General features: G+C 45.0%; 1 protein-coding gene across 1 annotated transcript; it reads left to right on the top strand.

Moving 5' to 3' along the window:
* The first annotated feature begins 18,639 nt into the window (after positions 1-18,639).
* Positions 18,640-65,856, top strand: LOC112604472 (putative uncharacterized protein encoded by LINC00299). The gene is made up of 7 exons (XM_025353510.1): positions 18,640-18,728; positions 30,415-30,540; positions 43,375-43,492; positions 45,938-46,027; positions 48,837-48,881; positions 65,625-65,674; positions 65,760-65,856. Exons 1-7 carry the CDS (start codon positions 18,640-18,642, stop codon positions 65,854-65,856), a joined length of 615 nt encoding a protein of 204 aa, XP_025209295.1.
* Positions 65,857-72,089: the final 6,233 nt, after the last annotated feature.

The raw sequence follows: 72,089 nt of genomic DNA, 5'->3' as shown, positions 1-72,089 counted from the left end.
ACCTCCGAACCCCCATGTTCTGTGCATTCAGCTGTCAGAGGGAAGTAGAGGGTGGCAGGGTGAATTGCGGGGGCCTGGGTCAGCAGGGGTAGAGATCAGTCTTCTATCTGGTCTATGGACCAAAGAGTCACATGGTTCTAGTTAACTTCAAGGGAGACTGGAAGCGGAGCCTGTCTATGGCACCAGGAAGAAAACAGATGAGGTTTGTGACAGGTTCTGGTCTCCGTCCCAGGCCTTGAGGCAGGAAGAACTGGACTGTTTGACGAACAGAAGGAAGGCCACTTGGCTTAGAGTTTAGCAAGCAAGGGGGTGGATGAAAACAAACGAGGGCAGAGGTTAGGCTGGAATAGCTCCTGCAGGCCACGTTAAGGAATTCTGACTTTATTCCAATATAAATTGGAAGTCTTTATAAAAAGTTTTATGCCAGGGGGTGATATGAACATATGTATGTCTTAAAGAGACCTGCTGGTGTGAAGAACTAATCAGGGAGTGGATTAGTTTCCCATTGCTGCTGTAATAAATTACCACCAGCTTGGTGGCTTAAAACAGCCCATATTTCTTCTGTTACTGTCTGGAGGTCAGAAGTAGAAATCGAAGTGTTGGCAGAGCTGTGTTTCTCCTAGAGGCTTCAGGAGACAGTCTGTCTCCTCGATTTTTCTGTTTCCTCGAGGCCTCCTGTGTTCATTGGCTCATGGTCCCTTCCTCGGTCTTCAGAGCACATCACTCCAGCCTCTCATTCTGTTGTCCCATCACCCTCACTCCCTCTGACTGTAACCGGCTGTCTCGCTCTTATATGAATCCTGTGATTACACGAGGCACACCCAGATTATTCAGAAAAATCCCCCTACCTCAACAGCCTTTATTTAATCACAGCTGTGAAGTCCCTTTTGCCAGTAAGGTAAAAAATTCAAAGAGGTTCCCGGGATCTGAAGGTGATAACATTCAGCTGGCCCAGGAACAATGATGGTGGCAAGACGACTGGTTAAAATATCATCATCATTGTCCTAAACCATGAGGGGATAAAGAGAAGGGCATGGCCTTGAAAGCGATTTAGGAGGCAGGATCCACAGGTATTGGTCCTTGACTGGTCCTGGGAGATAATAAAGAAGGAAAAACAAAGAAAAAGCCCAGGCCTCTTGCTTGCATGTAATTCATGAAATAATGAATGGAATCATTCGAAGAGTCTATTCGGCAGCTAATGATGAGTGAAAATTCTGAAATTGTCTGTAATTTATAAGGTTTATGACAAGGAAGGAACTCATAATTATAAACTGGTTATCACTGGATATTATACACTGATTTTGCCTGAATCATTAATTAGCAAATGAATCAACAGCTGCTGATATCTCATAAACAAGCTATTCTAAATTATTCTTTAAAAAGTACCATGCAGTAAAAGGAAGACCTATTGAGGTGAAGATTGAGAAATATTCCTTAGAGTTATTTTTATGTTTCAGGACATATTTTAAAAACTATATTTGTAGATTATCAACTTTCACTCAAAAAGCCAAAGTAAAGGTTGAGTTACAACAAATTCAACACTTTAATTTAAAAATTGATGTGGAATAAAAGTTGTCTGTTTTCCAATGTCTCAAGGCCATTTTGTGATTCTTGTTACCCTCAATGGTTATGGGCCTTAGCTTTGATTTCACTTTTCCTCCTCTTCTTTTTTCAGTTCTGTTCCAGTGATGTATTGCTGCATAGTAAACTACCCCGCATGGATTAGTCTGTTCTCATTCTACTATGAAGACATACTCTAGACTGGGTAATTTACAAGGGAAAGAGGTTTAATGGGCTCACAGTTCCACATGGCTGGGGAGGCCTCACAATCATGGCAGAAGGTGAAGGAGGAGCAAAGGCACATCTTACATGGTGGCAGGCAAGACAGTGTGTGCAGGAGAACTGCCCTTTATAACACCATCAGATCTCAGAGACTTATTCACTATCACAAGAGCAGCATGGGAAAATCCTGCCCCCATGATTCAATTAACTCCCATGGGTTCTTCCCACGACTCACAAGGATTATGGGAACTGCAATTCCAGATGAGATTTGGGTGGGGACATAGCCAAACCATATCACCACAATGTAGTGACTAAATACAATAACCATTCTTTAAATTTTTTGAGACAGAGTCTCACTCTGTTGCCAGGCTGGAGTGCAGTGGCGTGATCTCAGCTCATCAAACCTCCACCTCCAGGTTTCAAACCATTCTTCTGCCTCAGTCTCCTCAGTAGCTGGGACCACAGGCACATCCCACCACACCCAGCTACACTTTATATTTTTAGTAGAGACGGGGTTTCACCATGTTGGCCAGGATGGTCTCGATCTCTTGACCTCATGATCCACCTGTTTCAGCCTCCCAAAGTGCTGGGATTAGTCCTGAGCCACCGTGCCTGACCAATAACCATTTTATCATGCTTTATGATGTTGTGGATAAGGGTTTCAGGAAGGGACTAACTGATGATCCTTCTGTTTCACTTGGTGTGGACCAGGACTGCTCAGTGGAGTTCACTGGGGGCTGGTCTGAATCATCCCAGACAGCTTCATTCCCATACTTAGAGTCTTGGCAGGGTGGGCTGCAGGGTTGGGCTCAATGGGACCCTCCCTACCTCCATGTGCCTTCAAGTTTTCTTCACACAGTCTCTCCAGCAAGGCAATAGAGACTCCTTACATGAGAGCTCAGGGCTCCAAGGGGCCAAGGTGAAAGCTTCACGTTCTCCTAAAGGCAAGTCTTGGAACTGGCCTACAGTAGGGTTGCCAGCTTTAGCAAATATGAGACAATGCCCAGTTCAGTTTGAATTCCAGATAAATAACACTAATTATTAGTATAAGAGTGTCTCAAATATTGCATGGAACATACTCATGCAGAAATTGTAATTTATCTGAAATTCAAATGGGGCTGGGTGTTCTGTATTTTTTTCTGACAGCCGTAGCCTGGAGTCACTTTCATGATCCTCTGTTTGTCAAAGCGGCCCCTGGTCAGCCCAGATCCAAGTGGAGGGAAAATAGAACTCATCTCTCTGTGAGAGAAGTGTCAAAGACTGTGTGGCTTTCTTTAATTTGCCACCCCCACTGAAGTTCTCCTGAGATTTACTCACTGTTCGGGACTTAGAAACTCTAAATGCTGATGCTTTCTGTGCCTTCATATGTGGTCTTGGGTGCTTCGTGACTCAAGGTCACTATTTGCCTCAAGTCACAATAACTTTAACAGAGCAGGCAGCATGGCACCCATGGAAAGTTCCAGATAGATCTGCATGGGAATCCTGCGTTACCTGAGGCAAGTACCTTAATCTCTTGGAGACTCAGTTTTCCCCACTTGTTTCATGGTTATCAAAATGACCACACAGGTTATAGCAAGGATTTGTACCTTTAAAAAGGATCTTTACTTTTAAAAAGAGGTTAAAAAAAGGAATAAAAAACAAAGCACCCAATAACAACACATTTTTTCCATCAAAGGGGCTCCTATTCCTATTACTTTTTAGCAAGTAGAAGAGATATGAAATCGAGAGAGGTGGATACTAATAAATAGTATCATTGGAATACTAGTGATAATAAAATTTATGAGTTGAGAAAACTGTTTGAACCCCACAGACTTCTGGCTCCCTTGCAGTGTTGAAAATGCCAAGTTGTTGAGTGGATTTAGCATAAAAGTGAATGCAACTCTTCCAGCCTCTCACCACAGAGTCTCTTCAGGAACAATATTTTAAATGTTTGAATATTTTTAAACCAGTGTCGATGACTGTGGAAAGGAAGGATTCAATGGGGCAGTCACCTTTCAGAGGACATCGATTTTCTGTAACCCCAACAATAGCCTTTCAATGTATCCTAACTTGCTATAAATATTAAATTATTTATCTTTTTAACATTTTGGATGATTTTATCTTGTCCATCATACTGCTGTTTATAGCCTGCAAATTAAAAATGGTAAAAGGCCATTTATGTGCACAAAAGTGCATTTCCACATGGTTGCTTTGGTTGTGATTGCAAAGCTCATGGATGTACCATGGACCTGACTGACACCTGCCTATTCTGTTCTTACATGGTCAAGCTCTGTATACAGTGAGTGCTCTTCAGATCCTTGGGAGGAGAACTGGGGAAGGACAGCCGGATTTCTTTGGAGTCTAAACATTCATTCATTAGAGGCCAAATATTTGACAAAATGCATTTTGAAAAATAAAAATGAGTTTTAGGACCTGTCATAGCCAATAAAATTCACTTAGATGAAAGACCCGATGTGTAATAAAAATGTCTCGTTTAAGAAATTAAATGATCCTGTCATTTGTAACAAGGATTAATAGAATTTTAAAATGGAATGAGCTCAAATGAAGCTCGGTGAGTCACAGTGGCCTTTCACATTTGCAATATTCCTAAGATAATTATTAATTAACACACCAGAAATGATTTTAATATAACATTATGGTGCAGATTTAAACACCCAAATGGAAAATGCTTCTTATTAAGGTTTCTCATCCTTTCTTAGAATTAAAATGCTAAACTAATTAAAACCAAAGGTACTTTAAAAACAGTTTGCTTCCAAACAGATTTTTAATATATGCCAAGCCGAGTATCAGCCTAGAGCTATTTTTTTTGATAGAATCAGAAATCTATTAAAAATGAAATTTCTAATAGATGTCCTAATAACCTCTACTCTATCTCCATGTAATCTGTGTGGCATTCACGCCATTAAAGAAGAACTTGGGGCTAGAATTTGGAATGGTGTATTTAAGAGTATTTGTCAAAACTTTCTGAAAGATAAATCACACTTTCTGACTACTTTGCTTGAAATATCTCCATGAACTTCTATTGCCCCTAGCATCAATTTCAATATCTTCAATATGACCTAGAAATCTCTATGGGATCTGACCTCTACCTGTTTTTTCTCCTTCATCTCATTTTGGATGTTTTTGTCATTGTATTTCAGACATTTTAGACTTACAGTTTTGTTTTGTTTTTCCATGTACCTAGCTTATTCCTGTCCGAAAGCATTCTTGTATTTTCAATTCCTCCTGGAATATTCTTCCAAAACTTGTCATGCAGCCTGTTACTTTCTCCCCATTCTGGTTCTAGGCTGTACTATGTAGTATAATTCCAGTCTAACTCATTACCTCTGTTATTTTCTGCCCCTTAACACTAGAATGCAAGTTCCATGCGGGCAAGGCGCTTTACCACCTGCTCAAACTCAGGTCCTAGGTACCTACAAAAAAGTTGGATAAACATTTGTGGAATGAACAAAGGCACCTATGCCCTCTGGAAATTGTAACAAGAAATGATTACACAAGAGCTGGCTAAGAAAAAGACATCAGTTCTTATAGAAGTTGCTGGTGTCTCATTGTGAGACCTTGAAGAAATTTAGATAAAAGTGTGTGGTCAGGAAGTGGGAAACATACATATAATATGCTGGGCTAATCTCTGAATCAGAGAAAGAACAAGCAAAAAGCATGACATTGAAATGCACAGCTCAGAGCAACGCCAGGCTTGAGTGATTGGCGATAGGAACTGCTTGGTTGACTCGTCTTTCTTCTGCTTCTTTTTTTAAAGGCCCAATTAATTTTGTTTCTAGGTTTGAAAGTGTTGAAAAAATGCTTGTTGAATGGTTATTTGGGAGTCCGAATTTTCTGGTTTTTTTTTTTTAATTGCTCATGGTTAATGTTGGTTCACATTAGCTCACGGTTGTGAATAAAGGACTTATTTATAAGTTGACAAGATTGCTCTATTTTGCCCTGTCCCCCTCTCTTTCATGAGAGAGTCACTCTAGCCTCACCCCATCACCTCTACTCAATCCAGCTTTCTGATCGGCAGCGTCTGGTACCCAGTGTGTGGATGAACCTCATGCTTTTGTGGAAGCTGGCTGGAGTTCTGGAGGAACATTCTACAGAAAAACGTGTCTTAGAAATTTTGGTGAAATTGTAATTTTTTATATTCTAGGATAATGATTGCCCTTTTTCATCCTCTGTCTGAATTGCTCATCCATATATATCCTTAAATTATGCTTCTTTACTAATTTATAAGAAAGGTCTAAAGAAGTAACATATAGTACATGTCATCAAAAATAAGTTAAAATGGGACTGACATGTTTAAAAAAGGGCTCAATATATGATACCTGTTAATAATAATAAATGCAAATAAAATACCTAAAGGAAAAAGAAAATTTCATTATGGCTTTATAATTTTTCCATTGGCCTTACCAGATTAACAGCAATTATTATAGTTTTCCTTGAGTGTTATTCTAATATAATTTGAAAAAAAATAAATTTTAATCAAAGAGAATCTATTTATCTATATATGAATATATTCTACATATAATACATATACTTAATAGGCAATTCAACAAATGTATATTGAGCATCTCTGTGAGCCAGGACCACACCAGACCCCAGGAACACGTGAATGAGTAACAATTCCAGCCCCTGGGAAGGTCAGCCCTGTTCAAGAATATACATTAATAGAAATTAGCTCTACCACTTCTGAAATCTTAGAAATGTAATTTCTGATTCTCAAAACATTGAGTGACCACTCTCTGTTCACCCTTAATCAAATTTTTTGTCAAGAAGGCAAACCACCAAAGAAAGAATTTATAAGAGTAGCCTGCTGTGAACATTCTCATATTGTTCATTTCTGAACAACAGGGGCAGGGATCCGGGGACCTGAAATAAAGAAATGATCTATTTTAGGAAAACAGCTTGATCTGTGGAGACAGCAAGGATTTTGGAAATATGAATGACCCCACTGGAGTCCCTCTCCAGCCTCTAGGAGCTGTTTGATGCTAGTTAAGTGAATCTCATCGACTCTCCTTTACAGTTTCTGATAAGCAGAAGTAGTATGGATCCTTGCGGTGTTAGGAGAATCGTTCAAGGTGATGTACGTAAAATGCCAAGCACAGTGCCACTCCCTATGCTGAACTGCTCAGCTCTCAGAAGTGATCACCATTAGACAGGGTACTGATTTGTTCGCAGGCATGTGTCTAGACCCTTCACCTGGCATCTGTGGCTGGTCTGTACTCTACGGCTTGTTCCGGGTTTCCTCTGCACCTCCTGGTGACTGCCATACAGCTTCGTTCTGTACACATTTTACCTGCGGGAAGCTTGGTTGAACATTGAGCATTTAGCTCTCAATTTCTAGTGACTTAATGGGTAGGCCGTTTTAATTATTTATGCAGTGAACATTGATAGCCTTCATAAACAAAAGCTCTTTGGAATTCTCAATTGTTAGGAGTGCAAAGGAATCCTGAGACCAAAAAGTTTGAGAACTGCTCATCTGTTGGATCAGGTTTAAGCTGAACCGGATCTGGAGAATGAAGATTCTTTCCTCTCATTCATTTATTAAGTTATTTCACCAACCCTAACTGAGCGTCTACTTTATGCAAATTATTTGACTATGTTTCGGGGAGGGATAACATCGAGCAATGGATAACCCATTCTTCCTGCCTTTGAGAAACTGACTACGAGTCGATCTGGATGGTTGGACACGTATGTTGTGCTCTGTATGTTAGGAGAATGGTTGCTGGACCACTTTGCAGGACAGCGTGCTGTGCACAGCGCTGGTGGACAAGCTCTTGGTGTTGTTTCTGGGCAGGTGTGTCTGCACAGCAGTTGAGGTGGTGATGCTGGTGACACGCAGGACAGCAGCTACTGTTTCTGCTTTTCTCGTCATGGGCAGGCCAGGTGTTCCTGGGGCTCCTTCCTGGCAGTGGCCTTAGGGTTAGCAGTCCCGTGTGCAGAGCCGTGAGCGTGCAGCCCTGGACGCTGACCGCTGACCACACTCCCAGCAGATAACTGCCTCAAGCCTGGCTGCCGGCAGCTCTGCTTGTGGCCAGGGCTCTGGACAGAGTTTGGGTTTGGCAGCCTTAGACGGTTAACTGCTTTTCTAAATTCTGCTCCTCTTTGAAACAGTGTTCCCATTCTTGACTCTAAAATATAATTGCCCCTTAGACTGAGTTCTGTGCACTTCTCACCACTCAGTGTCGGAGGCCACATACGCTACCAGGAAACTTCCCTTTTCACCCTCCGCTTGTTTTGCGGCCTGGTTCATTCTTCTGTTGAATGCATGACCCACTTTTCTTTCCTTTAAATTGGTAGCAAAGGAGAATAGGAACAAAAGAGCATTTTAAATAATTTTATGAGGAAATTCAGGACCAAGTGAAACTTCCCATTGGATTAGCCCATGGGAAATCTCATCTTTTGTTAGTTTACACTGGATTTTCCAAATAATTTTCAGGGCTTTAACTTTTGTTTGACCATTCGATGAATGAAAACATTTTCTCCGAAGTCGTTATGTAAAAGAAATGAGCGCAGAGACAGATATGTTCTTTGGGCTAGTTTTTACTTTTCTTAATATCCTTTCTCAGGTAGGAGTCTTGTCTGATAAACGTATCATTTATATTGTTATAATTTACCCTCCTCTCCAATCCCCATGAAAATAATGATAATAATACTAATAGTTGCATTTAGGGTTTCTGCAGTTTGCACTTATGGTCTTAGAAACATTTTATTTTATTTTAATTTAAAACTAGTATTGAAAAGATAGCAAACCACAGAGCACTCTGCTGTGGCAGTCCTGCTAAGGCACTTTTAAAAAAATACATTTAAATTTTTAAGTGTATTTTTATAGTGTATCCTAAATTTAAGTGTATCTTAAATTTTTAAGTGTATCCTACACATGTGCAGGATGTGTAGGTTTGTTATATAGGTAAATGTGTGCCATGGTGGTTTGCTGCACCTATCAACCCATCACCTAGGTATTAAGCCCAGCATGCATTAGCTATTTTTTCTAATGCTCTCCCTCCCACAACCCCACCTGCTGACAGGCCCCCAGCGTGTGACGTTCCCCTCCCCATGTCCATGTGTTCTCATTGTTCAGCTTCCACTTATGAATGAGAACATGCAGTGTTTGGTTTTCTGCTCCTGTGTTAGTCTGCTGAGGGTAATGGCTTGCAGCTCCATCCATGTCCCTGCGAAAGACATGATCTCATTCCTTTTTATGGCTGCATAGTATTCCATGGTGTAGATGTACCACATTTTGTTTATCCAGCCTATCGTTGATGGGCACTTTACCAACAATAATTCGTTTAATGCTCACGGCAACCCTGTGAGATAGAGATCAGTCTCCCCCATTTTACAAAGGAGAAGACCCAGGCCACAGGGGTTAAAGGACTTGGGTAAGGTCGGGCGGCTGCTACAGTGGCAGAGCAAGATTCCATTCTACTGTGTTCCTCTGAAGCTGACAGTTGTAACTAGAAAGTGCCCTGGAGGACCACCTGGCGGATCAGAGCACCTGGAGGACCACCTGGCGGATCAGAGCACCTGGAGGACCACAGATCATCCAGTGAACCAAGATCACAAGCAGATCCCAGTCACCTGCTGGGTCACCAAGTGCCAGTGCAGCCGTCCTGCAGGGTTAAACATTCACTGGGTGTCCACGGCCAGGATATTTACTTGTTTTCAGGATCCTTCTCTCTCACATATATTGGAATCCTTCCCTGCTCATTTCTGAGATTAAAATTGCTGAAAAAATTAGTTCCATCAAGACAGATTGGGTGGAGACAAGAAGATGGAAGGTTCCCAGGGAACAAGAATGTTGGACAGGGTGATTCCCAACTTCTCCCACCGGTCCCTCTGCACGGTCACAGGCTCCATGGTCACTGGCTCTGTAAGAACACTTGCTCCAGAGCCTCGCCTGGGGCCCTGTGTGCCAGGCCTGAGTTGGGCACCGGGGACTTGCTAGGGTCACTAGATGGGGGCCGTTCCTACAGGGCTCTGTGTTGGGAGTCAGAGGTAAGATTTTCCTTTCCATCCTCCCACCTAATAGTAGAGAAAAGAGCATGTACTGCCATTGGGAACCCTTGTGCCTATTTTCTTTAAAACATTTTATATATCTAAAGGTTGCAATAAATGTCATTTGCTGTGTAAACCAGAGCTGTGGACCATGGGGTGGACTTGCTCGAGGGTGCACCATAGGACAGTTAGGGTGAGTGGTCACCTGCAAGGGGTGGGGTGGGGTGTGTGGGGGTGTAGGAGTGAGGGTGTGTAGGGGCAAGGAGTCTGGGGGTGCAGGGGCAGGCCTGCACAGCTGGGGCTGCCTTTGCTCGGAGCCTCTCTGTATGCACAGATGTTCCCGTGGCCTACATTGCCATGGTTTGTGGCCAGCTCTGCTCTTGATGCATCATTTATGGGCTACCCAGATTCCAGGGCCACATGGCAGCCTGCCTGTCTCCCAGCCAGAGCCCCAGCTGTCTGGGGGCATTTCTGACAACCGTATTGCCACAAGCAAGCCAGCTTTGCACTGTCGCTTAGAGTGCTTGTGACGGCTCCTCTAGTGCCCACCCCACTCTTTTTGTTTATTTCAGCACTCACTCACTTATTTCTTTTGAATCTGTGAACCTTGGTCAAGTGGCATCTAGCAATGTCTGAATGTTTTCTACCCCGATGCTGGGGCCAGGATGCCATCCAACTCATAGTATTTATCGAATACCTGTTACCTGCCAGGTGTGGTGTTATGTGCTTTACATAATTATTTCATTCCATCCTCACAGCAACCCTCTGAGGAATGCAGAACTCTCCTCACTTTTAGAGATGAGGAAATCAAGGTCAGCAGAGGCTGTAACTTAGGTCTGGCCCTACAGCCGGTAGTACAGCGGCAGAGTGAGGCTTCTCAGAAACCCAGAGCAGCCGGCTCTATAGGAATCAGATAAACAGGTGAACAAATAAACATGTTCACAGTCTCATGGCTGCTGGTGGTGGCACTGGTCACTGCCTGGAGATGGTCCCTGCCTGGGTGCTGTGGTGGGTGCTCCCAAGGCCACCCCATGGTTGGGGAGAAAGCAAGGTGCATTACAGAACTGAAGTCAAACTCTAACATGTGCATTTGTCCAACTAGTAGCTCTTTTTTTTTTTTTTTTTTTCCTCAGCCGTATAAGCATCACCTAGTTTGATTCAAGCCACTGGGAACCAGGTACTCAAAGGCCTCCTGGGAGAGCTTGAAAAATCCTGGGCCTGGCCTTGCTCAGTGGAGTGGAGGCTGCAGAGCCTCCCAGTTGTTGAATCTCCCATGTCGGGCCCCCACGGGCTGCAGGAAGTGACCAGGAGAACTCAGTGGTCACATTCATGAAAAGCAAAGCTGGCCTCTCGCCTGGTCCCAGTGAAAGTGCTCTTACAGCGCAGACGTGGCTGGGGGGCGGCCCTTGGAGAGCAGGGCTTGGAGGTGGGGGCAGTGGGGAAGGTGCTGCCCCACTGCTCCCTGACCCGCGGGCTCACTGTGCTGCTTCCTGGCACCACACTCCCCTGCCTCCTTGCACTATGCTATGTCCAAGTGTTTATTTTCAGAAAAAGGATCCCTGTAAGATGCACCTGAGTCTGTGAAGTATGCAGACAGGGGAAGCGAAGGGAGAACTGGAAACTGGGGTACAGGAACATGCCTGGAGCTCACTGGTGGTTCCCAAAAGGGAGAACTGATGATGTCTGGTTGATCTTCAACAAACAGGTGTCTAATTCCCCTTTGGTGCCAGAGAGGGTGACCCCCATGGGTAGCTTCGAGCCTTTTTGAGATGCCAATGAGAGCTATGGACACTCTTGTAGAGAAAGGAGTACACATACCCAACTTCAGGGGTGCTAAAGGCCCCCTGGCTCCATCTGGCTTTAGAAACTTTGCATTTGAAAGAAGAAAAGGGGTTGTCACCTGTCATGCAAAATGAACCACATCAAGGGCATCCAACACTCTCAACTTGTTGTCTTTTAAATATTTGTCTCGTTTAATGAAATTATGACATTTACCATTAAAAATAACCCCAAGAATGCCACTACTTTCTATGTGTCTATCAATTCTTTATCCGTTTGACAGAACAAAAGGTGCTTGGAAAAATAATTCTATACCCCTCAAACATAAAGAACGTGAAAAGCCAGGAAAAGGTCTCTTTTGTGTTAGGTGGGATTTCTGCGGAGTGAGACAAACTTCTTTTAACATCATGAAAGAGGTTTTCACCTTCATTAAATTTTTTAAAGTTGTTCCAGAAAGCTCCCCGGTATTGCTGCTAAAATTATCATAAAGAACCACGGCTACTTACCGCCGCGCCGAGATACGTGCACGGTTGAGATTCTTCTAAGCTCCCATAAGTAACTTGAGGCTCCCATAAGTAACTCACCCAAGCCAGGATTTGAACATGGAACTTCCTGAAATCCCCCATGAAGCCTGTCCTGTCCTAGTCCTGCCTTTGGTATTTTCTTTAATCAACATGTAATAATTGTATGTATTTAAGGGGTACAGAGTGATATTTTTTTTTTTTTTTTTTTTTTTGAGACGGAGTCTCGCTCTGTCGCCCAGGCTGGAGTACAGTGGCCGGATCTCAGCTCACTGCAAGCTCCGCCTCCCGGGTTTATGCCATTCTCCTGCCTCAGCCTCCCGAGTAGCTGGGACTACAGGCACCCGCCACCTCGCCCGGCTAGTTTTTTGTATTTTTTAGTAGAGACGGGGTTTCACCGTGTTAGCCAGGATGGTCTCGATCTCCTGACCTCGTGATCCGCCCGTCTCGGCCTCCCAAAGTGCTGGGATTACAGGCTTGAGCCACCGCGCCCGGCCCAGAGTGATATTTTGATACATGGATCCAATGGGTAATGATCAATTCGGGGTCATTAACATATCCATCACCTCAAACATCTGTCATTTCCGTGTGTTGGGAACATTCAAAATCCTCTCTTCTAGCTGTTTCAAAATATACACTCAATTATTGTTAAGTAGCCTTTGGTATTTTTTAATCGAATGAAGTTGCTTGTGAGGCTTTCAGGCAGCAGGAGGCAGCCAGGAAGCAGAGCCTGTGGCCTGGCCTCAGGTCTGGGAGCTAGGTCTTGGATTGAAGGGGAGCCAGGGCTGCTGGGGGCGGGGGACCTTGCAGAGAGAGCAGGGACTGACCCTTGCAGGGGCGTTGGCTTGGCAGCAGCCTCCCTCCCACAACTGCCTCCTCTTTCGGGAGGCTCCTGCGGTCAGCCGTGGCCCGAGATCAGGGCAGTGGGCGGGCCTGTGGGAATGCCGGCTGTGTGAGCGCACCTGTGCCGTCCTCCCAGCTGTGTGCTTCACAACAGGGCTGCTGTCAGCAATGGCCAAGTGTTGCACACCACCCACCCGCTCTCCATGGCTCTGTCACATCTGCTGGCACCCCCATCTGGGTTGAACTGCTTTATTTATTTTTATTTAAAAAGGGACACCAGAATTCTTTATGTCTGGGAATGAGCCAAACTGGCCCAGTGTGGAGTGCAGAAATATTCCATCTTCCTTCTGTGCCCAGAATTATTTTTGTTTTCTTCGATACCCAACCTAGATACGGCTACAGCAAGGAAATCGTTTGATTTTCAAAACCAAAACTCCTTTCCTGTTTATCTGTGTTGAAAAAAAAAATCCACCATCGTTGATCATGAGGCCAGTTTATCTCTGTGGGTGGTGTTCAATCCGTTTGCTTTTTCATCTGGTGCCTGCTCCTACTATTGTACCAGAGGAAGCAGCCATTATAGTTTGGAGCCAAGAGGGGCTAATTGATATTGTTTTTGTAATTAATGCTAGTCCTGACTCAGGAGGGACCTGGTGGTAGAAAGCCTTTGAGACCTTTGGCCTCAGCACCATCTGAGTGGGAATCCCAGCCTAGTCACTTAGGAGTTAGGGGCCACAGGGAGCCTCACAGGGCTTCATTGTCCACCATGTGAAGTGCTGTGGGCCAGGCCCCCAGCTGTGGGCAGTCACAGCGGGTGCACAGGCATGGGGTGCTGGTGGCCCTTCCTGATGCTCTGTTCATCTCATGTGCTCACCGGCTGCTGTGAGTCTTTGTCCACCACGATAGAAGCTCATGAGGGCAGGGGCTCCTGCCGGTGTTGTTCATTGCACTATCTCCAGTGTGGCCTGGCACAGAAGGAGATACTCAAGCGCTTGTTGAATAAAGGAATGAATAAGTGAATGAATGGATAGCAGGGAATATTTTGGATGGCAGCCTTTTCAAAGGACGTTCCTTTCATGATCAAGGCGAGGTGATTGCCTTAGAACAGATGCCTGCAGACCAGAAGGGAGTATCCAGGTTTTAGGAGAATACTGCACCCTGGGGCTATGAGGTTTGGGGCAGCAGCAGGTGGAAGGTGCTGGAAGGAGGCTGAGTAAAAGGACATAGCTCCTGAACATGTGCAGGTCCCCAGAGCAAGCGTTCAAATGGGGCCCACGTGGTAAAGATCTTCATATTTAAAAAATGACACATTTTGCTTATACATTGTTGAGTAAAATGGTTTCTCTCCTACTACCTTGACCTCGATGGCTAGGTTCGAATTTGGAATTCAGACTCCTTGAGACTTCGGGCCAGCAGAAGGCCTTGGAGAAAGCTGCTTCCAGCCCCTGCTGCCCTCAGCTTCCCCTCCCCCTCTCACATCTCCTCTCCTCCCTCCCTGGGCTGCCCTCGGCCTCTCCTCCCCCTCTCACATCTCCTCTCTTCCCTCCCTGAACTTCATTCTTCCCTGCCAGGATGCTCCACCCACAGGGGTGGACCTTGGGCCTCCCCAGGTTCTGGGATGTCCAGGGGATCAGACTTGGGCGCTGAAAGTAGGTTTGGTGACATCTGGGCTAGGAATTCTGGGGGCTTGGGTACAAGGCGTGGGTGGGGTCAGGTCTCTGTAGGAGGGCTCGTGCCCTGCCCCATCAACTCTCCTGTCCCTCTCTTCGTGATAGGAGTGCTGGACCCAGGACAGGGGCCCCCTGGTCCCATCAAAGGGCTGTGCTTGTTCAGGGAATACCCTTCCCCTTATGGGCTGTGACAAACAAAATCATCTTAAGGGGAAGCCCCTCGTCGTGGGGCAGGAAGCAGGCTGCACAGGGCAGTCTCTGCTTCCCTCCGATAGGAAGGGTTGGGCTGACACTGAGCTAGGGCGGCCATGCCTCGCTCTGACCTCAGGCCGATGGGCCCGGTGGATCAGCAGGGGCACGCAGGACAGTCCTGCAGGGCAGGGCAGTAGGGTTTCCATTGGCGAAACCCTGTGATCGTCACAGTAGCCCTAGGAGTTGGACCAGCCTGGATCCTTACCCCATTTTACAGGTGAGGAGACAGAGACTCCAGAGGCTGGCAGGGCCCGGCTAGGACTGCTTTTGCAGAGAAAAGGTTCAAGGCCTCATCCAAGGGTGTGCAGCTAGCAGGAGGCCAGGTGTGTTATGAACTGGCAACTTCTCATTCCGAGTCCAGGAGCCTCTTCCTGACGCCAGCCCTCGGGAAGAGTGGCCTTCACAGGCCGGTGGTCAAAATGGTTCCTGCTCAGCCTTGGGGACGGCCTGAGCTCTGGTCCATCAGTCTTAAGAGTGGGGACAGCCATGTGAGCTGCCCTAGCTGGCCTGACTCTATGGCTCTGGGTGCCCAGAAGCTCGTATTCTTGGATGAAACCCCTCCAAGCCCCTAGACTTATGAGTTAGCCCAGGACTGTAGCTTGGCATGGCCTCCTGTGCCTGGCCCATAACTTCTCAGAGGGACTCCAGGTCCTGTTTAGGCACAATTTTAAGGCCCCCTTGGGTTCATGAGTTCTCTGGGCCTCACTTGTCTCCAGGAGACTTGAGCTCTTACTTGTGAAGCACCCAGGTGGCTGCTACCCTCCTATACCCCCGATCCCTGGGAGGCGAGGACGGACTCCGAATGGCCACTCTCACACTCTGGTGGTTGAGGCTGCACTAGGCCTGGGGGGTTCTCTGACCCCTGCCCCTCCCAGGCCAGGGTGAAATGCCTCAGAGGGGAATCTGTGTCCCCTCTAGCTACCTGGAGAAGCTAGGTGTCCCCCTGGGAAGTATGGGTGTCACTGCCTGTGGGGTGATTGTGATTAATAGGAGGCAGGAGATGAGGGAGCTGGCAGACCACTTCCTCCCCTGGCCCCCTGGGCAGGCTGCTCTAGGGCGGGTCTCTGTGCAGCCTGTTTCTAGGAGCCCCACGTGGCCCAGGGACCCTTAAATCTCTTGGTGGCTTGGGAAGCAACGACCACGTGTTTACACCCCGACCTTGTGCTTGCTTTCAGTCCTTCCCTTTCCTCTCATTGTTTCTGCCCGGGGATTGGATCTTTCAATAAAACATTAGCATGTAAGTCAGCCTCAGTTTCTGTTTGGTGGGGAATCTGGGCTAAGTCAAGTCTGCACGTGGCTGCTGCCACCTGGGTTTTCTCATTCTGCAGACAATTCTCCACTCCGCTCTTCCTCTGGCACTTTTTAATTTTTCCCAGCATTCATAAACAGTTGTCAGCTTTTCTTCTTCTCTGACCTCCCTGGTGACAAACAACAGCAGTGAGCCATGGAATGGTAGATCCTCAAATGGAAACCCTGAGCCTCACCAGCTTCTGTGGAGGGGTTGGAGATGTCCTGGTGCTTAAGAGAATGGCTTCTGTTGGAGGACTGTCTGTGTTTGCATCACAGTATTGACTGTGTGACTTTGGGGAAGCTACTTAATCCTTCTGGGTTTTACAGTCGTCTTCTGGAAAATGCAGATGTTGACAATATTTGCATCATAGGATTATTGAGCGGAGTAAATGAAATAAGAGTAAATGAGATAAGATCAAAGCCAAATACACAGTAAGTGTGTGATAAATGTCAGCTGTCACTTGGAGCTACTCAGTGGAAGTCTACCCTCCTTGACTTAATTTCTCTTGAAATATTTAATAATTGTTAACATTTGTTATCTTCCATGTGCCCATAACTTTGCCCGAGCTCTTTCACTTGACTCTTTGGCATTTAACAGTGAGGAAACTGAGGGTTAAGGTCCCCTGGATGGTGAATGACTTGAGTTGGAAGCTGTACCCAGGTTTGCCCGATGCAGAAGCCTATATTCTTTCCACTTCGTGACACTGAAACAGGTCTTCACTCTTCCCTTTCTCCCAGGAACACCAGCCCCATCTTTTCACCATGGAGTTTCCAGAACCGACCTTTGAAGTATAAAGAAAAAGATCAGATGTTGGGCCACAGTAGAGGGCTTCCACCAAAGGAGGGGTTTGGGGGTGAAGCAGGCCAATAGGCAAGCTCCAGGCAGGGGCTGCCAGCAAGCAGGCTTGTCTCGATGGGGACAACAGTGCCGTAAAGCTGACAGAGTTTGGCTTCATTTGAAGGTGTGAAAAGAACAGCCTGACTCTGAGAGGCAAGTCCACCGAGCCCAGGACCCCAGGGGAACTGGTTCTCACCATGCATGCAATGCCGCAGCCACTTCCCAAGTCAGGAGGGCAGCTGAAGTCCTGCACTGGGGACAGTTGGATCAGCTGTGTCTGTCAGACATCCCCTGATGACACAGAATGCCTCTCTCCTCTGAGAGCAGGACACTGTGTTTAGACAGTCCCTGGTAAATGTGAGCAGCCACGAGAAAGGCAGCCTTAAGTGGGTCAAATTAATCTCTTCTATGGATGCAGAGTTGAGCTCCATCATTCGCTGCCCACGAGAGAAAGATTGCCATGGCCTTAAGAAGTGGAAGCAGAACTGTTAATATTATTTTTAAGTTGATGCAAAAAAGGACTTCTATCTCCACTTTGAATATGTTGTCATCTTGGGTGAGGCATGAGGACCATGTAAGGTGGTGACCACCACTGTTGGCTTTTTTTGGGAGAGCATTGGCTGGTTCCATCCACTACTCTGGGGTGACAGGATGGGAAAAACCAGGGTTTACCAGGCAGGTGTTGGGATTGAGATAGACTTTCATTTTTGAAGCACTTTGCAGTCACAAGTGCTCACCCCTAATTCTCTTCTAGATTGAGCTTGGCCATGGTCTCCCCATGCCTCCCCTGCCTCTTCTCTGAGTCTGAAGGAACATGCTCTCACTGGCAGATGTAAGAACATCTTGTGCTTTATATATATATTTAAACCTTACTGGGTTGCTTGTCTAACTCACCCCTCCAGTAGCTTAGTGAGACTAATGCCTCTTTCTAAACTGTGATAACCAAGAGATACTTTCCAGGCAGATGCGAATGGGGCTTTAAGGGCTGTGAGGCAGGATGACAAGATCTTGGGTGAGTTTCAGGTTTTACAAAGAACCTTTTGATTTCCTTTTTAGAGGAAACGTAGAAGGGCTTTATCGGCGTAGGTAACACTATAGAGCTGAGTGAAATGTAAATGAAATTCCCAGTTTTCATTTTCCGTCTTCATTTGATATTTGTGGGTTTTAGAAGTAGGACCAGCTGGATTCATCTGCAGAAAACACCACGTGGCTGTGGAGCTCCTTCCGTTGTTAAGAAGTGTGCCTTTGTGCGAAGGGGAAATGTTCTGAAGGCAGATCTGGATGTGAATTTTGGTTCAGACATTTATTAACAGTGGGACCCTAGGCAAGCTAGTTTCTGAGCTTTGATTTCCTCATCTGTAAAAGGAGGATAATAAAGGATGCCTCAAAGAGTTGTAAAGATCAGAAGTAAAATACATGCAAAGAAGTAGAGAGGGCTGTTTCAAGTCACTTACTTTTACTTTAACATACTGCTGGTGGGCCAGGAAAGAGTGAAGACAAAGCCATTGGCTAGTGAGAGGATAGAGGGTGCTCCACGGATGTGAGCTGCATCTGTATGTTTACGTAGAAGGGAGAGCGAAGGAGCAAATGTGGGCAACAGCTGTCAGTGACACATCATTTCCCCAACAGCCACAAACAAGATAAGAGCCTTGCAGGGGCCCTTAACTGCTGGGTTCTGATGGTTCAAAGAGAAAAAGCACATGATGACTTTGAAGGAGGCTGCCTGGCTGAGCTGATCGGATCACCTAGAGACTGGAAATGCTTTCTGGATAAGTACATACATCTCTACTACCCATCTCCCAATCCAGAACTGAGCATTGCAGATGAAAGATACCTGCCTGTTGGTTTTTTTTTTCTTAGCTGATTGTTTCGCCCTCTGTAGAGTTTACGTAAGGTGAGGACATGGGATTGTGATAGAGAGCTGCCAGTGTCATTCTTGGCACTTCCAAAGTGTGGTACTGCAGCCACTGGGTTTGAGTTTCGCACCTGCAGGCGAGAGTTTGATTGGGTGATGCTCTGGGTGTCTTTCTGCTCTAGGGGTCGACTTGTCTATGATCCCTGGGCTGTCTCTCACTTCACTGACACTCACTTACCTAAGTCCTGCCATTCAAATGCATCCATTTTAAACCTTGTTACTAAACAATTGCCAAAGTGAAGGAATTAGCATCAATTCACACACAAATTCAAAAAATATAGATAAATCAGAAAACATTGGAAGGGAAAAATTCATTCATCTTTTTTCTCTAATAGCCTTAGAGATGAAGTAAGGGATTCCTAGTTATCTTATGCTGGCTTCAGAGCTTGGCTAATATCAAACACATACAATATTTGATGAAACAAATGAAGATTTCCATTTTTCTGCAAGCTGAAGATAAGAATAGCTGTTTCAGAGTTGGACATAGATTTATCATAAGCAGGATCATGGATCTTTGAAAATTTGGGCTAGATTTCAAACAATAAAAATCCTAAAAATTCAAAGTAAAATTCCCTAAAATTTGCTCATGGCTTTCAACTGTTTTAGTACTGTCACAAAGATGATCTCACTGCATTCTCTCTTTTATAATCTCTTCCACTTACCTCATAAGGTTAACAGACCAGGAGTTATATGCATTTGATAGAATGTGGGTCCCTGTAGTTAAAAAACAAAACAAAACAAAAAACACATGTCTATTTTATTCCCTATTTTATCTGCAGTGGTTAGCATAATAAACATGAACATGAATATGAAAAGAACTTAAAAAAATGTATGTGAGTGACTGATTTATCAAATGAATGAATAAGAAAACTGAAGTACACACAGCAAGTTAAGCGATACACCCGATATCATTTTGTATAAGTGCCAAGATTTTAATGAAAGAGACAAAAATGCTGTCTTCTGAAGTCAAAGCTCAGAAGATTCCATGATCCTATTGCAACAGCTGTCGGTTTAACAGAACAGTTAAAGAGTTCTGCCATTGTATGAGTCTACAATTTCCCTGAGAATGCTGTGTAACAAACAAGTTTGAATTCTCAGTGTCTTGTAATGAATGTTTATGTTTCTTAGCTAGCCATGCATCTGTGGTTTGGCTGAAGTTCTGCTAATCTTATTGGGCTTGGTCAGGCTTGGTTCCAAGTTCAGTTCAGGTTCAGAGCTGCTCCAGGGGGCTTATTCTGCGGCCCACACTAAAAGGGAAGGGGCTCTCTGGGCCATATTCTTCTCACACTGGATTACAGGAGTGCAAGAGGACACACCAGCCATGAGAGCACATTTAAAACCTTTGCTCCTATCAGGTTTGCTTACATTTCCTAGACTAGAACAAGACACTGGCCAATCCCCTCAATAGTCAGTGGGGCAGCAAAGTGTATTCTATTCCAAAGAGAGAGGGAGGGACTGTTTGCTGGATAATAATTCCATTTATCACCACCAGCCTGAAGGGAAGAAATTTAATTGACAAATTCTCAAGCTTTCTGTCAGCTTTGTGATTCTTTAGTTCTTGTATAACACGTTAAAGGGAGCTTAGTCCTTTGTCAGTGGAAACTGTCTAGTCATACCCTGATCAGAATTCAAGGCCAAGCAGGGACCATTATTTGAGCTGTGGATTCTGCTGTTTGGTATTCACACATCCCTAATCATCTTGGAAAGTATAATGTTTTCTAACAGCTGTAAAGACAAGAGATTCTAACATTACAAACTATACATAATATCCATGAAATTACATTGAATAATGTAATGATGTGTTATGCTGTCATTAACACATTATGAATACCTAATTTGAGAGGTTAATGAAATTGACAAACATATGAACACTGTGGGTATCATCAATACCACTTAATGACAAACCTCTTGTTTTCATTTACAGAATCATCTGAAATGAGAAGATTCCATCTTTCTAGCTACATTTTCTTGGTCATAAATTAAGAAGAGTCTGCACGATATGTTTTGTTTTAACATGGAGTGCGAGGTTAGAAAGTATTTTACATTGCAGGTTTATGTAGTAATAATATTTAGAATAAATAAATTCGTGATTATTTGACATGACCATTTGTAGTTTTTTTCTGAAAAGGATTGAACGTGCTAAGGGTAAATATATTTTAGTTGGACAGATTGAAGGGGAAAGTGTCAGGACCAAGGAAAACTGCCCACGGGAAAATAATTCTCAACAGTATGTTGTATTCTAGTGAAGGAGCCCCCATCCAGTCTGGACTCAACAGTCTATAGTTTTTCATCTTAAAACTGGGAAGACTGATACGAGGAGGCTGTTTTCTTACTCTCTACATCACTGGTTAAGCTTTTTGTTTAACCAATTGTATTTTAAAGCAGTTCAACCTGTATCCATAGATAAATGAATATCAGTAAAACTCAACCATATTAGAAGGGGCCCGTGTTATTTTCATCTCCAATGTAATATTCCTAAAATAATGGATATAATGGATGTCAACATTTTCATATAAAGTAAAAAATGTGAATATGTTTTTTCTTGAGTGTTAATGTTTTCTGTCCATAAATGATAATAATAATACAGAAATAATAACAGGGAGGCCTTTTATATTGCAGAAAGCACGTTATATACATGACCAGATTTGACCTTTTTAGAAATACAATGGAGTTATAGAGAAGACATCATGATTCCATTTTGCCAATGATGAAATGAGGTCTGGAGAGGCAAAGGGACTTGGCCAAGGTATAATGGCCCTGAAGTGGCAAGGTCATGATGTGGTAATTCTGTGCTTTTCTCATTACACTCCACAGCTTCTCCACCATCAGCCTTCCAGAAGTCATGGCTTTCCACTAGCCATTTGTAGTGACACATCATTCTGATTATCTTTTCTGATTGTTAAAATCACAAGTATTCATTGCAGAAAATTTGAAAATATAGAAGAGTGTAAGGAAGAAAATAATAACCGCTCTACTTCTGGAATTTAACCGTGCAAAAATAACACACTTTTAACTCATTTTTTTTCTCTCTCTCTCTCTCACTTTTGCTCTCGCTCTTGCTCTGCCTCTGTCTCTCTTGTTCTCTGTGTGTGTGTGTGTGTGCCCGTGTGCCATATACATACTTATCATGTGTTCTTGGCACTTTGCACATATCCAATCAATGCTGTGAAGTCGATACTATTACTATTTCTATTTTATGGATGAAAAAAATTGAGGCTCAGAAAGTCTATGTAACTTGCCCAGGGTCATGTGAGTAGGTCTTTCTTCATGTAAAATATGATTAAGCCTCTTCATGGACTCCAAATCTAAGTGCACATGTGCTGCATTTGAGACTTTTAAGGTAAGAATCAAGCAAGACATAATTCCCTCTGGGTTTTATTATAAAAGAAGTTTCTCGTCTTTGACAGCTCCAGCCCTGCAAAGATGACTGCACTTCCCCACTCAAGGATTAAAAGAAAGTCATATGCTTCTGTGTGAGGCTACCATAATTGGCCTCTGCTCCACTCCCAGAGGCAAGCGCTGTACCAGGATAAGTCTGTGGTGAACTATGCGATGTTATTGAGGACGAATAGACCAATGCTTAGGGCATAGCCTTCATCAAATGGATAATGAAGAAGAGAGATCCCAAGTCAGTGCTGGAAATCACTTGGAAGTTTTTGAATCTTGTCCCTTTTTCAAATCGACTTACTTGGTGGTCTTTTAGAGCCATATGTTGCGAATTTTCATCTCCATGCAAATCTCATGGAGATCTCATTAAATACAGGTTCTGACTCATCGGTTTGAGTGGAACCTACTGGGTTGTGAGTTTCTAACTAACTGGCAGGTGGGGCTGACACTGCCGGTCCATGGGCTATCTCTTTGAGAAGCAAGTGTCTGAAGCACCCCCTCTTGGAATAGTAGAAATACCATTGCTTGGCTGCCACTGCAGCCATTTGGAAACTTTAATTAAGTAAATTATTTATGCTTGCCACAGAACTCTTTCATTAAATGAAATCTCAAGTGGTACTTGGGTGTGAAGACGAGTCCTTTGGTTGGGGACTTGCCTTGCACCTGTGTTTGCATAGCAAGCATCCTGTTTCTCATTAGTGGATGTGTTCATTTGTGGTGATTGGGTAAGAAATTGTGTAAGTCCTGAGAAGGCAGAGCTAAAGGCCACCTCGAAGCCCTTCTGTGACCCTCTGCTCTGTCACTGCCTTCACGGAATCCCAAGACAGAAAGAAGAGCTGCTCTGTTTGAAGAATAATTGGGAGCCCCGGGACCTGCCGCTGTGCCCACCTCTTGTTTTCCCACCCACAGAAATGGTCCCTGAAGTATCCCATGGAAGGAGAGGTGCTGGTGGGTCAACCTGATGCCTCCTGGGTTTCAGCTCAGCTTCACCCCATGTTATCTGTGTGACCTTGGTCAAGTGATGGAATCATTCATGGAATTCCAGAGAAAGTTAAAAAGATAAAGTGTCTAAAATGCTCAACAGAGTGGCTGGTCCATATTAAGTACTCAACACATGTGAGCTATTACCATGGCTGTTAGGATCATTATTATTACTGTTGTTGTTAGTTCGGGGTCTCTGTGGGCCACTGTTTGAAAGCCTTCAGTGTAGGAGCAAGAATGCAAGATGCTTAATCAGAGGACCTGGGCTCAAGTACCTGTAGCTTGGGCAAGTAGCTCATGTGAGGTTGCAGAGCCCTAGTTCTTGCATCTATAAAATGGGGATAATAGCAGCTACCCTGAGAGCTGTTGAAGGATTAACTGAGATAATATAGGTAAAAAGCACATCAAAAGAAATAATGTATCCTCCTAGTCAGTTGTTGGTTTCTAAATAGATGAATTCCTAAAGAACCATTTACTCTGAAATATTAAACTTTGTATTGGTGCCCATTTATGCATCATGTTGATGAGCTCATTTTGAATGATACATAGATCTGTTTCCCAGAATGATTGCAACATCTTTCAGGAACCTTTAAAGGCAGGTCTTAGCAACTTGGAATGATTTAGTCTCCACTGTGTAAGCCTGGAGACAGGTGTATGCTTGGGTGGGTTCATGGAGGCGTTCGGCTTTTTGTGTGATGAACATGGCTATCTCCACCACTGTATGTCCCCCTGGCTGGCTACATAACGGATAATTTCTCAGTCACTAAAGCAGGAGGCTTTCTTCTATTCTCTGGTCTTGAATTTTTTCTACCCACAGGCTTTATGCTTTTAATATTGTCTCCTTCTTTCTAATGTTTTCAAAAACTCTTCCAGCTCATTAGGGAGAGAAAGTTTCTACCACAGAAAACCTGGGACGAAGAGTCAGGTGTGGACTGTCACTCTTTGATTGGCAGTAGGAAATCAGAATGTCAGAAAATGCAGAATTTTAGAATCTAAGAATTCTGGGAAAATCAGGATACTCTTATGTCAAAATCTTCATTGTCACCTCCAAAAATATTTCAGCACAGTGCATAGAATTAGGTGTTTTACAGAGCAGGTTAAAAACAAACAGTCTTTAATGTTTTTAGAGAGCGTTTTTAGTCTACAAAAGCAGCCAAACCCTTTTATTCAACACAGTCTCAAAGATAAACCAAATATGATAAATTAATCAGAGACTCTTGCTCTGGCTGAGGTTGGGGGGAAGGGGAATGCTTGAAAAGGATGCTTGATGCCCCAAGTCTGCCCCTGAGAGGAGCCCCCAGAGCCCCGGATGCTTCATTGAGTAGTGGAACTGAAGACTCTGCAGATTTCCAAGCAAACAGCAGTGAGTGATAAGATATGAGGCCGCTGTAGACTAGTGGTTTCTAGAGTCCACCTCAAATTGATACTATTCTTGTCCTAAATCAGCACCCACTCTGCAGGTCTGAGCAGGTCCAGCAGGCAGCCCTGAGTCTTTTTTTTTTTTTTGAGACAGGGTCTTGCTCTGTTGCCTAGGTTGGAGTGCAGTGTCAGATGATGGCTCACAATAACCTCTACCTCCTGGGCTTAAGCAATCCTCCCTCCTTAGCCTCCCAAGTAGCTGGGACTAAAGGTATGCACCACCATGCCTGGCTAATTACTGTATTTTTGCCATGTTGCCCAGGCTGGTCTCGAACTCCTGGGCTGTAGTGATCCACCCAACTCAGCCTCCCAAAGTGCTGGGATTACAGGCGTGAGCTACCATGCCCAGCCTGCCCTGAATCTTTGGAGACAGTCTTATCTGCATTCATTCCTTCTGGTCAAGGTCTCTCTTCCTGACTTGCATTTCTGTAGCTTCTTTTCATTCCTGACCTTGTCCCAACTGCATATCATCATGGATTGAACAGTCTCATCTCTGATCTAGGAAGATATTCCTTTTAATTTATTCCCATTTTTGGTATCAATAAACTCCACCCTTCTTTGCCCTAGGTTCTGTTAGGTGACTGGGTGTGCACAATGAGGACTCTGAAGAACACCAGGTCAGAAGACTGATCCCACTTCTGAGCCTTACAGAATCTGGAAGTAGAAGAGATAAGGTGTCAGAATTGCTTTACAACATCCCAGGAAAATGTTTTTCTAACTCCTGCCTGAAAGCTTCAGTGATGGGAGGCTCACGGCTTGTGCAGCCACCTGCCCTTCTGATGATTGTCTCTCGTTGTTCAAGGCCACACATTTCCTCTTGTCCTTCAGGCTTTCAAAGTCCACTTCATAACCAATGTCCAGTGACGTCACTCCTCTTGGCCTCACGGTCTTCATTGATCACGTGGTGAGAGGAGCACTGGGTTAATTAGCATGTGTGAAAAACCCTGAACGCCATCAGACCCCCAGCTCATTCTCGTTAGTGTCAATCAGGTTGCTGCTATGGTTGTTGCTATTAGGATAATTGTCACGGCCACTCTTTCACCTTCTGCCTGGCTCCTTTGGCACCGCTTGGCTTCATTAGACCACTTGCTGGTTCTCAGACACACCATGCACCCACACAGCACCCCGGTCCTACAGTGGCTCCTCTACAGAATGCCCAGGGCACCCTCCTTCCCAGCATTCCTGACCTCACCATGCTCCCTCTCTCCTGAAAACCTTGACTCACCCTCTGGAGCTCAGCTACAACCCAAGTTGCCCAGGACACCCCTAACCTCATGTGGGAATCTGATGCCTGGGGCTCAGGGGCAGCCTCTGCTACTAGCAACTCTCTGATATTGAAAAATGTACTCACCTTCCCTAAGCCTCCATGTCCTTATTCTTAAAACAGAGATAATGCGTTTATTGCAGGTTGTTGTAAATATGAAATGAAATGAGATATTTAAGTTGTGTGTTGGGTAACACATCAGCCATTCCCTCTTTCAAACACATTTTTCTACCTGATCCTCACAGCAGCCTGGAAGGCAGGGATCTTTGCAGGTGAAAACACTCAGCTTTGGGAGTGGCTGATGCAGGGCTACCCAGTTCCTAAGTGCTTCATTCAAACTTGAACCTAGGACTTTGGAATTTACATCTTTTGTGTTAGCCACTGAAAATTTGCAAAATTATTGCTGATGGATCGAGTAGGGTCTCAAAAAATTCTCAAATCAATTAGATTAAACAGAACTCTGTGATATTCTGATTTTTAATTTTTATTTATTTACTTGCATTTATGTTGGGTTTTGATTGCAAGATTCTCTGGAGAAATCAACTAAAATTTTATTATGAAGTGATATGGTTTGGCTCTGTGTCCCCACCCATATCTCATCCGGAATTGTAATCCCCACATGTCAAGGGAGGGGCCTGGTGGGAGGTGATTGAATCGTGTGGGCAGTTGGCTCCATGCTGTTCTCGTAGTGAGGAAGTTCCCACGTGATCTGATGGTTTTCATGAGTTCTCATGAGATCTGATGGTTTTAAAGTGGCAGTTTCCCCTGCTCACTCCCTCTCTCTCCTGCTGCCACGTAAGACATACCTTGCTCCCTCTTCTGCCATGATGGTAAGTTTTCCGAGGTCTCCCCAGCCAAGTGGAACTGTGAATCAATGAAACCTCTTTAGTTTAGAAATTACCCAGTCTCAGGCATTTCTTTATAGCAGTGTGAAAATGGACTAATGCATGGAGGAATAGATGGATATAGAATAGAAGTTGCTTTCTTGTTGCTGGGCACCAAAATGGGTTTTCTAGGTTGTTTGGCTTTTGGGGGGCCTGAGAGCCCCCCTAAACACAGGAATTTAAAAGCCTAAAAGCCAAGTAGCCTCTTCTGACATAGTTATGATGGTTTCTCTCACCCAGGATCTGCGTATGGGAGTAACAATACATAGCTCACGTTGAAAAAGTGCTTGAGGGTACACAGGATGTTTTTTTCAGCCCCACACTTTGGTTGATGCAAGCCAGCCAGCAGCCCTGTGAGGCTGTGTGAGTGTGAGACTTACTACCTCCAGCCCAGCCTGCCCATGCTGGCTGTCCTGCTAAGCCCAGCGGGGGTGGCCTGTGCCTGGGTCTGCTGCTGTTTCTCACCCCTCACTTCCAAAGCCACATCAGGCATGCTTCTATCTTGAAGACTGCAGATCCGCCTTGAACAGGAGCCAGCTCTCATCGCGTCATTCCTGACAGATTTCTTAATTAATCTGCTCAGATTGTCAATAATGTAATTCACTGTTGATTTAGAAACTAGTTATATGAGGACTGCTAGGGCCATTGTGGGAAAACATCTGAATAATTCAGCTAATAGATGGGAAACTCACCCAGATTGCCAGGGCACAGGGAGGGAGCAGCTAATTCGAACGGGATGAGCTCAAGTAGGGTGATTCCGGCAAATTCCAGGGAGCAGGGAGAGGTTGTCATATTGCTGGGGGCAGCAGCTGCCTGGTTTAATTATTGTCATTTCGGTTTTTGGAAAAAAGCACATGGGCCCACACTTGCAGGCAGAGGCCATTAACACACTCTTGAAAAAGAGTGGAGTTTCAGTGTAAAGTACACGATGTGGCCGATTCTACCTCCGAGCTGTGCTCACATGTTAGTAGGGCTTCTTCTAGGCATGTTGTATTTATAATTTCAAATAATGTGACTATAATTTGAAATTTGTGAATTTAGTAATAGGTAACATAAGAGAACTATCAAAATGACCTTTCCCCCACTGGGAGATTCATAGTTGTTTGGGTTTGTCCCAGGATTGTGTAGATGTCTTGAGATGATGGTAATCATCCTTTTTATACTTGGGGCCATGGTAGAAAATGCAGTTTTTAGATGGGTGAGTCTAATGATGTGAAGAGTCTTACATAAACATAAAAACCCAATTCTATTTAGTTATATACTTAACATTTTGTTTTTATTGGAAATAATAAAATTATATGGAGTTGAGCTATACTAAATTTTTTGCTATGGTGGCTAGAGTTTTCACAACCCTTAAGTGCAGATAAGTTAGTGTTTAGATGTAAATGTTAAGAATTATGGGACTTTGGGAGGAAATATTAATTTGGTTGCATTTATCTGCAGCGTCATATGCTTTTCTTCTGTTTCTCTATCTTGCCTTCTCTATCTTCCAACATCCTCACATGCACAAGAGCACATGTATGCACACACACACACACGCACACACGCATTGCCCTGTTGGCCACCTCTCTCCCAAATTTCTATCCTGAAGACCTTCAAAGAGAAAGAAAGACTAGCCATATCCAATTCCAATATTTTGACACTAGTACAATTCTCACACAGGAGAGTCGTCCTGCTTGAGATATCTTGCCTTATATCTTAACAACATAATGGTTGATTTTATGTCTGAACTAGATTGGGAACCTTAGGGGAGAGAATTGGCTTTTGAAAGCTTAGCAAACAGAGCTTCAGCAAATAATTTGTCTGTGAATCAATGAAAGAATCACAAATACGCTGTCTGTAAATGAGCTCTGGGTTTCCGATGAATGCGCCTGCTACCGACCCTAGCGTGACATGTGCATGGCAGCCCTGAGGATCAGGTGCGGGTGCACATCACAGAACACCCCACGGACAGACGCTCCAGTGACACAAAGGCTAGTTCACTCTCTCTGTGAACTCAAGCTGTGGATGGCTGGGTGACCGTGGCATGGTCACCCCCACTCAGGCCCCTCCTGTCTTATTCTTCCACTATGCTAGCTCATGGCTTGCTTAAATCTCAAGGTTATCTCATGGTCAAGATATTTGTGGGTGTTCTAGATATCACATCCATATTTCAGAGAGGAGAAAAGAGGAAGAGGGAAAAGAGTGCCACTCCCTTCCCTTCTGCTTTTAAGAGGCAGCCTTTCTGAAAGCCCCCCCGCCTTGCCATTTCACCCCCACATACACCCCCACATACACCCCCACATACACATTTCATCTTGCACAGCCTCTGCCAGAGCTCAGATGGCCACACCCAGCCAGAGAGAGGGTGGTAAATGTAGTCTTTCTAGTGGAACATCCATAACATTGAGTAACATATGCTGTGTTCTAGGGAGGCGGAGGGACTGGCTATTTGAAGATATTTTGCAGGATATGTCATAATACCTAACCTATTCCTAGCAATAGTACATGCTTTAAAACAAGCAATTATAACTTTAATGAAACCACAAATAAATAATTCCCATATTTTATAGAGTGCCCGAGTATTTTGAATTGAGAAAATAATTTGGAAAAAAGTATTGTGTAATGATACCCTAAGACTAGAGAGTATCTATCTGTCACTGTCCCTGTGTACATTCTCAGCTGCACTCAGGAAGACTAAGTGGTGATAAATACTCTCAGTTGTGGGCTGGTGCTGTGGCAGGTCCCTGAGTTTTCTAACATTGGCTACGGGTGAATGGTTTGTCTTTTATTGAACAATAGTTTGTTGCGATTTAAGGGTGTCATGCTTACATTTTCTGATCATGTATTCCCTGGGAATCTAATTTGTAAATAATTACTTGACAGAAACTGAACCGGCTGGAAAATTCTGAGTATGCAGAGGCAGAGGCAGGCCCCGGGGAGGGGACTTCAGCTGAAAGGCTGAGCACCTGAATGGTCTGACCATAATTTCTCATCTCAGCAGTTAACAGCTAATAAGGTCCCCTGTTTAAAAAAAAAAACAAACGCTCAGGCTCCAGAAGCAATGGACACCCTTAGCTGGTCATTAGCAGCCGTGGCTGGAGCAGCTGGCTTAGGTGGAGTGCTGATGAGATGGTTTTCCCCTTTCACCTCTCCACACCAGAGAATGCGGGGAGCACAGTGTTGTTCTTTCTGTGTACAGAGCCAGGGGGGTCTAGGGCAAGAGGTTGCTATGGACTGAATGTTTGTGTCTCTGCAATTCCTATGCTAAAGGCCTAACCTCCTGTGTGGCTGTATTTGGAGATGGGGCCTCTAAGGAAGTCATTAAGGTTAAATGAGTCATAAGGGTGGGGCCTTGACTTAATCATATGTGTGTCTTTACAAGAAGAGACAGCAGAGAGCTCCTTGCCTCTCAGTTTACGTGCACACTTCTGGCCATGTGGAGACATAGCCAGCAGGTGGCCGTCACCAGAAACCAACCCTGCTGGACTTTGACCTTGGACTTCCAACCTCCAAAACTGTGAGGAATAATAAGTTTCTGGCCTCCTCACCTGCTCTCTCTCAGCAGGCGGGCCCATGTCTTCTGCCTTCCGTGGGCCACTCATTCTCTGGATTTTCCATTTCAGCAGTGCCTGAGCCTCTACTGGGTGTTCCACACTGGCTGCACTTATGGAAACCACAGACAAAAGATGGAAACAGCCTCCACCAGCATGGGGATGAGGTGTGGGGCAAACACAGGAGACAAAGCCGGTATTAGTTAACTCGTATTTAGTACTGACCATACAGCCATGTTCAATGCACTCAATCCGCGTGAAATCATTCAGGGCTCAAAATAACCCTCCGAGGGAGGAGGGAGAGGCTGCTGTTATCCTCATTCTACAGGGAAAGAAAGAGGCTTAGGGGTGTGACGTGGCTTTTCCAAGGACACGAAGCCAGTGAGTGGCAGAGCCAGGGGTCACACCCGGACCGTCTGCATCAGGCCTCGCGCTCAGCCAGGTGCCATAAAACCATCTCACCAACATCCACCTGACAGGTGCTTCTGTGGCTAGAGCCCAGGACCCCACCAGCCCACAGAGGAGGCACCGCCTCTGATCTCAGGGACCAGCGAAAATCTCCCAGGGGAAGTCAAATCTAAGTGAAGATCTGAAGGGACAGGCAGGAGCTTGCTGTCATAAAGAACCAGAGAAGGGGCTTCCAGACATCTGGGGCAGGGGAGTCCTGGGGTCCTGTGAATGTAGAGAGCAGGAGGTGGGGCTGGGAGGACTCAGGGCATGGACAGGGGTCCACACCACAGGGAGAATGAAAAAACACCGAGAACCATCAGAGGGTCCAATCAGGGGGATGGCAGGGTCACACTTGCCTTTTAGAAAGATTTCTGCAGCTACCCTGTGGAGAATGGGTTGGAAGCGGGGTACAATGGGAGGAGTAGCCACTGCTTTTGAGGCAGGGAGACCGAGCAGAAGGATAGAGCTGCATTCCTGCAGATGCAATGGTAGCTCAGACCACAGCTGTAGAGGTGAGTGAAGAAATAGCCCGGAGTGTGCGAGCTGGCTTGTGTCAGTTCATGAGAGCTAATTGTTACACTTTGAGGAATCTGGGGAGCTGGTTATTAAACACGGCCATTATTATACATGAAATTAAAAAAATTTACAACAAAACAAATAGTAGCAAAAGCAAAGGTGATAAATACTCAAATTCATCAGTTCCTAATTATTTTGCTATGATCTGTTTTCCTGAAGGTATCTATCTATGCCCCTCCCATCTGTAGGGTGGCATACTGTATCATGGTGGCCACTGCCTGTCTCTGCCCAACTCTGCGTTCAGTGAAGTCATGTTGGTCTCCACTAGTAACTTAAAATTTGCCATTCTTAGGTGGGAGTGTTTACAATAAGGAAATTGGCAAACATTGAAAATCAAGTTTTATTTTTTTCAACTGAGCACACCTCTGGATAAACCACTGCATTCTAGAGATAGAGCACATGAAAGAACCCCATTTATCCTTCCAGATTCATCCCAGAAACCTCCTCTAGCCACACCCAACAGCCTCTCTGCCCTCCGGAGCCTCCTAACCTGTCCTGAGCTTCCCTCTCATCACTGTGGCTGGTGTCAGCCTTTCCTTTCATTCTTCAGGGTTCTTCTTGATGGCAGGATCTGTGCCTCATTCATTTCTAGAATAGAGGTAGTACAGATTTGGGCTCCTTATGCCTCTTTGAAGTGAGTGGGCAAATGAGCAAGGGAGTGAGATGGCTTTGCTTTTCAACCTTTGTCTCTGTTCTGCCTTTTTGGGAACCCTCTCTCACTTACTGGGTAGGATACTTAGATCACGATAAACCTTGGGCAGCTTTTGGCCTCTGAAGCAGCCTGGTGGCTGATGTGATGTTTTACATAAACGTCTGTACAGCCAAAATGTCTACTGAGAAACTACTTCAAAGGGGCTACTTTTGAAAGAAACTACTTTGAAAACGACTTGATAGTTAGCTGGGCCAAGGAAAATGTACCCACTAGCAAGGACCAGTACTTCAAAGGCATTCTGAAGGACAATTTAAAAGGAGCATCACGTGTCCGGATCACCTTGGGGGAAGTTGTCTTTGAAACTGATCTAAATCAAGGGCAATAGGGCACAAGGACATCAGATTTGTTTGAAGACAACAGCATCCTGTTAGTCTTGGAAAATAATTGCACAAAGCCACCGAAGTGCCACTTCCTCCCTTCCTCCCACACACCCTCCCGCCACACAAGCCTCTCTGCATCAGAGATCTTTCCAGGCCCGCTTCTGCCTTGGGTGTCACTTTGGTTAACCATTTGAGGGCAAATACTCGGAACGTTGATAAGAGGGTTAGTTAGAAAGACACCCCACTTCTCCTGTTTACTTGTGGGGTGTCCCCCTTCTCTGGGGCCCATTCCCCCAGGCTTGCCTTGGTAATTTTTCTAGACCCCAGCGGTCAAGAGATCTGAGCTCAAGGACAGGTCACTCCCTCCCATGAGAGCCAAGCCTTTGCCGCCATCTGTAAAGTTAAGCTGCTCAGTCCACTTGCCTGTCTCTCGGAGCTGCCGAGAAGTCGGAGGAGTAAATTGTGAGAAGCCACCAGGGTGCTGAGCTGGGGTGCTAGTCGTTCTCCACGCCACTTCTAGTTTAAGTACCCTTGTATTTTAAAGGAGGAACCCCAGGCCCAGCCACAGTGGGCGGCTTGACCAGGCCACACACAGGCACTTTACTGCAGGACTCGGGAGTGGGATCCTGTGCCCTCCTGCTCTAAACTACATCTGCCTTTCTCACCAACTCTTAATTATTCACCCCGTCAGGTAAGTAATCTAACAACAGGAAATGATTGCCACCCATTTTGTTATAAATTTCCATCCAGGGAATGCACACATACCCAGCCACCCCCACCCCATCGCCACCACATGCCCTCTGCCACTTGGTTTCAGATGGAGTAAAAGTCCCCCTCTCCTAACATAGCCATGTTAACCAGGTGATTGTTCTCTCCCTGTCATCATTTAGTATACAGCACTATAAAATCAGAGTGCATATACATGCATAACTCTATGTGAATATATAAATAATATTAACAATCATGATAACAACAACATACATAGCACTGACTATGTGCCAGGGCTTATTCAAAGTGACTTGCATATGTTACCTCTTGTAATCCTGACAATTCTGTTAGGTACATACTATGATTATCCCATTTTCATGTGAGGAAACTGAGATAAAGAGAGGTTAAGTAATTTGCCCAAGGTCTCATAGCTAGTAATTGACAGAGCCAGAACTTGAACCCAAGCAGTCCAGTTTCAAAATCTATGTATGTGTGGACACATATGATTTACAGTGTGAAATATTCAAGACCATGTGTGTCCTGGATGTTAGGATGAAAGAAAGGATTGTCAGGGCTCTGATGTGCTAACTTCAGACTCTATCCCATTGTACTGTCATACGCCTGACCTCAGACCCGGTAAGTTGTCCCAGGAGGCTGGAATAAGACAGAGCAGATCAGGCACCGACATCCTGCCCTGGCCCTGGCCAGGGCTTCAGTCCCCAGCTGGGCCTCCCCAACTCCTGGGTTCCTGCTGCAGCTTCTTCCTTCACACTCTGGCCATCACTGCAGCTGTGTCAATGTCCTGTTCCCTCTGCACACTGAGCATGCCGGATCCTCTTGGCTGTCCTAGAGGGTCTGGCCTGACACAGATCGCAGCTTTCCTATTTAGAACGCTGCTGCCTTCTCCCGGGTCGCCAGTCTTGGTCAGCTTTTCAGCTCTTTCCCAGGGGAAACTGATTATTTACAGGACAGGATCTTCCGAAGCATGTCCTGGAGGACCAGAGGTGACCAGAAGTGACCCTCATCAGCACTTGCTGCCTTGTTTCCATGCTGGGTCATTTAGCTCGGGGACCAAAGACATGGACACAGAACTCAGAATTGCAATGCACTCCAGAAAGTACCTAGAAGTGTACCTGCCTCTTGAGAGGGGGCAAAGTTTGAAAACATCCCTGTCTTCCTGCCATCCTGTGAGTCCCACTGTCCCCTCAGTCTAGCAACAGAGTTGGCCCTCAGTAAGAGTTTATCGGATAAATGTGTTCCTGGGTTATCCCCACCTTCCCAGTTTTGCTCATTCGTTTCTTCAGTCATTCAGTTAGTCTTTCGTTGAACTTGTATTGTGTGCCAACTGTGTGCTAACTACAGAAAGTACAGACACCAACTTTTAGCCTCAGAGAAACTTCATTCCAATAGGAGAGACGGAAATGTACACAGATCATCATCTTGCAATGAGGTGAACGCAGCAATGGAGACAAGACAGGCATTCAGGAGAGCCAGGCCTGGTGGCAGGGAAGGGCATGGTATGTGGGGGGTAGAGGCGGGGTCAGGGAAGACCCTGCCAGGAGGAGAGAGAACTGAGAAGTCACCCTGAGGTAGAAGAGCCAGAGAGCAGGGCCCTGCGGTCAGCAGGAGATGCACCCTGAGTCTGCAGGCCGCCTTTCCATGACCGTAATGCCTCTAAAAGCACTGATTTCCCACCAAAGCTTCTTGCTTTGGCTTCTGGGAGATCATTTGGGATCACTCGGACGAGGGAGAATAGACCTCTGGAAGTTGACCACCTGCATCCCTTCCTTTCTACCTTCTCCCTTCTTTCTACCTTTCTTTTCACTTGTCGGCAACGTTCAAGTGGGCTCAGGAAAGTGGAGCTGCTTCTCCACCCAGAGCCCCCCAGAGCCCGTGTTCCAATTACGTAATGGATTCTAAAGGCTTCCCCAGATAGGAGCCATTTCACTACCCGTGGGCTTTGATAAGCGCAGGTTCTTCCTGAGGCAACGTGGGCCTTTAGTGCAAGTTTCAAGTGTAATCCTCAGATAAGACCATTTTCAAAGGGCTTCAAAATGCAGCTAGCCTCCAGAATAGGTTTCAGGCTCCATGTAAATCAGAAGCCACTCCGAAATAGGGAAGCCAGCCTCCATACATCCACCCACACACCGCCAAGATGCAGAGCCAGCATGTAAGCCTGAAGGGCTGCCTGTGTCTTTATACTTCGATTACTTGGATGGGCAGGAGCCCAGGTGAGTCGCTTCTGAAGCTGGGATCTTGGGTAACAATCCCACATAGAAGATAAAACCAAATTGGACTTGGATTTCACGCTTGATCCAAACTCTTTATTTTATTAAGGAAGCCGAGGCTGGGGGAAATTAAAAGAAGATCCGAAGTTAAAGCAACTAGTGAGTGGTAAAATGAGGACTCAGTGCCTTGCCTCGCAGCCAGTGTTTTTGCCACTACCTTACGTTCAGTGGCCTCAGAAAGAACCTTTTTTTTTTTTTTTTTTTGAGACGGAGTCTCGACCTGTTACCAGGCTGCAATGCAGTGGCGCGATCTCAGCTCACTACAACCTCCGCTTCCCGGGTTCAAGAAATTTTCCTGCCTCAGCCTCCTGAGTAGCTGGGATTACAGGTGCCCGCCATCACACCCAGCTAATTTTTGTACTTTTAGTAGAGACAGGGTTTCACCATGTTGGCCAGGCTGGTCTCGAACTCCTGACCTCAGGTGATTCGCCTCCCAAAGAGTTGGAATTACAGGCGTGAGCCACCACGCCTGGCCCAGAACGAACTTTTAATGTAATTTACCAACACTTACGATTACCTATGTGCCAAGCATCACACTAGGTGTTGTGGGGCTACACCTATGTGCCAATCATCATACTAGATGTTGTGGAGCTACACCAACAAGGAGTGTAGGGCCTTGGCATGTAAGTGTATTACTACAGTTTAGTGGGGGACGAAGGTTCCCATGTATTAAATTGACACGCAGTGCTGAGTGGCATCATCACTAAACAGACAGGTATAGGTAGCTGCACACTCCAAAATGTTCCTTTGAAAAAGAGAATTAAAGCCAGGGCAAACATACCATGCTGAGTGATGGATGCAGAGGGAGTAGGGAGTTCCTGGTAAACACTGTCTCTGGAAATATACCAGAATGAATCACTCTTTTAGTATCATGATTCCAGCGATACCTTTGACAATTATTCTTAAATTTTGTTTCTAAATCAAACAAAGGTTTTGAGTTGCTTTTTCTTCTTCTTTCTCATTTTCTTAGAAGGAGCAGTGCTGCCTAAAATGGTGAGTGCGCGCGCGCGCGCACACACACACACACACACACATACACACACACACACACATTTGGAGTTTTTCTTTTCAACAGAGAGAATTCTGTGCTATAAACTCTCCTTCAGTTAGATTATACCCAAGTGTTGACTTTCAATTCATACCTCTGATATGAGTCATTGAGTGCTCTGATTCTTAGTTTATTTGTGCTGTTTTCAGTAAAATGGATTGAATGTGGGGTTATCCAACCATGGTGTGGTGCCTTGCTGCCTCTGACACGGGACTGATGAGATCTGAGTGCTTGGCACTATCTTACAGAAATGTCAAAATCGGATTTGGTCGGTAGCCAGCTTTCTACCTTCTCTGGAACATGGACAGAGCATCTGGGAAAATTCTCAACTTATTTATTACCCAGAGCCCCAGACATTCCCATGCCACCTCATCTCTCAGAACCTGACTCCACACTGTTAACTGGCCTTATGTACCGCTTACATAGCTGACCATGGTTACGAACCTGCTTTAACGTCTCATCTTTGTCTTAGAGGCATTACACAGAATCATGGCTCAATTCTTCAGAGCTCACAACAAAATCATGATATCTATTTCTAAATTAAAATTTCAGATTTCCAGACTTCCCTAGCTACTGTATCTTCTGCCTCTCTTTTGGAGAAATTGTCTTTCAACATCTCCTCCAGAGTCGAGAGTTTAAACCCATCCTCCGAGACAGGCTTCAGGGGTCCTCTGAATCCTCTTTCACTCTGTGTAAACTTCTCCGTGTTTATGAGCCGTTGTCTATATTTCCGGAGATAAGGCCCACGTGTTTATCAGATACTCATAGTGACCCAAGGCCTCAGATGGGTTAAAAAATCTGTTACAGAGATTTCCTATGATTTTGAAAGTAGAAAGGATCTGAGATAGTGCTTAATTGAAACTCTCATTTCACATATGGGGAAACTGAGGCCCATAGAGATTCCATTCTTTTTCTCAGGCCAACCATAGCATGGGAGTCCAGAAGCAAAAATTTGATTTTTTTAAACTTGTAAGTACCTTCCATTGTTCTTTGTCTCACCTAAGATTGACTTCTGGGAAGCCTGGTAATCTGTGCACAGGGAGTAAGGATGTTAGATGACTGTCTTTGGAAGAACTGTTTTTCTCCTTTGCTTTTTGGTAATTTACTCTGGCAGTGGGTAGGTATTTTATCCCCAGACTTGTTCAGAAAATCCTGTTCACACTGTTAATGTCTTTGCCCATGCAAATACCCAGTGCTGTTCTTGGCCATCAGGAACCGTCACACTGGGGCATTGCTCCATTGTGCGTGTGTGCACGTTTGCAGGCACGTGCGCAAGTGTGCACTTACTAATGGAATTGCAAAGCAAACTGCAAATGCCCATAATAGGGAATCAAGAGAAAAGTCTCAAGTTAGACTTTTGTTTAACACTTGGCTTCCTAGAGGTTTGTAAAGAAGGTGTCTGTTTAGGGAAAGCCTTATTAAGCTGGGATGGTTGCCCTTAGCAAATGAAAGTGTTGACTAAACCTTGCTCTCTGTTGTGAAATGTAAGTCTAGTGAAATTCAAACACATTGTAAATTTACTAATCAGCTGTAATCAAAGCAGAGGGATATAAATACTCCCAGAGGGTGGCTCCCCGTGAGGACAACTGATGAGGTGACTTGAGAGGCCCTGGGTGGCTCTTAGGAGAGTTAAGGACGTCCATGGCCATCCCTGCTCCAGCATGAGCCCACGTTTATATGAAAGCACTGGCTCCAAAACAGCCTGGAAGATCGCTGAGAGAACACCTAGAGTGAAACTTGTATTTTACCAGCAAACTAAACCAAGGTCCCTAGAGAAATGGCTTTGCTCAGGCTTCACACTGTGGCTTAATGGCAGGTCAGAGACGGGGACCCCACACGTCGGTGTCTAGCCAGGGATCTGGCCCTGGCACTGTGTTGCTGAGTCATGTCTGGCTGCCTAGGGGATATCGCAGAAGGAGCCCCTGGAGGACACACACGTTCATCATCTGCTCAAAACTGCACAGTAGGTGAATGGCGACATTGACGCTCTCACAAAAACAACAGACCGCATGGAGGGCAGCGTGCTCAGCACTTAACAGGAATTATCTTAGTAAGTCTTTACGACACTGTGATGAAGTAGGTAGCATTCTTATAACTGTCATTTTACAGACGAGGACACTGAGGTTCTGGGGGGTTAAGAAACTTGCCCAAATGATGTAATTAGTAGGTGGCCAAGCTGGAATTCCAAAGCGAGGATTTGTAAAGATTATGCTCATCAAAACTCCCACTGCCCTTGTCTGTTTTTGTTCTTCCCCTAAAGCATACCTACGTTTTCTTGTCTCAGAGAATAGGATGTGTGAAGGACTTTGGTTCTCATTGGCCAGAGACGCCGAGTCCATCTCAGTCCGAAGTCCTGGGATCTGAGGTTCCCTGAGTGTGTGGAGTCCCTGCTAGGCAGGATGCAGTTTGACTGACAAGTTCCTTTTCCTTTATTTTCTCCTATTTAGCCACCTGCTTTTCCTGATATCCTCTTTTAGGAGGTTGTTGGGCCCCTGGGCCAGAGGCCTTTTACAGCAACCCGAAAATTGCCCTGTAGCAATCTGACAATAATTTTTTACAATAATTTGCGTATTATTTCTAAATACAGTAACAATTTGGGGTCTTTTGTGTTAGTTTTGTGTTTTGGCTCACCATCATTAGTTTGGATTTGTTGTGTGAAGTTCCCCAACTCCTGTCCTATTTCCATCCACCCTTTTATTCATGGGACAAACAGTAACTGTGTACCTACCCCCAGAACCTCCTATGACAAGGCACCCTGGGGCTCAGAGTAAGTTGTCTTTCTTTTTTTTTTTTTTTTTTTTACTGTTAATAACACAAATAAATCTGCAATAACTATCTTGGTTGACACACAACTTTCCAAATGCTTGTCGATAGCTCTCTGGTGTACGACCTTAGTCTCTACTGCGTCCCTGCCTCGCCTGCCCATCCTGCCCTCAAGGGGACACAGGGCTCCTCTCTGGGAAGATCAAGGGTTGGCAGAAAGGAAAGATTTCCTTCTGCCTTGTGATATGGCCTCTGTGCCAGGCTCTGTTCTAGGCCCTGGGGATGGAGTGGGGAGTGAGGCTCAGCCCTGTCCTCTGGACAGCCTGGACTGGCTGTCTGCATCTTACAATTGATTTTTAACAACAGTAGGAAGGGACGAGCGCTGGAGAGGAACAGAAACCAGAGATCTGGGCTTGCAGCCCTCCCTGTTAACCTCGACATGGCCCCCCGTGTCCTCTTGGTTTCCTGTCCCTCACCACAAGAAGCAGTGTTCAAATCGGTTTCTAGATGGCTCCGATGTAGCCACATTTGGGTGGGTCTGGTGCATGTTGGCTCAGCTGGGAACGTGCCAGTGTTTGGGGGTTGTTGTTGTGCTAAGCCTGAGGGCCTGCTCACTGCACAAGGTCAGGGTGTCCTGGTGGGCCCTGTTCTGCTTTGTGATGACAGTGGCCCTCCGAGACGGTCAAGCCTGACCATATAAATTACCATATAAATAACCGTGATGGGTATGAATGACTCACTTCATAATTTCGTTTCTTAATTTCACACCTTTTGGTGCTACCATGCTATGCCTTGAGGGTCCAGGATGTGGAAGGCATTAGTACAGCACCTGAGATATTTTTGAGTGGTGGGGCAGAGAATGTGGTACAAAAAGATGAATGAGGTTGGATGCAGTGGCTCACGCCTGTAATCACAGTGCTTTGGGAGGCTGAGGGGGGAGGATCACTTGAGGCCAGGAATTTGAGACCAGTCTGGTCAACATAGCAAGATTCCGTTTCTTACATTAAAAACAACAACAACATCAACAACAACAACCCGTGAACAAGATCCAAGGAGTGCAGGGAAGGGAGTGGGTGCCTCTCAGCACACTTTGATGCTGGTGCACTGAGAGGTTCTCCTCATTGGGATTTCTTTGTTCCCTTTGTATTCCTCCCGTTCAAGCAACCCTTTCTCTGCTCTTCCTAGGTAAGGGGTGTGAGAGCAGAAAGACAAGCAGTTCTGTTTCGGCTGCAGTGACCACTGGGGTGCTCTGCCCAGGCCTCCTGCTTGCTGCGGTGACAGTTGATGATGGCCATGGCAGAGCGTGAACTGGATGCCCCCTCCTGCTGCAGGGAATGGCCTCATTTCAGGTCATGTCCCCCAGGTTCTGAAACTGACTGAGGAAGTAATACAAAGGCTTGGCCGTCTTGCCTCAACTTGGGACAACTCTGATGGGCCGTCCCAGCTCGAGAGCTCCACTTAGGATTGGTCGGGGGTGGTTCCGAGTGCAACCTCATTGCTGCCAGCTTCAACTTCTGCAGCATCCTACCTTTCTCACTTCCTTACAGGAGAATCTCCCAAGAACATCCCCTGATCAGTGCCCTGCATGCGATTTCCATCTCAGACTCTGTTTCTAGGAAGCCTTTCAGGCAGCTGACACTGGACGTGGTTGTGAGTCGCAGACCCTAATGAAAAATTGGAGAGGAAGCAGGTGGCCGGCTGATGAAATGATAACCAGAAGGCCTGTGGGCTTGGGTGGCTGAGGCTACTGAGTGTTGAAGAGAGAGAGGCAGAGGCACAGATGACTCATCACGGATTTCAGGCAAACTGTGAAACCAGAGCACTTCCTTGGCAGCATTTAAGAAAACCCCGATGATCTGCAGCTGGAAGGCAGGTTGGCTGGAGGACCAGTCTGAACCCTGAGTAGGTTAAGTTCTCAGTCCTTCAGGCACAGGGCTCTAATGGGAAAGAGGTGAGACCCTGACACTTAGGGCGGGAGCCCTGGACAGTTGGGAACCTTGAACACTTACATGTCCCTGAGTTCCCTGGGCCTGCAGAAACAGCCTACTTCTCATGTCATGTAGAAGATTGTAGACTGCTTGAACCCGGGAGGTGGGGCTTGCAGTGAGCTGAGATTGCGCCATTGCACTCCAGCCTGGGCAACAGAACGAGACTCAGTAAAAAAATAAAAAAAATAAATAAAAGGAGGACTCTCCTTTTTGGAAGATCATACAGAGTTCTCAAATGAGGTAGGTATCATACAAGACATTGCTTGACCCATCAGGATCTACCCTCGTCTTTCCTGTTGGCAAAACCAGCTGAAGAACAAGAACCAAATATCAGCACAGCCCGACTGGGGATGAGCTAGGCTGGCTTGGCCAAAAGGGTATATCCGGTGAAGCAGCTGTGGGATCAAGCTAGTATGTCCCAGAGGACCTGGGAATATATTCATGGGATTGGATCCGAGTGTAGATATAAAATAAAATAAGGTTGAGTTTATTGAGAGGGAGCACTTTAGGTGGCACAGGATTAAACATCTTGGTCAAGATCCCTGGAGAGAATGCTAAGACTCAATTCAGATGATGCTTAAAAGCCTAGAGAAAGCAGTGACCCACACTCAGGCAGATGGTGGAGGGAAGGATCAAATGGCTCAGAGAAGTGGGCATGCTGGAGTGGATGTGCTAGTATCCACGGCACTGATTATTTTCCCGAGATGGTCTGGAGGACTTCCTATGTACAAAGGAATGCACTGGTGAGAGTGGCCCCAAAGCCACTCAGCTCAGGAATGGCTGTGCTCTACGTGCCAGAGCTGATGACAGATGAAATCAGAGAACTGGCTCCTGGTAGCAACAGGGATGATGAGATCCTGGGATTACAAAGGCCAAGTGGTATGCTCATCATTGGATGCAAGGCAGAGGCCATGATCACAATGAGAGGCGAGATCAGTGGGGCACCCAAGGGGTTCCTGCCCTGCAGAGAGCTCTCAGTAGGCTCATTGTTTTAGAAGTGAAATAAATGGGCATCCAACAAGGGCAATGCTTAATTTCTATAAGAAAGCAAGTGTGGATTACTAGGAGGTACAATAGTCAGGATCTCTTGCCTAGTTTCTTGAATGGAGCTAATTCTCAGCCCCAGAATCTGTTGACTGAAGAAGCAGAGCTCCTCCCAGGAAGGACAGTACCACATTACAGCAGGTGCTTTCAGCAATAATTCCCCCAGTTCTCACCTAAAGGTATCTAGGACATTTATTCAAGCAAATGCACACTGGGGAAAGAGGAATGCCTTAGCTTTTCAAGGACTATTAAACTAACATTGATATTTGAGACTCAAGATGCTACCATAACCCTCCTATTAGACTGGAGACCAGGAAGGCACATAATAAATTGAATCTTGGTTCAAGCCTAGCTCACATTCTTCATTTCCCTGGTTCTCTAGTATAATAGGAGTGAATGGCAGGTTCATTGGCAGAACCTGTGCATTGACTCCTTGGCCTAGAAGAAAAGATGTTGTAGTGAGGTAGGCCTCTTCCCCTATGAGATTGTAAACCACAGACACGACCACATCTTGTGTTGATGGCAGGAATGTCAGAGATGAGTCTTACCCTCAAAGACTTAAAGGATTCAGGGGCTGTGGTCCTTGCCCTAGCCTCATTTAATTCACCAGGCTGCCCCGCACACAGACCTGGTGGGCCATGATGGGGGACACTAAATATCCATACAGTGAGTCAAGTCATATCTCCACCTGCAGTGGCTGTGCCAAGCGTGGCACTTTTGCTAGAGAAGATTAAGCGGAGTCTTTGGCCTCTCTAAGGAAGCTATTGACTTGGTGAACTGTTATTTTTCATCCTTGAACAAAGGAGGGTCGGAGGCAGTTTGCATCAACCCGGAACAGGAACAGACAAATAATACTTTTATGGTCCTACTCCAGATCCACGTGAACTCTCTCACTTTTGTTGCTTAAAAAAGTTCTTATTTATGGTTTATTTTTCGTTTCTAAAACAGACTCCTCATATAAATGAAATCATAATATTTTGATAATGGTAGAGATTAAATCATGTATTGTAGTTGTTGGTTTTATATTTTTAAATGCATCTTTAGTTTTTAAATGAGGCAAATTTCGGTTGTCTCTGAGGAGCTTAGAATTACCCAGTTATTTTTTAAGCATGCTAACTTTTGTTGTTTTTTAGTCTGAAGTCACCTGCCCTGTCTGGACATTCCATAGCCTACCATTTTTACCCACGACTTCGATGTGGTATGCTCATTGGACCAGATGAGCAAGCAGTGGCGAGTGGGTTGGAGGTCTTGGTAAGCCACATGCACAGCAAGGCTGGGAGGTCAGCCCTGTGAAGACTTAGAGGGCTTCCACATTGGTGGAGTTTTTAGGGACTTAACAGGGGAGTCCCTCCAAAGTAAAGAGAGATTGCATTTCATACCTCCTCCCATTAAAGAAGCAGCACAGTGCTGAGGGGCCTCTTTAGCTTTTGGAGGAAGCATAGTTGGCCCTTGCAAACACAGCTTGAACCCATTTTCTGGGTGATGTGGAAGGCTGTCATCTTTGATTGGGACCCAGAAAGGAAAGCATTCTTAGTAGGTCCAAGTGATGATGGTGCAAGTAACCTTGTCATTTGTGCCATACGGCCTGGACAACTGTTTGGTACTCTGTGGCATTTATGGTGTGGTGTGGCAGAACTTGACGGCACTACGTGCACGTATAATGCATCACAGAGGTATGGAAAGGACATCGTGTGGAGCTCATGGCAAGCCCTGGGAGAATTACTGCACTCCTGGCATCCTGGAGAAAGGCCATGCCATCAGCACCAGAGAATACATAATTTGAGAAGTGGCTCCTGGTGTGCTTCTCAGCCTTGATAGAGATGAAGCATGTCATCATGGGAGGTTGAGTAACCACATGGCTGGGCTGGTTTCTGTCAGACTCAATTGCTTCTACACTTGAGTGGGCCCAACAGAAGGGGAAGTAGGATATCTAGGACTGCACATGAGCAGGGTCAGAGAGAACAAGGAAGTTGCACAAATGGTTTGCTTGGCCCTCAGGTCATCCCCTACTCTTGTTCTGGTTTTTCTCCATCTGCTTACACTGACTGCCTTCTCTCAGGCCAGGATGACTTGTTTCACTGGTGCGTGTGCATTTAACATGGATTTCAGGCAATACCACTCAGGGATGGCCTTGGGAGACAGCAGTGAGGGGAAATCTTCTGATGCTTTTCTATCTGGGGAGGTCCTCTGGTCATCCACTTTGTAGGGAAAGTGAGGTGGCCTGAGGTAAGCATATGTGCCCTGTGACACTTATGGCAAAGCTCACAGGCCGTAGGATGTTAGAAAAAGAGAAAGATTGGAACACGAGAGACAGGAAAGTCTGGGGAAGGGGCCTGTGGATGGATCTATCGGGGTGAGTGCAGAGTGTGAAGATCTGGATGTCACATGGTGATCACCAGCAAAGATCACTCCTGTGGAAGGGGCAGAAACAACCAAATCGGCAGTGCGACTTGGCCAGTGGACATTAGTAAGCCTGTCATTGCCTCACCCAGTGCAGGAACAACGGATGCCCTAGTTGCAGAAATGAGGCCGTGCAAGAACCCATCAGCACAGGCTCCCACTCTCTGTGGCTCTTCTACATGCTGCTGCTGGTGAATGTCTAATCTGTTAGCAGCAGAGACTAGAAACACCAAGCCCCCATGTTAGTCTTTTAAACAGACTAATCAACTATTTGGTGGTAAGTTGGCTCTGTGGACCTTTTCTGCCATGCAGGGGATACAGACTCCTCTAGACTTGGGTCATCAGATAGTCTTGGCATAAGTTTACCTTTCCTGCCTGCAGCGCCTACGCCAGCATCACTATCCACCAACACGGGATTCCACCTAACAGCGCTTTAGGTCAAGAAACCCATTTTATCACAATGGAAATTCAGCAGTAGGCACATGACCATGGGTTCCACTCTTCCCATCACATATGACGTCACCCAGAAGCTCCCTGCTTGACAGAGAGGTGGATGAGCCTTCTATAAATAGTTAAGGGCCCAAATTAGAGATGATACCCTATGAGGATGGGCCACTGTCCTCCAGGGCAGTGCACATACTACATCAGTGCTGCTGTATCCCAAATAGGTTGGAACCAAAGAAAAGAATAGTAGTAGGAGCCGCCTTACCATCACCCCCAGTGACCTACTTAGGGAATGTGTGCTTTCTTTCTCTAACATATGAGGTTCTGTGGGTGTAGGGATCCTGGCTTGCAGAGCAAGAATGCCTCTGTAGGAGGACACAGCAAAAGTCCCAATGAACTTTAACTTACACCAGTCACTTGGTCACTTAGAGTCTCTCATGACAAGGATCAGCCATAAAGGAAGGGAGATATCATCCTGGTGGGCACAGTAGACCAGGGGAAGTAGGGCTGAAGATGCACAGGGGCCAGGGAAGAATGTGATTGTTGCTCGGAAGATGCACTGGGGTGTCTCTTGGCGCTCCCAGGCTCAGTTTTAACTGCGAGTGTCCAGGTACAGATGTCATAGCTCGCAAAGGGGATGATAACTAGAGGTGCAGACCCGTGAGAGATGATGGTCTGAACTGCCCCACCAGGCAAGCTACGTAGACCAGCAGAGGTACAAATTGAGGATGGGGGGAATCTCCAACCAGGGGTGGAGGAGGAGAATGATGAATATTGGTTATAGCCTTGAGATCAACTGCAGCAATGGGGGTTGAAATGTATTCTACTAATCTTCCCTTGTAAATTTCCCAGGTAACCAATCTAACCAAAATCCTGGGAGAGCTGTTCCCCAATGCGGCACACTTCCTAGAAGAAGCAAGTGAATTTAAAGGGGGGAGAACTGTAGGGAAGTTCATCACCAAATCTGTGGTTCTTTCCCCGGATCTTTCTTCAGGGCCAACACATCCATCGCTCAGCTGTGATAGACAGGAGTTGTGGGTGGCTCACCTCTCTCACTGGGAATTGCCCTCAGCAGTAGGGAACTCATTCAGGGTTAAGGCATCTCCTTGAGGATGGCCCCTTTTCAATTACTGGCTGACACAGGAATATGAAGACCTGGTCCTTGTCTCAGCTTGGAACAAATCTGAAGGCCCATCACAGCTTCAGAGATCCTTGGAGAAGGCTGAGGTCTCTACTACAACCTTACTGGAGAGTTGTCTTCTCTCTGCCCAACTCCCCTTTCCTTCCTTAATGTTTCTTTGAGAGCACTTCTTGTATTAGTCCATTCTCATGCTGCTAATAAAGACATACCCTAGACTGGGTAATTTATAAAGCAAAGAGGTTTAATGGACTCACGGTTCCACATGGCTGGGGAGGCCTCACCATCATAGCAGAAGGTGAATGAGGAGCAAAGTCACGTCTTACTTACATTGTGGCAGGGAAGAGAGGGGGTGTGCAGGGAACTCCCCTTCATACAATCATCAGATCTCTTGAGATGTATTCACTATCACGAGAACAGCGTGAAAAAGAGCCGCTCCCACGTTTCAGTTACCTCCCACTAAATTCCTCCTAAGACACGTGGGGATTATGCCAGCTACAATTCAAGATAAGATTTGGGTGGGGACACAGCTAAACCATATCACTTCTCAATAACCTTTTTCATGCAATTTCAGGCTGTTTCCTGTAAGCTGGATTTTAGAACATCCTAGGCCTTTTGGATATTAGGCTTTATGGAATATGTCAGGTTCTAGAAAAAACGATCATGAGCAAGAGTAACAATGACGCCTCACTAAACAAAAACAAAATATAACAAAACAAAAAAATGAGACTTAGGACAAAAGTTTCTCAGTGAATTTTCTTTTATTATGATGCTGTGACTGTGACTCTCTTTATCCCTATGGATGTTTTGCTTTGAAATTTATTTTTGTCTGATATTCATAGAGCTAATTTGATTTTATTGGTAGTAATATTTGCTGGAAAGTCCAAAAATCTTCGAGCTATGAGTTTTGTTTTAGTTAATGCAAATTTGCATTGACTTGAGTAGAAAGCCTGTCTTTCATTGTAAATTCTCAAAGCCTTCTCCTGTTCTCAGTCCAGTCTCTCGGCACCAAGGTGGTCCCTATGTGTCTGTGGGTGTGGGGTTTACTTCTCCTATACCCTCACAATGAGGATATAATATTTTGGGATCCTAGATTTATGGAAGAAGCCTCTCCTATTGGACCGTCCACTTTTTCACGGGACCTGAGCTTTCTCATAAAGGCTGTGAAAATGAAAGTTCACCAGATTTGCTTTCAAGGCAAAAATTATTTCATTGCTCTTATTTCTCGTTACCAACTTTCCTTTAGATTTTGACCTGATAACTCCTTATTGTGTAACAAAAATGTTTTTAAGAATTTTAGAACATTTTAATCCAGAATTTTTAGTGTTTGATCAAAATACTCAGCCTTGCATGTTACTGGAAACAGAAGTCCTAGAGGCAATTTTTTAAACAAAGAAAATTTCGATAATGGTGAAATGTTATCATCTACTCACGCTGCACATGCGGGGAACTGGTTTAACTGGTATGATGCAAATACACACTTTGAAATTGGCGTGATGTGCTATAGGATCCTGAGGCTGCATCGTGTTCATTTTAGTTCACTTCATGAGAGACAGAGAGAGAGAGAGAGACTGTTTCACATTTATTGGATGGTGTTTCCGAACAATTTCAACAATTGATTCGCATTATACAGTCGAGACAATAAAATTGAAAATAAATTAAAGCCACTTAAACAACTGTTTTGTGGAATAAATATGTAAAATTTGAATATTTATGATGGTAAATCAGATTAAGTTGCTGAATACTTTTTTCTAATCTTTCATCAATGATGCAAAGCTCTCAGGAGTAAGTTTATCAAGTTTTTGTAGTGTGTTTTGATTAAATATAAATAAACTAATCACATTTTTATGGTTACAAAATAGTTCATTAAATGGGGAGGCATGATAGCAGACTTTTCCTCTGGAAACACACGGTTAGCAATGTAGATTTGCATTCCACAAAGGCTAAGAAATAACAGGTTGTATATAGCTGATGAGAAAGCTTCATGTTGACTTTTAATAACCATTACACTGAACACTAAGTTTTAATATTTTGAACTTGTCCCAGAGAACCTCGAGTTGTTGTACTCATTAATTCTTTGGGACCAACTTACTGATGTTCAAGTTCATGAAACAGGCTTTGCCTTTAAGATTTGTTTTCCTCAAAATACAAGGTATGACATTTGGGAGAATTTGTAAGTTTTTTACTAAGGAATATAAGAGTAAACTCATGATTTCTTTTAGTGTCCTTTCACCTTGGACTATTGATTCTTCAGTTTTGAAGCGGATTCTGCACTCAAGAAACATACCATTGAAGAATGGGACTGGTGGGAAGGTGAGGAAATGGAAACTCTGCCGTTAAGTAACTTGTCCTTGGTCTTTTACCTGATAAATGGTGGGACACTTTTCTGCTCTGCCAAATGACACCTTCACTTCTTGGATCCCCTCCAACCTCCTAGACCCCTTCCCTTCCCTTCCTTTCTCCTCCATCTCACGTCCTTAAGCGGACAGAGGCAACCGGGTAATGACTTCGTCTTTTCACCCATGTCTTCCTACACACATTCCATACTTGAGATCAATTGCAGCAGTGGTGGTTGAAATTTATTCCTCTAATCTTCTCTTGTAAATTTCCCAGGTAACCAGTCCAACCAAGATCCTGGCAGAGCTGTTCCCTGATGGGGTACACTTATTAGAAGCAGCAAGTGAATGTAAAGGAGGGTGGACTTAGAGAAGACTGTGGTGCTCTACCCAGATCTTTCTTCAGGGCCAACACATCCATTGTTGAGTTGTGACAGACAGGAGCTGCAGGTGGCTTGCCTCTCGCTCTGGGAATTGCCCTCAGTCATAGGGAGCTGCCTTACTCAAGGGTCAGTCACCTTCTGGAGGTTGGCTCATGTTCAATTCCTGGCTGATACGGGAATACGGACCAGTCCTTGTCGCAGCTTGGGACAAATCTGAAGGCCCATCACAACTTCAGAGATGAAGGGTGGGAGCTGCCTCCACTGCCGCGTTTCCTCCTGTAGCTTCTTTTCATGGCCATTGTCTTGGAGTGTGCCCTGCACTCCATCCTCCCAGCACTCCTTGGCCTTGCCTCTGTGTGAAGATCTGTTCTTCAGTTTCTGCTGCACTTTCCCATCAGCATTCAGACTCCTCTAAAGTAAACCCAGGACCCTTGTTTGACCTCCTGTGCCTCTCAAGTTCCTTACAGGAGACCTCTGCTGAGATGCCTCTCTCTCTAATCCTCTCCAGTCAACGCAGGTTGGGAGCCTATACTTGATGAAGCTGCTCCACCAAGGTTCCCTCTACCTTAACAAATCCTGTGCAAAGTTCTTTCTCTACATCAATGGAATCTTTCAGCAAAGTCTGGCACAGAGCTCTGCTCCTTTCTTTTAGAAATAGTTTCCCCGACGCATTTGTGGGACACAAACAATCTCATGGCTGCTATTCTCCCCGGGTTCCCTGGCCACTCTTTCTCTTGTAGTGACTCCCTGCATTAATTTCCTGTTCTGCTGTGAAAAATCACCACAAACTTAGTGGCTTCAAACAATGTGGATTTGATATTTTACCCTTTTGTAGGTTAGAAGTTCAACAAGGATCTTTCTGGGCTAACACCAAGGGGGTGGCAGGGCTGTGTTCCTGCTGGTGGTTATAAGGGAGAAATTCTTTCCTTGCTTTTTCCAGATCCTAGAGGCCACCTGCAGTCCTTGGCTTGTGACCTCTTCCTCTATCTTCAAAGCTAAGAGCCTAGCGTCTTCTCTCCTCTTTGGCCTCTGCTTCCATCTTACATCTTCTTTCCCTGCTTTGAACTCTTCTGCCTCCTCTTCTAAGGGCCCTTGTCAAACAGGCGCCCAACCAGGTGATCCAGGATAATTCTCCCCATTGCAGCATCCTGAGCTCATCTGCAAGGTCCCTTTTCCCACATAATAGAATGACTCACAGGTGCTGGGAATGAGGACGTGGACACGCCTTGGAGGGGCCATTATTCAGCAGACCACAATCCCTCTCCCTAAATTCACCTCTTAATTTTGGGGCATCCTAAATTTGGTTCTCTGCTCACTTCTCTTCTCCATCCATACTCTCTGAGGAGAAGAGCTCGCCAAGGACCATGGCTGTAAATGCGTTCTTTGAGCTGGCGTTTTTCAAATTGTATCCCCACTCCGGACCTCGTCCCTGAGTTCCAGGTTTGTATTCACATCCACCTGTGTGCATTATCTACCCAACAATTCATGTGGATGTTTAATAATGATCTCAAACTCAAATATCTACAAAAGCCTCTGAATTTCTCCCCCAAATCTGTTTTTCTGCACTCTTCCTCTCGCTGTTAATGACTCCACCATCCACTTTGTTACCTGAAGAAAAAACTCAGGAATCTTCTGGATTATTCTAATTTACTTTATCTACCTCCCACATCTAATCTATGGGCAAAGTATCGCAGCTGCCATCACTGATTCCACGCTTCCTTCACCTCCTGCCTGGGCTGGGGAAGCAGCTACTCAGCTGCTCTCTTTGCTTCTGCTCTTCCCGTCTGAGGTCTACCTTTCACCCAAGATTGAGGTTTTTGTTGTTGTTGTTGTTGTTGTTATTGTTGTTTTGAGATGGAATCTTGCTCTGTTGCCTGGGCTGGAGTGCAGTGGCGCAATCTCAGCTCACTGCAACTTCTGCTTCCCAGGTTCAAGCAATTCTATCTCAGCCTCTTGAGTAGCTGGGATTACAGGTGCCCACCACCACGCCCAACTAATTTTTGTGTTTTTAGTAGAGATGGGGTTTCACCATATTAGCCACGCTGGTCTCGATCTCCCAGCTTCAAGTGATCCACCCACACTGGCCTCCCAAAGTACTAGGATTACAGGCATGGCTCATCCTGCCTGAACCCAAGAGTGATTTTTTAGTAACCACTTTTACTAGCAAGAATTTCAAACCTTCCAAACAATACAGAGAACGATGAAGTGAGCATCCAGGTATTTATCACCTAGATTTAATGTTGTTAACATTTTATTTTATATCACTATCTTTTTAAACAAAGAAATGATCACATGCTTGTGAAGTCTCTACTTATTCCTCCTTAATCCCATCCCCAGCTCTCAGCAAGGTAGATGGCATTGTGTGATATGTTTTTACACTTTACGTAAGTGTTTTGTATTCGATGTTTCTGGTGCTTAATTTTTTGAGAATTATATTTGAAGTATATACATGTTAATATACATAGATTGGCTTCATTCATCTTAATAACTGTTTATCATTATATAAACATAGGACAACATAGTTAATCATTTTCCTTTTGTTAGGCATTTAGTGATAAAATTCACTGCACACCACTGCAGTGAACATCTATGTGCCTAAATCTTTGTGCACAAGTGTGAGAAACAGTAGAACAATTTGAAATTTTAATGTAGCTAAGTTTATCAATCTTTTTCTAAAATGTTAGTGCTTTCGTAACTTGTTTAGGAAAGCTCTTCCCAACTCTATGAAGGCATTCAATTAAATCTGCTAAAATTTTACTTTCTAAATTGAGGTCTAATCATTCTGGAATGTGTGTGTATGTGTGTGTCTGTGTGAGTTAGATATGGTTAGCCAATTGTTCATCACAATTTAATGAATATTCTAGTTTTTACCCACTGAATTTTAAGGCTGCTTCTGTAGAGTACCATGTTTCTAAAAGACATGGTACAGCAGCGGTCGTGGAGGCATACAGCCTGGCTCCAAAATCTGGCTCTGTGACTGATGAGGAGGTAGGTGTGCCATCTTTGACTGCTTACACACACTGTCTGCATCTCTGCCCCAGTTCCCCCCATTTGTAAAAGGAGAAACTATGAGTAACTACTTTTTGAGTATTAAATGAGCAATACTGCACTTTGATTTCTTCATGCGGAACCTGGCACTAATACTCCGTGAATGTTAACTATCATATTTAAAATATTATACTTTTTATTTTATGTAAGTCTGCTTTTGGGTTCTCTATTTTGTATCATTGGTTTAGTATACCATACCTATATCAATGATGAGCAATTCAATTACTGTAGCTTTATAGTAATCTTGATATCTGAGAGTAAACATAGCAAACATTGCTATTTTTCTGCTTGCTCTGAGAAAAGCAATATTAAGATTTTGATTGCAATACTACTGAATTTATAGATTATTTTGAGAGAATTGCATAGATTATTGAGTCTTTCCACATGTAAACATACACTTCTCAACTTACTTTGTCTTCATGCCTTTGAAAAATGCTCTCTATTGTTCTTCATAAATGTCTTACCCACTTTTTGTTAGATTATTTCCAGGCAACTTATAGTTTGTTGCTACTGAATAATTTTTATGTTGTTACTTAAACATTATTTTATTTTGTTTATTTTAACTTAAAAATCGTGTTGTTTTTTACTGCTGTTGACTTTTTGTTTTGTTTTGTTTTATTTTTGAGATGGAGTTTTGCTCTTATTGCCCAGGCTGGAGTGCAATGGCGTGATCTCAGCTCACCACAACCTCTATCTCCTGGGTTCAAGTGAGTCTCCTGCCTCAGTTTCCCGAGTAGCTGGCATTACAGGCATGCACCACCATGCCTGGCTAATTTTGTATTTTTAGTAGAGATGGGGTTTCTCCATGTTGGTCAGGCTGGTCTTGAACTCCTGACCTCAGTGATCGCCTGCCTCGGCCTCTTAAAGTGCTGGGATTACAGGTGTGAGCCGCTGCACCCAGCCTATTACTGCTGTTGATTTTTAAAATTGGTTTTGTACTCCAGCAACTTTATATTTAATAATTTATTTGTGGTTTTCTCATACTTTTTCTAACATTTTTCTCGATTGCTTTCTACTTGTTTATATTTTTAATGTATAACTGTACAATAATAATTATTAACGTTTATAGAGTTTTTTTAAGTGCTAGATACTCTTCTCAACACTTTGCATGCGTTACCTCTTTTCATCCTTGTGATAACTCTATGAGGTATGTTATATTATTATTCCTATTTTATTGGTAGTGGTAAAGAAAAAAAAATTCAGACATTTGTTAAGACAATAAGGAAGACTTTATTTGGGATGATACAAATAGGTGTCAAGACTGTGGCAATCAGAAGAGAGATGAGGCTCAACCGTGAATACAGCAAGACAATTGGGGCTTTATGGCCAAGGAGCAGAGTGGGAGTGGGGTGGGGCGTAGATGGAGAATGACTAAGAGGAGACATCAAGAGTAGGGCATTCTTGCTGAAGGTAGGTCGAAGACTCAGACATCACAGGTAGAAGATGAGGAATTAATCACATATGGAGGGTGATCAGATATCAAGGCAGGGATGTCCAATAAACTGACTTAGTGGAATTCTTGCTACGACTGGAAGATGCGGGCTAAAAGCAGGGCCCAAGGATGAGGCTTCATTGAAAAGAGGGCTCAGAGGAGCTTGACTGAAGTTTGGTGGAGGAGAGAGTCTGCCAGGAAGCAACTGAGGTGCATAGAATTTAAATCTTGCCTGAGATGACACAATAGTAAGCGCCCAGCCAGGTTTGAAATCCTGACAGTTTGGCTTTAGGGTCAGTGTTTCCCACCCCTCTCATGTGAGTAGCAGTGGCATCTCTGTAGGGACTATTGCTTTGTGACATGGTTGGGCTGTGTCCCCACCCAAATGTCATCTTGAATTGTAGCTTCTGTAATTCCTACATGTTGTGGGAGGGAGAAGGGAGACAATTGAATCATGGGGGCGGTTTCCCCCATATTGTTCTCATGGTAGTGAATAAGTCTCATGAGATCTTATGGTTTTATAAGGGGAAACCCCTTTTGCCTGGCTCTCATTCTCTCTTGCTTGCTGCCATGTAAGACGTGCCTCTCACCTTCTGCCATGATTGTGAGGCCTCCCCAGACTTGTAGATCTGTGAGACCATGAAACCTCTTTTCTTGAGACGGAGTCTCGCTCTGTCGCCCAGGCTGGGGTGCAGTGCCACTATCTCGTCTCACTGCAAGCTCTGCCTCCTGGGTTCACACCATTCTCCTGCCTCAGCCTCCCAAGTAGTTGAGACTACAGGTGCCCGCCACCATGCCTGGCTAATTTTTTTGTATTTTTAGTAGAGACAGGGTTTCACCATGTTAGCCAGGATGGTGTCGATCTCCTGACCTCGTGATCCACCTGCCTTGGCCTCCCAAAGTGCTGGGATTACAGGTGTGAGCCACCACGCCTGACCCCATTAAACTTCTTTTTTTTTTTTTTTTTAAATAAAGTACCCAGTCTTAGGTATGTCTTTATCAGCAGCCTGAGAATGGACTAATATACTTTGTTACTGATATTGATGGGAAGGAGGTCAGTTTGTGCTATTTAGGATGATGTTGTGGAAAGTTTGACTAAATACTATTTCCGTAGCTGAAGAAATTCTTATGTATTGCTCAGAAGCTTTTTTTCTTAATCTTAAAGGAATTTTGAAATTTATTGAATGCTTTTTCTGCATCGATTGAGCTAATCTTATAACTTTTCCCCTTAAATCTGTTAATGTGGTGAATTCCACTGATATATATTTTTATATTGAACCATCCCTGTATACCTAGGAAAGATCATAATAAGTCAAAGTAGAAATAAATTTGTTCTAAATATTAAAGATCTTACTTTAGCTTTAACGTTGGAAACATAGTTACAAGATTTTTGCTTGTTTTTTCCTTCAAAAGAATCCTTGGAAAGCTGTTGACCAAGTATCTTTGTGAATACAAAGCGCTCAATTCTCATTAATAATAATAATGATAATTAGCATTATCCATTACTTAGAAACAAAGAACAGAAGTCAGTGATTATTTGCAATGTAAAGTTAACATAATGTTTAGTTAATCGATGTTGATTTTGCATTTTATCGTCAAAACGCTGAGTAAAGGGGAAAGAGCTTTCCTCTAATGTGTCATGGTGTGTTGAATTAGTTCCAATGTCTACTGACCATAATGTGGAAACTATAAAGGGTGCTCTTGTTGTTTCTTTTCTTTCATGGAAATTGTACCAGCTTTCTGGGTGTGTAGGTCTTGGTGATACGATAATCAGCTGACGGGACAGGTTGCTGTGTGCTTGGGGTTTAGAAGACCTGAATAGGAGGCATCTCTCTGCTGGAACTACTACTATTTGTAGTGTGTGCTTGGCTGTAAAGTAGGGGTGACCACGCCACCACCCAGCCCCACCTGCAGCTTGTGAGAAGATTGAATGGATCAGGCATTAATATCCCTTCGAAACACTCTCCCAATGGGATACGTCCCCCTTGCCCTGGTGGTAATGAGGACTAGGGAGGAAAGCCAGCAGCTTCGTGGCTGAGGACAGTTAGACCCAGGGGTGCTTCCATCCACACTCCGACCGTGACTTCTCTCAGCAGCTCCCCCTCTGCACAGTCCCCGCTCCTGATCAGGCAGGGACTGAGCCATGCCATATCACTCATTTTGCAAAACAGGTTCTGAGACTCAAGTCCTGGTCAGGCTATACTTGCTCCTTCGGTTGGGGTCAAATCCGGTGAGTTTTCCATGCTCTGTGATAATCTCTCTGCTCTCTCCCTGCTCTTCTTCTCCTCTCCCTCTAAAGTGCATTTGCCGGTGCAACTGTGGCAGGGTGTCCTTGTGTCAGGAGTGCCACCTTTGAGCTGCCCCCGTGCTTCGGGACCCCGGCCCTTCCTGGGCCCGATTCCTGTCACTCTGACAATGTTCCATTCTCATTTGGCAGCTGGGATTCTTATAAAGGGGGTCAATTGCATTAATGCCCATGTTCTGGTTTTGTTTGTTCAAAGGGAAAAAAACTAAAAGGAAACACATTTTCTAGTTGCACATCATCATCAGGCACAGAGTCCAGACACACGTGGTGTAGCAAGCATCCATCCTTGTGGAGATGCACATGAACCAGGACTCTCTGCACCCACCCCTCTCAAGTTTTATTTTCCGATGGCTGGAATGTTCCAGGACACCTGCCATGATGGAAGGTTATCCAGGACCTGGTGGATACCTGCTACCTGTGAGCTTCCTCCCAATTGTTTTATTATAGTTTTTGTCATTACAGGATTAATTTGTTTTAATGGGGACATTTGTCTTCTCGCTGTTTGTGTGCGTCATAAATCTGAAGGGGAAAATACAGAAACAGAAGGGCGTGTGTCTTTACAAGTGTGTTTGGAGGCAAACCAAATGGCGCATTTCTCTTCAGATGCTTTCTGCTTCGCTTTCTGATTTTTGGTCCAGGACTTTTGGGATAAAAATAGGATGCCTTCTTGTTATAAGGACTGCTAGTGTGGCTCCTCCACGGGCTGACTGCGTGTGTACAAAAGCCGGCTCCTGGGCTTGGGCGTGTTGACTCATGAGCCACTAAGGGATTTATGCCTTGGCCCTAAAGAATAACGTAACACAGGTTTAATTACAGTGAAAGCTTAACGTTGATGTTAATTTAATAGTACAGTCAACTTTCAGTTATCCATGCTGCTGAAAGATGGGGTGGCATGGATCATTACAATTAATGAATGACCTGGATGACTCTTTTCCCTTCAATTCATCAGACTTGCTGCTCTAATTTTGCTACAAGGGACTAATGTTGAAATGATCATGAAAGTCGATTTCTGGGAAAGCAGGTAGGAAAGTCATAGTGTGCCATGGTAGCTGTCCTGTAGCTGTGCCCCTGTAGCTGTCCGAGGCGAGTTGCTAAGACTCGGTGGAATAAGTGATTCTCCTGGCTCGGTCTAACCCAGGTGTTATGCAGAAGAAAATAAAAAGTTTTAATGCAGACTTCAACTGCAACGTGTTGTGGTTAAGAGAACAGTGTAAATTCTCTTCGGAGTATTTGCTGTTTTCTTTTTAAGCAAAATTCCTGCTTGGGATGAAAGGCATAGTTTGGAAGAAAACCATAAACGGAGATAAAAGTACCCTATTTTGCATGAAGAAATGAGTAATTGAGGGTGGAGATGGGAAGGAGAGGCCTGTGGAGGTGAGCAAACATCTTTTCTTACAGAGTTGATGGGACTCTTGAGAACAAGGGCATCTAAAAGTCAAGGTACGTGTCCCTGGCAGTGAAGGCCTCTGATGTAACAAAACTCCTTTACTCCAACTCTTTGGCCAAGTGTGCTGTGAACAAAACCTTAGCATTCATTGGTGTGATGGTGTTTGGGGACAGGTCAGCTGGGAGCTGCCATGGGTTTGTTGTGAGACAGAGGAACGAGAGTCCCTGATGGGGTCAGATGAGGTGAGGTGTGGGCAAGAACCACCCCTGGCAATGTCAGTGACTCAAATTAACAGGCATCTGGGGAGGACTTGGAGCTGCTCCCTGGGCATGGAGGAGGGAGGTCAAAGCGATTTCATGCAAGTCATCAAGGACAGGGTGAAGTCTGTGGATTTATGCCTTACATAGTCTAGACAGCCAAACAATAGGACTGGTGGCCAGTTAGTTATTCACTGACTTTTAGCCTGACTGCTATGCAGATGTCTAATGAATCCTAGAAGCTTTTAGTCAAAGTGTGGTCCCTGGGCCAAGGCAGAGGCACCACCTGGGAGCTCATTAGAAGCGTGGAATCTCAACTGGGCGCAGTGGCTCATGCCTGTAATCCTAGCACTTTGGGAGTCCGAGGCGGGCTGATCACCTGAGGTCGGGAGTTTGAGACCAGCCTGACCAACATGGAGAATCCCCGTTTCTACTAAAAATACCAAATTAGCCGGGCATGTCGCACATGCCTGGAATCCCAGCTACTCGGGAGGCTGAGGCAGGAGAATCGCTTGAACGTGGGAGGTGGAGGTTGCGGTGAGCTGAGATTGCCCCATTGCACTCCAGCCTGGGCAATAAGAGAAGCTCAGTCTCAAACAGAAAAAAAAAAAGTATGGAATCTCAAACCTTTGGAGCCCTGGCTTCATGTAAACAAGCCGCCAGCCCATCCCTGGGGACTCTAGCCACACGTGTGAGCCTGAGAAAGGCTGACCCGGAACATACCACACGTGGTGCTGGGGAGAGGTCGACGTGGAAGGGGGAAATGAAGGTCACCCTGGGGCAGTTAAATCAGGATTTTCCAATGTTTTCCTGGTATTCTGAGTGGCTCCCCTCTCCCCATGTGCTGAGACCCTGGCCTCCAGACCAATGCCCCTCATGCGCGTCCAATCCTGTCCCGGATTCCTCGGTTCCTCTAGCTCCTCTCTAGAAGTCCAGCCTGCAGGGGGAGATAGCTGTTCTCTTTCCTCTTTCTTTTCCTCCCCCTTGAAATCCAAGTGTGTTTGTGTGGTTACCTCTACTGTTTAGCTCACAGGACATTATTGTAAAGGGAAATCCAGGAGAGTCACCAGGGACCTTGGACTCTGACGAGCTCTGATGTTGGAGTGGCGGTGGCATGGCCTTGCCTTGGGAGCAACTTGACCTGTCTTCGCTGGGAAGGGGAATGTGTTTCCATCAGTGTATTGTGTTAGGCAGGGATATTTCTGAATGCATGGGGTAATGTGATGGGTGTCTGTGTTGTGTTGTGTTTCCCGTGTAGCTAAATGATAGAAGCAGTTGAATGACTTTTGGGGTGCCTGCTCAGTTCGTTGTTTCTTATTTTGGGGAGGCTTCATGGTTCACTGGGCAGGCAACTGTGGGTATGTCTGTACTCTATGACGCTTTTCCCCTGACCAAGGCTGACTCAACCTGGCCTTATGTGGGATAATCTGACACTCCTCTTAGGGGACCTGAGACTTGGAACAAAGGGCCACTTTGGTTGGGAATGACTGCAGCTGAGTCACAGTAATCCCGCGATCTGACTTCTGTCTGTGCATCACGTGGAGTAGGACTGTAGTTGAGAAAATAGCATCAGACTCTTCGTGTCCTTTAACTAGGCTGGGCGCCTGTATTTTTCATCTATGGAATATATGAGGAATGTTTATGACGTGCTGGTTACTTACTGTGCTAGATCCTAGGGCTATCTAGCATTGGCTCTCATGGAACTTACTCTCCAGGGAAGAAGATAGACTCTAATCAAATAACCACTGAAATACATGTGGAACCATAGCTGCAATAGGTGATGTGAGAGAAAGGGTGTGCAGTGCTGGGAAGCAGTGTAAGAAGGAGAGTTAGGCCGGGCGCGGTGGCTCAAGCCTGTAATCCCAGCACTTTGGGAGGCCGAGACGGGCGGATCACGAGGTCAGGAGATCGAGACCATCCTGGCTAACACGGTGAAACCCCGTCTCTACTAAAAAAATACAAAAAACTAGCCGGGCGAGGTGGCGGGCGCCTGTAGTCCCAGCTACTTGGGAGGCTGAGGCAGGAGAATGGCGTGAACCCGGGAGGCGGAGCTTGCAGTGAGCTGAGATCCGGCCACTGCACTCCAGCCTGGGCGGCAGAGCGAGACTCCGTCTCAAAAAAAAAAAAAAAAAAAAAAAAAAAGAAGGAGAGTTAATCTAGGGAGAGAGACCAGGAAGGATCCTTGGGAAAGGGACAGTTGGAGGGAAGTCTCAAGGCAGACTAGGGGCCCCTGAGACGTGCAGGCCGGGGTGAAAGTGCTCTAGGAGGGAGCAGTGTATGCAAAGACGTGTGTTAGAAGAGATGAGAGAGGACCAGCCTGGCTGAAGCCAGGGTAGCAAAGGGGAGGGACTCTGGGTGAAGTAGGTGGGGACCAGTTTAAGGACTTTAGCTGCTGTGGTTGATTCCCACTAGTAATGAGAGGTCTTGAAAGCAATTTAAGCAGAAGGTGGTGGCTGGTGGTGACTGATGGGATGTGTCCCACAGCTAGGGAAGGTTGGTAAGAAACAAGCAACTGATTTTTGCAACTTGGTGAGAAAGATGAATGCAGGACCAAATCACAAACCTTTAAAAAGGATCAAGGCAAACTGTGGGAATAAACCTGAACCGCGCACCTGCGTGTTGATGGCTATGAACACACTTTAGAAAGGGGACAGAAGGGGCCGAGCATGGTGGCTCACGCCTGTAATCTCAGTGCTTTGGGAGGTTGAGGCGGGTGGATTGGCTGAGGTCAGGAGTTCGAGATCAGTCTGGCCAACATGGTGAAACTTCATCTCTACCAAAAATACAAAAAAATTAGCCGGGCATGGTGGTGTGTGCCTATAATCCCGGCTACTTGGGAGGCTGAGGCAGGGGGATTGCTTGAACCAGGGAGGTGGAAGTTGCAGTGAGCTGAGATTGTGCCACTGCACTCCAGCCTGGATGACAGAGTGAAAGTCAAAAAAAAGAAAAGGAACAGAATGTTGAAATGCCACATGCTGCAACTATAGGCTGCGGAAAAGACACACGACTGGAGTGTTCAGTGAGAGAGAGCTTTCTCAGTGTTAGCAAAATCACAACTATATGGGCTGCGTTCTTCTTTCTTAAGTAAAATGGGAAGAAATTTTGTTTCGCCAGGATATCTGCAACTTAATTTCTCGAAGCAAAAGTGAAGGTCTGATAATCGCCTCAAGATGATAGTTTGTGGCTTAGTAGAGTCTCACGGTGCCCTTGGCCCTGGTGTTTCCTTTGTGTTCCCTCTTGCAGTCACCTCAATTTATTGATTTCATTAGGAGATAAGGGTGACAAAGATGGGTTATAATACTTGGGAGAAATGTAAAACCATTAGCAGGTCATTGTTGAAGTCAGAACATGCCCTGTTAAGCTTCTTAGGAAACCCATGGCAGCCAATGATACAGGGATTAACCTGTTTGTTGTGTGTGCATGCGTGTGAGTGTGTGGGCCTGCGTGTGTGCACAGGCCGTGTGCCCATCTGCCATGAGGAACTTACATGCAATAAGCTCTATCAGTGAAGTGACGAATAAATACATGGGTTATTGACCAAAACAGTGACTTTTTACTTGCCTTTCTGTTTTCTGTCGTTCTAGGTTTGAGGCTCCAGTTAAACACGCATCTGTTTGGCCTCAGGGCTGTATTTGGGTGGGCAGGCAGGAAGCCCTCTGAGCCTGGTTCTGCTAACCAGCTGGGTCAAAAGGTATAATTGGATAGGATGGTTAATTTTAAGAGTCAACCCGACCGGGCTAAGGGAGGCAGGGGCAGCTGGTAAGCATGACTTCTGGGTGTGTCTGGGAGGAGCTGAGACTGAGTACAGAAGGCCTGCCCTCCCCAGTGTGGGTAGGCATCAGCCAGCCTGCTGAGAGCCTGAACCCAACAAAAAGGGGGAAGATGCGGGGGTTCTCTTTTTTTGGATGGAGCGGGGACGTCTGTCTTTTCCGGCTGTCCTACACTGTGCTCCTGGTTCTTGGGCCTTAGGACTGGGACTGAACCACACCCCCAGCTTTCCTGGTCTCCAGCTTGCAGACGGCAGATCGTGGAACTTCTCAGCCTCCACCGTATGAGGCACTTCCCAGAATAAACCTCCTCTTCTCTATTTATAATCTATCCTATTCGTTCTGTTCCTCTGAAGCACCCTGGCTGATACACTGGATGACCACCGCAGCTCCTGTGTGACCCGCCCAGTGGCCAGCAGGTGACACAGTGACACTGTGGGGTGTGATGTGGCATCTGAGAGGCTGTCTCGGTGACTGCTCCTCAAAGCTGGAGAAGCAACCAGAGGGTCGGTCTCTCCTGACCTTTGCCCCACGGAACGAGATGGGATGGGCCAGCTAGCTGGTGGAGGGTGTGTCCTCACTTGAAGTCTTGAGACTTAATAAACAAAACTGAAGATATGTTTTAACACTCAAGGTTGTTGGTGCTTGTGGGAGATTAAAGAGCAGGAAGGGAATTTTCCTCCATCTCTGTTGTCCTTGTTTATTTTTGGTGCAGGCAGTGTAACAATTTGCCAATACCTGATATGGACGTTTCAGAAGATCGTGGGTTGAGGGGTTTTCAATACTTGTTTGAAATTGTTGAAGTTGTCCGAATTGTTATGATAATTGTGTGGAAGTATTATGCTCCAAGGAAGGTGGGGAGCTGCTGTGTTTTCGAGGGCAGGGCATGAAGAAACAGGCTGCAAGTATAGCAAGCAAAGGGTGAGGTGGGTGGACAGTTGTGGAGTCTTGGGTGGGGGATGAAAGCCAGGCCCCCTCCTCACCTTTCTGAGTGGAGCTGGCTGAACACAGGGCCACGACCGTGGGCTTCCTGAAGGCTTGCCTTTCTTGAGGGTAGGGTTTTATGAAATAAAATTATTTCAATTATTCAGCTAGCCATTCATTTACTGCTTTTAAATTTGTGAACTTTGGAGCTGAGATAATAAAACGTAAGAGTGAACCTTCACCCTTAGCAGCACTGTATCGTCTAAAAATCAACATTGATACTAAAATATGTGGCTTCTAGTTCTGCCCAGATCCATGTGGCTTTGAATAATTACCATTGTCACGCTTGTCCATCTGTAAACGGGGAATAATAGTACCAAATCTGTTTCTCTTATATGTTGGTTGTGAGAACCAAAAGATTATATATATATATACACACACACATATATATATATGTGTGTGTGTGTGTGTGTGTGTGTGTGTATATATATACGAAATGCGCTGAAACATCTCCAGTGCAGTGCCAGCCTGGACTGAGAGGTTTATTATTAGGCACATAAAAAAGTAGGCACACAGAGGTCTAGAAAACTCACCTGGGCTGGGTGCGGTGGCTCATGCCTCTTATCCCAGCACTTTGGGAGGCTGAGGTGGGCGGATCACTTGAGATCAGGAGTTCAGGACCAACCTGCCTGACATGATGAAACCCAATCTCTACTAAAAATACAAAAATTACACGAGTGTCATGGTGGGCACCTGTAATCCCAGCTGCTTGGGAGGCTGAGGCATGAGAATCACCTGAACCTGAGAGGCAGAGGTTGCAGTGAGGCATGAGAATCACTGGAACCAGAGAGGCAGAGGTTGCAGTGAGCTGAGATCACGCCACTGCACTCCAGCCTGGGCAACAGAGTGAGACCCTGTCTCAAAAAAAAAAAAAAAAAAAAAAAAAAAAGAAAGAAAGCTCACCTGTCTTTATTTTATTTTTTTGCAGTATGGACATTCTGTTTGTGAGTCTTAGTAAATATACGACTATGCAGGTAAAATCAGGGCAAGTCAAATTTTACGTAGCAACTTGAAAGCACTTTCTGGGGATTCGTCTCCTAATGATATAAGACTATTACAGTCTTCTGTTGATGTTGATTTACTGGAGTAGAGTTGCCAGATAAAATATAGGGTGCTTAGTTACATTTAAATTTCAGATTAACAACAAATATTTTTTAGCATGAGTATGTCCAATATTTGAGACATACTTATACCACACAAGGTACTTGTTATTGATCTGAAATTCAAGTGTAACTGGGTGTCTTGCATTTTTACTTGCTAAATCTGGCCACCCTACACTGGAGGTCCTTACAGCAGACACCTGAGAGAGAAATCCCATTCTCACATAAACTGCTTTTTTTAATCTATTTTTTTTTGAGACAGAGTTTCACTCTTGTCACCAGGCTGGAGTGCAGTGGTGTGATCTTGGCTCACTGCAACCTCTGCCTCCCAGGTTCAAGCAATTCTCCTGTCTCAGCCTCCTGAGTAGCTGGGATTACAGGCGCCTGCCACCATACCTGGCTAATTTTTGTATTTTTTAGTAGAGATGGGGTTTCACCATGTTGGCCAGGCTGGTCCTGAACTCCTGACCTCAGGTAATCCACCTGTCTTGGCCTCTGAAAGTGCTGGGATTACAGGTGTGAGCCTCTGTGCCCGGCCTTTTTTATCTTTTTTAACAGAAATGGGAATCGATGAATTTATGTTGGCATGTGTGGTAATTTTTTTCACCTCTCTTCTTTATTTGCAAAATGGAGAGACTATTACCTTACTTAGTTGTCCTCAGTCTTGACTGCACATTGAAATCCCAAGGGGACCATTTACAGCTTCTAATGCCCAAGCGCCAGAGTCCAAATACATGAGGATCTTGGGTGGAACCTGGGGGTGTTATATTTTACAGCGCCTCCAGGTGACTCTCAGGCATGCAAGGCTGAGCTGGTGGTCTCCTCGGCGATGCTGTGGGGTTAGATGAGGTAGCATCTGTAAAGCACTTCGCAGACTATCAGGCATGCAATTAGAATGCAGCAACTGGCCCATGCCTTGCATTGGGAAGAGGGTCCGCAGAGCAGGAGAGGAAGAGGAAGAAGGAAGGTGCCCCAGGTGGGTGGCAGGCTGAGCAATGCCCCACACAGGAGTTCCAGGTGGATCTCATGGATCTGTGTGACTGCAGCACAACTGGGGGTGGGGCAAGAAATGTGGGAAAGGTGGGCAGAGCCAGTCATGGAGGCTTCGAACTTCAGCTTCATCTTGTAGGAGATCAGGAGCCACGGAACAGGATCCACGTGCTTGAAGGAAAGCGTTTTCTTGGGGAAGCGGGGGTGGGGAAACCTCCTTACATCTGTGCAGGAGTCCCATGTCTCGTGGGCTGACGCGGGCCATGTGGGGCGTGTGGAACATAAAATCCCCGGGGTCGGAATCTTGTCTTGCTCCATGTTGTATCCCTAGTGCTAGAACCATGCCGGGCACATAGTAGGCACTTGGCAGAGGGTATCGATTGGGAGAATACATGAAGGACAAAAAACCCAAATGAAGGAGAAGCTCGGCAGAGGCAGTGGGGGACGGACTGCAGGACCAGCCCTGTGAAAGCAGAATCCCACTCCCAGCCCTGCACTGACCTGCTGGTGCCCCTGGACAAGCCATATCCCTTCTTGGCCTCTGTTTCTGCTGCTTAAATGGAGGGCAGGGCCCTTCTAGCTCTAATGTCCACCAATGATTAAATGCTTCTGGTCCTGAATGAGTTTCCAACCTTCCTACTGATGCACCAGGTCCCAGGTGGAAACTCCATCAGAAGCCTTCGTGTTTCCCTGAGTTCTGGAAGCCGGGCCCCAGGAGGCAGAGTTGCCGCAACTCATCCTGGCTGCTAGGAAACCCAGGCTTGGAGGGAAGGCAGCTTGCCCCTGTGGTTGTGACCTTATTAGCAGTGATTGGACCAGATCCTCCGAAGTCCTTTTCCAGGCTGTAGGTCCAAGTGCTGTGATGGTGGGAGGGAGGTCTTCCCAGGCAGGGAAGGGGCACTGGCCGGGGTGGGGAAGTCTGGCTCCTAGTCTCGGCTGCTGTGCCTCCCCTCTGGGAAAGTCATCTAATCTGTTTGTATGTTAGTTTCCTTAGTTGTAAAACGAGGAATTTATATTAAGTTAACTCTAACAGACCATTTTCGGTTTTCAACTCCTATGATTTCATAGCGTGCACTCGGATTTCTTTTATCTCCGTGTATCTTTGTTTCTAAAAGATCCAGGCCTCGATGACACCTTTTCCTCCCTAGTACTTTCAGCCCACGAGAGAATCTAAAAGCTGACTCTGCACCTCCGGGTGCTGCCGAGCCTTTTGCACAGAAAGAGGAGAAAGCTGGATAGTTTTTTTTTTTTTCTTTTGCTTCTTCGTTAACAGATATTTTTAGCTTTTCTAAAAGCTTCTCATTCTGAGCCTTAAAAAGAAATAAGAACCTGTTCCAAAAATGCAAATTCTCTGGCAAGAAGCAAGAGGGGTGTTTTCAATCTTCCCTGAACGATTGTTTTCTCTCCCACAGACCCTCGTGGTGCAGCGAGGGGCAGCTGGGGTGCGGGAGGAGGTGGGAGGGTGAGGCTGTGGCCAGCAGGAGCCCAGCCCCAGGGTGCCAGCCTGGACTGGGACCTTGCACTGGGGACTTGCTTTCTGCAATCAGGCACTTTTTCAAGTTGGTTCTGAACAGTTCTGTACTGGATGGCGGGCTGCTGTATGTGATTGAGAATGTTGCCTGTCTGAGCCCTGAGATGAGCTGAGGGTTCCTCCTCCCCAGCCAGTGCCAGCCTCACATAGCCCTTGTAAATCTGAAAGTGCTGTTGGTAGCAACCAGGGATGGGCAGAGGCAGCCCTGTCCTGAGGGTGACATGAAAGTGAGAGCAAGCTGACGCTCCAGTTGCCTTAGTCTTCAAAAGTGTCACTTTCAGATTGTATCCTTCAACTTTAAAATGTCCTTCTTTGGAGTCCATCTTGCTCTGCCCATTATTGGGCCCCGGTGGTCACTTCCTCCTCTGTGCTCCTGTGGCCTGGGATTCACACCAGGAAAGAACACCACGAAGAAGAAACGGTGAGTTGCATCCGTGTCTGCTTCCCATGGGGATGGGAAATGGAGGGAGAACTGCCCAATGGGATTGTTACTTTGCCCGACACCTTGCAGCAACCTTGCAATCACTTCTCATTTACATTTTTTATTCCCTAGCCTCTAGCTCAAGTAGATACTCACTAATGCACTAATGCTTGATTGTCATATCTAAGATTTTTCATATGTATCTTTCAGAGCTAATTCAAAGGTTGCTTATATTCTGAAATAATAATCTGTCCTAAAATCTCTTTGAATAACAACACAATTTAGTTCCCTTTAGGTTAAATTCAGGGAATACCATGAATGCAGCCTTCGAAAGGAAACCTTTGATATACCCAGGCTAGCAATTATTTTGCAGAAAGTGATTATATTGGCATCTTGATATAAAAATGATGGATACCAGCCTCTGTCCCTTACACACTCAGTTCCGTTTCTCAAAGGTTAGTGATGGAGATGGAGACAGTCTGGGTGTGTGCTGGGGAAGCAGGGTGGGCAGTGAGGCAATGTGACCACTTTTAGATCGCTCAGTCTCTTCTTTTTATAAGCATAGCTCAGCTTTCCTGTAACTGAAAGCAGAGAATGATTCTGGTTCTTTAATTGAGGCTTTAGGAGACAGTTTTATCTATGCACAGTTGTTTCTAAACATTAGGAATAAAGCCAATTACACTCACTATAGGAAAATGCTGAGGTGTAGACATAGGATCTGAATTCACAACCGCCTTTAGGACTGAGGAGAAATAGCAGAAGTTCTTACATTATTAACAGCAATGCCCGTGTTTCCTGATTCTGTATCTTGTTTCAGTAGGGTGGTCAGAACATAAGCATGGGTGCCCTTATTTGCAATCTGACTGCTTCCCAGAAACTATGTTAGTTGCTTTAAATACATCTTTGTAACAATATTCCAGAGTAGACATTATTATTCCCACTTCTCGATTAAGAATCTGAGACTCAGAGAAACTGAGGAACATCCTGGGCCTTGTCCTCAGGTCCTCCTGAACACGCGGCTCAGGTGCCTTGCTCAGTTACTTTGATGATCCTAACAGACTCCAGTGTCACAGATGGGAAAGCTGGTAGGAAGGGAAAGGCGATGTTTGCCCAGGAATGGGGAGTGGAAGACAGAAGAATAGATGTATAGATCTCAGTGTATTGTGCTTAGAACAAATCCTATTGTCCATTAAACTTTATCATAATCATGCATGGTAGATGATATTATCTTCCATTTACAGGTAAGAGCTTTGGCAAACACCCCCAGACATTTATATGAAACCCCAGAAAGCCAGGCCCAGGAATAAAAAGTAAACCAGGTGTATAAGCCTGCTCTCACACTGCTAATAAAGACATACCTGAGATGGGGTAATTTATAAAGGAAAAGAGCTTGATTGACTTATACTTCCACACAGCTGGGGAGGCCTCACAATCATGGTGGAAGGTGAATGAGGAGCAAAGTCACGTCTTACATGGCGGCAGGAAAGGCAGCATGTGTAGGGGAACTCTCATTAATACAACCATCAGATCTCATGAGACTTATTCACTCTCAAGAGAACAGCATGGGAAAAACCCACCCTTCATGACTCTATTACCTCCCACCGGGTCCCTCCCACGACATCTGATAATTATGGGAGCTACAATTTAAGATGAGATTTGAGTGGGGACACAACCAAACCATGTCACCCAGGGACTAAGGACAAAACCAAAGCAGACTTCCCTAAGAAAACTGAAATCCAAGAATTGACAGGATCAAAATGACCCACTGGTATTTATCTGCCTGCCAGGAAAACACCCCACCTCATTACAAAGAATGCGTAATTCAGAGCCTCTGTATTGTATCATCCACAATGTACATCACACGAGAATAAATTACTAGAAGTGAGAAGAAGCAGGGAAAAGCAACCAAAAGTCAAAGTTTAAAAAACAGTCCATGAAAGCAAATGGATGAGGTTAGAAGACAGACTTCAAAATAACTGTGATCCATTTGTTAAAGGAAAGAGACGAAAAGATGGACAACATGGAGGAAGAGAGGGAGTATTTCAACAGAGAATTAAAATCTATATGAAAAAGAATCAAACAGGAATTTTGCAACTGCCAAAGGCAATATCCAACATTAAGAACAATGTCTAACATATTGCAAAGGCAAGATCTAACATTCATTGGATGGCTTTAATAGTAAAGTGGACACAGCAGAGACGGGAAGAGTGAGCTTGAATTCCTCAAAGCAAGTCAATACATTTCCAGACTGAAGCACATAGGAAAAAAAAATAAGAATGGGACAACAGCAGAAGAGATTATAAGGGAGATGTTGGACCCAGTCACAGGGTTAGCATTTATAACTTTGGGATCCCCAGAGGGGAGGAGGGAGATGTGACAGGCGCAACGTTTGGAAAAACATTGATGTACAGGAATTCCTTGTTTTATTGTGATTTCCTTATTCAACTTTCCAGATATTACATGCTTTACAAATAATTGAAAGTTTGTGGCGACCCTGGGTCGAGCATGTCTATTGCCCATTTTTCCAACAGTGCGTGCTCACGTTTGTCTCTGTGTTACACTTTGGTAATCCTCGCAATATTTTAAACTTTCTTCATCATTATATATGTTATGGTGATCTGTGATCAGTGGCCTTTGATGTTGCTATTGACATTGTTTTAGGGCACCACAAACCAGGCCCACATAAGATGACAAACTTCATCCATCAATGTGTGTGTTCTGACTGCTCTACGGACCAGCCACCTCGTCTCTCTCCCTAGGGCCTCTCGATTCCCCAAGACACAACAGTATTGAAATTAGGCCATTAATAACCCTACAACGGCCTCCAAGTGTTCAATTGAAAGGAAGAGTTGTATGTCTCTCACTTTAAATCACAAACTAGAAATGATTAAGCTCAGTGGGGAAGGCATGTTGAAAGAAGAGGCAGGCTGAAAGCTAAACTTCTTGCACCTAACAGTTGGCCATGTTCCAGATGCAAAGGAAAAGTTTTTGAAGAAAATTAAAAGTGCTACTCCAGTGAGCACACAAATAAGAAAGCAAAACAGGTTGATTGCTGAAATTGAAAAAGTTTTAGTAGTCTGGAGAGAAGACCAGAGCAGCCACCACATTCCCTTAAGCCGAAGTCTAATCCAGAGCAAGGTCTTATTTCTCTCCAATTCTATGAAGGCTGAGAGAGGTGACGAAGCTGCAGAAGAAAAGTTTGAAGCTAGCAGAGGTTGGTTAATGAGGTTTAAGGACAGAAGCCATCTCCAGAACATGAAGTGCAAAGTGAAGCCGCAAGTGCTGATGAAGAAGCTGCAGTAAGTCATCCAGAAGATGCAGTTAAGATCACTGATGAAGGGGGCTCCACTAAACAACAGATTTTCAATGTAGATGAAACATCCTTCTCCTGGAATAAGGAACTATCCAGGACTTTCATAGCTGTAGAGGAAAAGCCAATGCCTGGCTTTAAAGTTTTAAAGGACAGGCTGACTTATTAGAGGCTAATACAGCTGGTGACTTTTAAGTGGAAGATGATGCTCATCTGTTATTACAAAAATCCTAGGGCCCTTAAACATTGTGAGAAATCGACCGTGCCTCTACTCTGTAAATGGAACAATGAAGCACCTCTGTTTACAGCACGGTTTACTGAATGTTTTAAGCCCACTGTTGAGACCTAGCACAAGAAAAGATTCCTTTGAAAATATTACTGTCTATTGACAATGCACCTGGCTACCCAAGAGCTCTGATGGGAGTGTACAAGGAGGTTAATATTGTTTTCATGCCTGCTAACACAACATCCATCCAGCAGCCCATGGATTAAGGAGTAATTTTGACTTTGAAGGCATATTACTTAAGGAGTACGTGTTGTACGGCTATAGCTGCTGTATACATAGTGATTCCTCTCTGACGGATCTAGGCAAAGTCAATTGAAAACCTTCTCGAAAGGATTCCTCATTCTAGATGCCATTTAGAACATCAGTGATTCATGGGAGGAGGTTAAGATAGCCACGTTAACAGAAAGTTGGAAAAAGTTGAATCCAATCTTCATGAATGACTTTGAGGGGTTCAAAACTTCTGTGGAGGAAGTAACTGCAGATATGGTCAAGATAGCAGAAGAAGTAGAAGTGGGGTCTGAAGATGGGACTGAATTCCTGCAATCTCATGATGAAACTTGAGTGGATGAGGAGTTGCTTCTCATGGATGAGCAGAGAAAATTGTTTCTTGAGATGGAAACTAATCCTGGTGACGGTGCCATGAACATTGTTGAAATGACAAGAAAGGATTTAGAATATTCCATAAACTGGGTTGATAAAGCAGTGGCAGAGTTTGAGAGAAGTGACTTGAATTTTGAAAGAAGTTCTACTCTGGGCAAAATCCTGTCAAACAGCATCACTTGATACAGAAAAACCTTTCATGATAGAGAGTCAGTTGATGTGACAAACTTCATTGTCTATTTTAAGAAATTGCCACAGCCACCCCAGCCTTCAGCAACAACCACCCTGATCAGTCAGCAGCCATCAACATTGAGGCCAGACCCTCCACCAGCAAAAAGATTACAACTCGCTGAAGGCTCAGACGATTGTTCACATTTTTTAGCAATAAAGTATTCTTAAATTAAGGTGTGTCCATTTTTAGGCATAATATTATAGCAAGCTTAATAGACTACATAACTTTGATATGCACTGGGAAAGTAAAAAATTAGTGTGACTCTCTTTATTGTGGCCTTAGCTTTATTGCAGTGGCCTGGAACTGAACCTGCAATATCTTTGAGGTAATGCTGGTGTTTATCATGTAACATAGAAACTCTGAATTATGTTACATTCCTTTAAATAGGCCTGCATTTCACTCTGAGTGTGTTTTAAAGGTAATGTCAGTGTGATTTATGGGCAGGTAAGATTGGAGTACGAGAAGAAAAAAAGAGGAGTCAAGAGAGAATCTAAATCTAAACTCTTCGGTCAAGAGAGAATTGAAACCTAAACTCTTCGGCCTGAGCAACTGGAAGACAAATTTCCATTAACTCAAAGGACTTCAAGTGGGGCATGGTGAGGGGTGGAAGATCAAGCCTTAATTTTCGATAGATTATATTTCAGATTTCTGTCAGATATCCAAGCAGAGCTATCAAGCAGATAGGTGGCTATATGCATCTAGAGCTTCCTGGAGAGGTTCAGAGTGGAGATACACAATTTTAGAATCCTCAGCATGTGAGACCAGATGAGACAAATGTATACTGAAGGGAGATGAATTCCAAGGACTGAGCCCTGGGGAACTGCCATATTAAGATGTTGGGGGAGAAATTTAAAATCAGCAACAGAGACTGAAAAGTGGTATCCAGTGAGAAAAGCAAGGGCATGTGGTGCCCTAGAAGGCAAGTGAGCAAAGCGTTTCCAGGAGTAAGGAGAGGTCAGCAATGTCAACTGCTGCTTTTGTGACTGTGTTCCATGGTGGCTATCGGCCACCTTGCTAGGGGCAACTGCAGTGTGTGAAGACGGTGCAGGTCTGAAGACACAGGGGAGGATGGGAGTGGAGGATTGATGCCCTTTGTATAGAACACACTCTCAGGAAGATTTCCTGAAAGGGAAACAGAGAAAGGGATGAGAGCTGGAGGGGCAAGTGGTGTCGGGAAAAGACTTTCTCAGGATGAGAGGAGCAATATCGTGTCCATGCTGATGTGAGTGTCCTAGTGCAGATGGAAAAGGAATTGTATTGTGGGGAGGGCTTGTTGCTGGAATGATGTCCTTGGATGGGTGAGGTCTGGTCAGCAGTTTTGAGTTTTCTGCTTTCTTCACTCCATGTGTTCTATCAACCTGTCCTGCTATTCACTTCTTAATGTAATCTCTCACTGTTCCAGACTAAACTCCATCCTCTCAATGTCTTCCCATCTCCTTACAGTCAGTACCAAAGAGTCAAGGGACTTGATCACAGATCCAAGACTTTCATATGTAG

This window comes from Theropithecus gelada, chromosome 13, assembly GCF_003255815.1.
Source record: "Theropithecus gelada isolate Dixy chromosome 13, Tgel_1.0, whole genome shotgun sequence".
Taxonomy (NCBI): domain Eukaryota; kingdom Metazoa; phylum Chordata; class Mammalia; order Primates; family Cercopithecidae; genus Theropithecus; species Theropithecus gelada.
This window is presented reverse-complemented; position numbering and strand designations above follow the sequence as displayed.

Bases quoted from the DNA above. Each gene is read 5' to 3' on its own strand.
- LOC112604472 (XM_025353510.1), top strand. From the start codon at position 18,640: ATGGTTCAAAGAGAAAAAGCACATGATGACTTTGAAGGAGGCTGCCTG. The intron at 43,493-45,937 runs GTAAGCCACATG...TAAATTTCCCAG, and splicing joins CGAGTGGGTTGGAGGTCTTG to GTAACCAATCTAACCAAAAT. The intron at 48,882-65,624 runs GTACACTTATTA...TCTCTCCCACAG, and splicing joins CAGAGCTGTTCCCTGATGGG to ACCCTCGTGGTGCAGCGAGG.